This window comes from Emydura macquarii, unplaced genomic scaffold (assembly GCF_026122565.2).
Source record: "Emydura macquarii macquarii isolate MOO-44397 ecotype Brisbane River unplaced genomic scaffold, CSIRO-AGI_Emac_v2 contig_1253, whole genome shotgun sequence".
NCBI classification, from domain to species: domain Eukaryota; kingdom Metazoa; phylum Chordata; order Testudines; family Chelidae; genus Emydura; species Emydura macquarii.
In genome coordinates, this window is record NW_027131390.1 from 4,815,665 (window position 1) to 4,887,011 (window position 71,347).

Below are 71,347 nucleotides of genomic sequence, written 5' to 3' on the forward strand. Positions count from 1 at the left end.
ATTATTCTACAACAATTATAATAATACTGAGACAGCATTCCCATCTCCTCACCAATGCACTGAGAACATGACATACAGAATTAAAATATAATACACACTGATGAATAATTAACTAATTACCAATTTGGTACTGTCATTAAGAAAGCAATCTTCTCCCATTAAACAAATAAATTCTGAGTACAAATTTAGTCATTTGCACAGCATCAGTATAGCTTTTTGAACAGTAAGCCTAAGCACATTCTCCAGAACTTGTAGATATGAATAACTTATACCAGCCTCTTATTTCTAGAAAGCAGATATTTGGGACACAGTAAAAGTATTTTAGAAGTCTCAGCAATGGCCACTTCTGGACAAGGCTGGTCATGTCCTCTGTTGCAACACCAGAGGCAACATAACATTTCGAAGCAACACCAGTGTAGAATTTTATCTTTGGTTTGTTCTTCCTGCCAATAAAATATTATGAAAATGAGCTTTCTATCCAAATGGAAGATGGCTGCCTAGCACCAGAAAAACACTGCAACCAACAGCAGAAGTGTGAATCATCATTCATTTATAATATATTTTGATATTCTTTGATGAACGATCAATGGCTATTACCTGCATCAATGGCCATTAACCAGGTGGTCAGAAATCTGGGTATCCCTAGACCCCTGAGTGCCAGAAGCTGGGGCTAATCATTTGATAATTGCACTTGTCTGTTCATTCCCTTTGAAACATCTGACACAGTCTACTATCAGAAGGCAGCTTATTGGGCAAAATGGACCACTGGTCTGACCCAGTACTGCCAGTCTTATGTTCTTAACACTACACTGAAACACTAACAAATACATTTATAAAGGAAGGTCTGGAATGTGAACTGCTCAATTCCAGTGAAAGTAAATGAACACATAGCTTGAAATATATGAGCAAAATCACCATTAGGCACAAGAGCCACAACTCAGGGACTTCCAAAGGCACAGTACAAAGCAAACAGGGAGCATCTCCTTGTACTGAGTTGTTGGAACAGGCACTTTAATCCAAGTTTCCATTCCCAATGTTCACTGGGTCCCTGAATAAGTCACTAATCTTTTTCTGATACTGCCTAACATGTATACCAATGAACTAATCAGGATGCACTGACATTTTTTGCATAAATGTGACAGCATACACTAATGCATTTCCATATTAAGAGTATAAATGTAGATTGATAAAAGAATAATAAACTGTGTCTTTCTTACCTTAGTGAGCAGAGATGACCTGTGCTATGCTTTGAAATGAACATCAAGCAGGCATGAATGGGAGACATTTGAAGGCCAATCTTGATTTTGATGGGACTACCTGGCACCTTGCAAGCTAAACATGCTGCACAAGTCTATTGCACAACGTTTCTATGGCATGACAGGTTGAGGAGTCGCTCACAGGGCAGCATGCTGCTGCTATCATCAGAAAAACTTTGCAATTCATGCTGCCAAAGTACGCAGTGGACAAGATAAACAGCACCACGGGCACAACAGCATGGCAGCAGCATGGTGACATCTCAAGACCACCAGCACATCACGACTGGCCCCATCACCACAGGCCTGAGGGAGGAGGTGTACGTGACAAGGGGCAGTGCCGGCCAGGGGTTAGGAGATAACCGCAGTGAGCGGGGCCAGAGGTGGCAAGGGGGACGTGGATTGTGCTGAAGGGCCATGGGGCAGTACAGGCTCGGGGTGAGGGAGTATTTAGCCCCCACGCAGAGCAAGGAGGACCAGGGAGCAGGCAGGACAGCCTGTGGCAAGCAGCCCCGTGTGAGACGGGCCTGGCTGCCCTGAGCAGAGACTCAGCGAGGGCCCCCTTTCCTAAGGGGGCACAGAGCAGACACCCAGGACAGCGGTTCTCACACCTTTTACCAAGGCAGCCCCCCACCCTCCGCCCCCACACAGCCCTGCCCCACGCTGGCACGGGGTCCCTGGGACGGGACCGGGAGGGGCCTAGACAGCCCACAGCCGGCTGCTGTGCCGTAGGGCTAGGCCCAGCTCCCTGCTCGAGGCCGCCGCGCTGCTCGAGCTCGGACTGGCCGGCCTCCATCAGGACCGGGCCCCGCCTGGGGGAGCTGGGCCAGGGTCTCCAGTCCCGCCCTCAGAAACGTACGTTGGCCTAGGCCAGGACCGTTAACCCTGCCCGGGAGGGAGGACGCGGAACTGTCAGGTAAAACCCCCCTCCCCCATCTAGAACTTTCCCAGGCCCCGCCCTCAGGAAACACTGCGCTAAAACGCGCCCTAGGCGGGAAAAGAAGCCACGCCCCAGCGGCCTTTATCAGACAGCGCGCGGCCGCGGCCGGCTCCCAGGGCGGGGCCGACCGCTGTCTCTGAGCCTCCCATTGGCCCGCAGCTGCCCATGTGCTGGTCCGGCCCTCTTTCCCGTTGGCTCCGTGGGGCACGTCCATTCTCTCCACGCACGCGCTCTCGGAATGGTTCCTCCCGCCCCTTCCCTTCCGGGATCGGGCAGCCTGGCGGCAGAGAGAGAGAGAGAGGGGTCACTTCCGGTCTTGCGCACTTTGAGGCTCGGGCCAGGCGGCAAATAAACGGGGTACGGGGGGGTAGCGGCTGCCTCCCTGAGGGGAGGCAGGGGCCGGTCGCTCGCGAGGCGGAGCTGGGGCGGCTCCTCAGGGCCACCGAGCCCGAGGCACGTTCCCGGGCCCGCTGAGGCGGCGCGGAGCCGAGCCTGCACGATGAGCGGCGGCGGCGGCGGCGGCTCGGACGGGAACGAGGAGTTCTATCAGCAGCTGCGGCTCCAGCAGCTGTACGAGGCCCGCCGCAGCGGCGCGGGGGAGGCCGACCCCTTCACCTACGTGGACCCAGCGGACGGGACCGCCTACGAGTGGGACCGAGAGAAGAAGGCCTGGTTCCCTAAGGTGAGGCGGGCCTCGGGGGGGGGGGGCGGCCCGCCCTGGCCAGGCCCTTCCCCGGGGCGGGGCGCGCCCATGGCCCCGGTTCCCTCTCGGTTTGGGCGCCTGTCCGATTGGCTCATGCCGCTCAGGGCTGGACGCTGCGCCGACTCCAGGCCCGGGGCAGGCGCTTCCCCCAACCCAGAGAGTCGCGGCGGGGCTGAGCCCTTTGCAGCCCCGCAGAGCGTTGGCCTTCAGCTGCCGTATCTCGTTGCAAACTCATGTCTAATTTACAGCCTCCCCTCGCCCCGAGGCGTCTCAGCATTAGGTGCCTGGCATCAGAATTTCTGCTGCTGCACACATGCAGATACTAGGGCAACGCAATTGTAGGTGGGGGCAGTGCTTTGCAAAGCACTGCCCCCCCCCGCCCCTTCTTTCATAGATCACTGCATGTGGGGTTTTGTCCTTCGCCATGAATAGTTAATGTAAGCATAGCTCTGTGGCTGGAGTCTGGAATGCTTTCTCAGTGTTCTTGTGTGGATCATATCTAATCATTTAAGTTTGTTGGATATGTGAGATGACGAATCTATCGTCCTGTATTCTTTTGCTCATGGTTTGTGCTTCATGTAAATGAGCCTGATCACTAAATGGGCATTGAAATTGTGAAAGTTTGTTCCACCAGGACAGGATTGAGGGAGACCCACTGACCAGGAATGGTGTGGGAGTTTGCCCTTGTCTGTGTTGTGGAGAGGCTTTAGGTCTTTAATGCTTTGATTGGAACCTTTCATAATTATGAAAATTCACTTTTAAAAAGTACAGTTGCTGGTAGTGTGTTCATGGCTGGTGTTATAATAAAGTTGTCTGCTTAATCTTCCAGAAAATCACAGCCCCAGCAACAGTTGCCTTCCCTTTATCTTCCTGGTTTGGAATAATATGTCTCATCCGGCCTTGGGTAGATGGAATACCAAACGTATTAATAGTCTGCTAAGATTTTTTTGCTTAAGATAGCCCCTTTAATACACAAATTGTTTACACTAGAAACCAGCACTGTTTCAAGAAATAAAACAAACTTAGTAATGTATTCAGAAGTAATTTTAAATTCACTTTGTTGGAACATTTTTCTTCCCACTCAAATTTGAAAATAATGCTGCTTCAAGACAACTAGTAAGAGGTATTGATTCACTGATTTATTAGGTTATTTGAGAAACAAAACTTATTAGTTACTGAGAAACTTCCAAACAATTAAACCCTTTACGATTATTTTCATAGGTGCTAAATTTTATGAGCTGTTGAGATTGGCTGGAGCCAAAAATAGCACAGATTACCATAATGCCAGGGTTCTCAAACTGGGGGTTGTGACCCCTCCGGGGGCCACAAGATTATTTGGGAGAGGGGAATTGTGAGCTGTCAGCCCCGGGCATGCCAGTAAGGGTAGCATGGCATGGGGAGGGCGGTGTCGTCACTGCCTGAAATATTTTCAAAAGGGGTCCCAGCCAAAATAAAGTCTGAGAACCCCTGCCATAATGTGGAATTCTTTCCTCCAGAAAGCTTTATATTAAGATTAATTCTGTGTGGGAGAAAGATGCCTATCATTGACAATTCTGCATCTCTTTCATAGCCATGGACTTAAGTCCTTGTTAAGGAAAGCATATCCAAACAAAATTTATGTTGAGACCCAAATAATCTATATACAAGTTCAAGGAGACTAGTGATTTAATCAGTTACCTGTTACCATGAAAGCATGGAGTTATTCAAAATCCATCCATAGCTCACTGTGTAATTTAAAAAGTCTTAGCCCTTTTAAACACAGATGAAACACCTGACATATGGGTTAGTTCAGGAAAACCTAACCTTTTCTTCCAAAGGGGAGTTCTAGTCTTTCAGAAGGTTGTCTGACAATGTGACCATTTTGACAATGGAAAAAATTGGTTTAAAGAACAACTATTTTGTGACACTAAAACATCACCAAACTAAACTTCAGCTAATGTTTTCTTTTCCCGTTACAACCATACTGCAAATCGTTTATAAAAACCTTAGTACAAAAAATTATCTAGCAACAAGTAAGGTACTGTAAGTTTAGCATCTAATCTAATATAGTTAATTGGGAGAGAGGGGAGGCAGAGGGTTCCTGTGAAAGACGGGTTTAGACACTGCTCAATCAGAGTCCACTCTCCGCAGGGAGGATTGGTTGTTGGGGAAAACAGCTAAAAATTCAGGTTTTAGTTTGAGCCAAAGATATATGATCTTTGACTTAATCACATATTATGTTGCCTATAATAAGAGAGATTTACTATCAACACCAATCAAGCTTTGAAAATGTTTCTTCAAAAAGAGACCCACAAGTGTCAATCAGTTTAATAGTCGGTGTTTCAGTTTTTGGCTGCCTTTCAATGTCACTTCTTCTTGCTTGTAGTCCAGAGCAATTGAATTCTGCCATTAGTATTACATTATGGGTTTCTCTCTGTACCAGAAAAATCTAATGCAGAAGCAAAAGTATAAAAAAATTTTACCTTGAAAAAGGGACACTAACGAAGTGTATTTAGTAGTTTGTCTGCAAAATAGAAAGAAGATAGTTCTTGAAAGTATGTGCAGACTTCTCAGTATAGCTGTACTAATATCTGGTATTTGTAAGTTTTCAACTGCAGTGTCCATTTGATCCTTTACATTTTTCACTATAAGTGAAGACATCTAGATTACTGTTTTAGTTGTCTTCAGAAATTCACTACCAGTAAATTTGTAATTGTGCACAGGGCCTTATTCTTAACTCTATTATGGATTAATATTTAACATTCCTTTTTTAGGTGACTGAAGACTTCCTGGCAACATATCATGCTAACTATGGCTTCCCTACAGATAGTTTAGACAGTTCCTCTGTTTCAAAGATCGAAAGTAAACCCGCTGTGGATTCTAGGACAGCAGGAGCACAGCAATCGACAAATAAAAAAGCACCCCAACAAACAGATTCTAAACAAAAAGGAGAAAAAAGAAAACTTGAAGCAGGCAAGGGTCTCCATTTTGCATAAGCTGGAAAATATATAATATTTAAGAAAAAATTAGAACATTTAATTGTGCATTAGTATGATGCACAGCAAAGATGCTCAGGCATCCATTTGGAAAATTCTTGAAACTTTTCTGAAATTGCATAGCATTTATTAGGTTCTAAAAATCTGTATTTCTAATGTGAAATATTGTCAAGTTACTAGCAGTGTTGTGAGCTCCCTAGGGATAAGTGGAAGCTTCTTGGAAATTTAGTGAAACCGACAAATGGGAGCTTAATGTTAAAATCTGTTCAATTTTTAGTGTGTTAGCACAACTAATACACTTATGATTCTATTTTTAGGATGGTTTCACGTTGAAGAAGACAAAAACACAAATGTGTATGTGACCGGTAAGTCATCACTTTTTTTTTTAAAAATAAAGTGGCAAAGGTGTGTTAGACAATTTATATAAATAAGACAGTCTCTGCTCCAGAGCACCTACTTAATAGTGTCAATCACGTATTGAGACATTGTTTCATTGATCTGACTCCCTCATCTCCCATTCATAATTGCATGGGCCAAGTACCCTCACATTCAGGATTGCATAACATCCCTGTGACAACTACAGCAATTGTTTACATGGAAAAGTAGTGAATAAATTTACTTGTCTAAATACAATTTAGCTAGTTGAAAGAGGAAGAGAGAGAGAGAGCTAAGTGTGATCAGCCCATACGCCAAGAACCACCAGCAAGAGTTCCATAGATTGCGGTGGTACATGGAACTTAGCGCATGAATCATTGGTCTGGACTAAGACAAGATACAGTAAATGGAGGCAAAAAACCAGAATAAATAGGGGAAGAGAAGACAAGCTTGCAGCAGGATAATGTGTTTTCACAAGTTATGGATGCGTTGTGTATATTTGTTCTTGTATATCTTTAAAATTTTCTGATTTTTAAAAATGGGATTTTGTTTTGAGTAAAATACTTGTGGAAATATGAGAGTGAAATAACATGGGAGAGGAGTGAGGACGTAAGCAGGAGGCTTGAATGAGGGAACAATGTATTTTAAACCATGATTTCTGTAGTTCACCTATGGTGCTTTGGTTCTGAATTTCTACTTTTGGGTGCTTGTAACATTCATGAAAATATATCTTTTGCACCTTAATTTCTCATGCTTGTTCTTAGCCGAAAGATGACTTTGTTTGAAAAGGTAATAGAACTGGTTGGTTTTTGAGTTACGTGAACACAAGAAAAACATGCACCTGAAACAGCATATCTTAAAAACATGGAACTCTCTCTGGGCTTGGCTAACTCAGGAGTTTTTCATAATTTAAAAATATTTCAAATGCATTTTTTTCTTCTGCTCAAATAATTCAGTTGCTTAAAATGTTCAAACTTTAATATGTAGAAAGTCTTAAATGAAGGCATGTTTTACTAAATTAGAAAAAAATGGTAAGCATGACAACAGTATGGTGACTATGCAGTGTTTAACTTTCTTTCCCAATTAAAGTGTACTTACCTAAATGTGTGCCCCGAGAAAAATTGTGTGTTGGTTAATATAGTTACTTGCGCGTAGGTTAATGCTTTTGCTGTGTGATTGTCTTTGGATATTAGGAAACTAATTCTAAAAACACGTAATGCAACACAGACGTCACATCCAGAGATCAGGAAACTCAGAAGTTAATCCACAGAAGCCATAACTTTTCCACAATACATTTACGTAAAAGCAAAATGATTACCAAACGTATAAATTTAACAGAAATTACAGCATATGCTCAAAACTAAGTTACAGTTAACAAAACCAAATTGATTTTTGTGCATGTAAAATCTCACCCATAACATTGCATAGACTGGTATTTTTCATTTAACATTCATTCTTGTTTCTTTTTTAAAATGGGTTTAGCAGTGTTGAAAAACTGGAGTTGGAATTCACTATATAAATACGTTCTAGATTTATATGGTTGAATTTACTTTGCAGGTTTGCCTCCAGACATTACAAAGGATGAATTTATACAGGTCATGTCAAAGTGTGGTATCATTATGCGAGATCCTCAGACAGAAGAACATAAAATTAAACTTTATAAAGACAAGCAAGGAAATCTTAAAGGAGATGGCCTCTGTTGTTATCTCAAGGTCAGTGGTGCACTCAATGTAATATTCCTTTTTTTTATAGCTCTGCTTCATGAAAAAGCAGTTTTGTCAACTATAAGCCTGCAACTTCTCTCAGACCTTTTGAGCTCTCTGTAGCAACAGAAGTTGATCCAATAAAAGATATTACCTCACTCACTTTGTCTCTAATATCCTGGGACCAGCATGGCTACAACACTGCATGCAACTTTTTCTGACACTTACCAACCACTGTTGATTTTTATTCGCTATTGCTGATATAGAGCTCTGAATGAGCACTTTGATGCCTTAAGATGACCACTGATCATAGGGCTGTTCATAATCTCTATCTTGTGCTCTCACAGTCCATTGTATCCACCTGTTTTCATTCATATATTACTTAAATTGCAAGCTTTTGGGGGTTCTTTGGGTTAGGGACCATCTTTTGTTACGTTTGTACAATGGGACCCCATGCACTACAAATATTAACGTCTACATATCACTCTGAATATACACGGGCAGAATTCAGAAAAACTGCATCACAACATTAGGGCCATAGTGGTGGTGTGATAGTTTTTCTAAATTCTGTTAGCTATTTGTATTTTCAGAATGCAGGCTGCAAAATATTGACAGGTACTTAACTAGGAGGATCTTTCCAATTGACTTTCAAGGAGGCTTAAGCTCCTGAGTCTGTAACTTTTGAAAGTGGGACTAAGTGATTTTGAAAATTTTATCTTTAGCTTTTAAAATTCTCCCTTATTATTAACTTACTTGAACTGTCATAGTTCAGTTTTTAGAGAAGATGTGAATGAAGAGAAATGGTGACTTGGTGAACTGCAGTTTGGGGTGTGAGTCTCTGTTAAGTACACTGATGAAATATGTGATTTTGGGGCCAGAGTTAAGCAATACTAAAAGAAGCTAAAATTAATTTAACATTAGTTTTTGTAAACTGGTTCAAACTTTTGTTTGAGTGTAGAGGAATTATTTTTTTAATCAAAATCTTCACATTGACTATGCTTGTTTCAAAGCTGCTTATAATTTGATTTGTCTTCAAATAGCGAGAATCAGTTGAACTTGCGTTAAGACTTCTGGATGAGGATGAGATTAGAGGCTACAAATTGCATGTTGAAGTAGCAAAGTTTCAACTAAAGGGGGAGTATGATGCAAGCAAAAAGAAGAAGAAATGCAAAGACTACAGGAAGAAGCTGTCTCTACAACAAAAGTTTGTAACTTTTTTCAGTAAAATGTTTTTTCTAAATATCTTGGCTAAAATAGTTTCATCTTCATTTACTCAATGTTACACCAACAATTAAAGATCAAAGACTAGATTTACAGTTACTTCAAATGGGTGGGGTGGGGAGAGGAATGTAAATTAAATGCTGGCATCTTGAAAAGTCCCTTGGATTGTCATGGTTCTCTATGGATTCTAACCAGCCAAAGACTTCCATTATTCTCTTCTGTAAGGAAGGAGTGTTACAGCTTAGAGGCAAGGGGGGGTGGTTAACATGTGATGAAAGTTTCTCTTCCTGAGTTATTGAATCCGTGGAACCCTGTAAAGTCACTTCTATCTCTTGTGATTAAGGTTGGTCCTATAAGCAGACAGCACTTTTTAGCTTCCTGCATGTTATTAAATGTAACTAATTACATTACACTACACTTACAAAAGTTTTAGAGCAGTTAGCATGAAGTCCCAGTTAGTATATGAACAAGTACACTGCTTTCTATTTTTGCTTGTTTACACTGACATCTGCCTTCAGCATGCAAATGATTTTATTTAAAAAAAAGTGTGTAGAGGTAAATTGCTTGTGACTTTAAAGAATCAAGCAGTTCCTATTGTTGGAACCAAGAAAGCGCTATATAAAATTTTATTTTGAAATGCATATATTGGAATATACAGGATTCTAAAATTTCCTGGATTCCTGTTTTTCTTTAAGGAATAAATAGTGATGCTAATAATTTTGCTATAATTAAAAGGAAAAAAACAACTTGAAACTACATAACTCTTTTTAAAAAAGTTGACTAGATTTCAGGTATTATACCTGCCTCTGGATTTCCCTGCCCATTTATTATTTTTACAATGTTTTTCTATCCCTAGGAGAAACTGATCGATTAAGCATGGGAAATAGTCAAACTATGAACGAGGTTCTGTCAAGTGAACAAAATAAAGTATTTTCCTCTCTGATCTTAGGTGTTACTTAACAAAAGTTAAATACTTTCATACACTGACTTTTAAATGGCACATGTTCCTTAAATTGAAAACCTTAATCAACTCGCATAGTGACCGTCAGAAATCCCAGAAGCATCAGAAATAAGTAGTTTCACTAAATCAGACTTCCTTCTAAGATTCTAAAATTGATAAATGTTAATGGAACCAAGGCAAGTTTCAGCTAGACTACTACAATAGGTACAATTTCTACAAGCCCTACCAACCATAGTCAAAATGAGAATTCATAGAACATATAACTTAGCAACTACATTCAGGGTGTGGCCAAGGATGTACATTGTGGCACAATATTTTTATGATAATGTACTATAAAGAACATGAAGTGTTTGAAATGCAAGCAATAAAATTTTACTGAAAGACAGCGTGAGCTTATGAGAGAATACAAATACAATTTTCAAACACCTTTTTGGACATCTTTAGGTGTTTGTTGTACTTTGAAACTGGTATTCTGTTAACTTTTTAAAAAATTAATCCCAGTCTGAACTCTGACAGTAAGTGACTTCAAATATCGTGTCCTAAATTGTTCAAGGTTCTTATTAGCCTCACTGTTTCCCTACCTCCTTTTCTTACCCCATGCTCCTGTTCAGTTGTAACCTACAGAATATTTCTCAAGGTTCAGTAAACTACAGTGACCACTGAAGTTAAATTTGGCTTGTATCTGTATTATGTGCCATCTTATGCATATTTATGGTATTTAAGGCTGCTTTGCAAGGGGAACAGTGATTAACTTACAGATCACTTTCCATTCTATTGTCTAAAAGATTTAAGTAATTCTTCTGAACCAAAGTAGCTGTTGCTACTGAAATGTGTATGTCAAATTAATGATTTTTTTCAACAAATACTTGTAGAAACTGAAGAGAGGCGCAACAATGTCTTCTTACTATTGCTTCATTTCATTAGACAGTTGGATTGGAGGCCTGAGAAGAAGGATGCTACAACTCGATTGCGATATGAGCGTGTTGTTGTCATCAGGAACATGTTCCACCCAAAAGATTTTGAGGTAGGAATAACTAGACAATAGGTGACACTAGTAATGCTGGCACTAATCAACATTTCCCATTATAAGACCCTGTTTTCAGTTGCTTATAATTTTGCCACACGTTAACTGTCCAAGTGGAAATTTTCCATGCCGAATGTGCTTCAGGCTGAATGTTTCTTTGAAAATTTCAGTTAAAATGGTTCAGCCACTTCCAAGAACAAAGCCAGGGGAAAATATTGCCTTGCCCATGTTAAAAAATTTTTTTAGCTACTTCCTTTAGAAGCTCTAGTGCCACCAGGGGCTGGAGCCGGTACTTGACATTTGGCTGGGAGAAGGAGGGCACACTGGTGTCAGATGTCATTTGTCATCCCCTGGAAATTGGCCCAAATATGGCCAAGTTAAAATATGAAAATTTATACTATGCACCTGCTCAGTGGAAACTTGTTTTGGCAGCTGATAACTCTGAAGATAACATCTGTGCTGAGCATGCTCCATCCCAGGGCTGCAGGTGGCTGAGCAGGACTTGCCCTGCAATTGCTCCTCCTGGCTGCTAGGGGTGTTTGACACCAGCTAGGGGGAAATTTAGCAAGCAGCCAAATTGAAATGCAGTGGGATGAGAATTTGGCAGTGGTGTGGGAGGAGTCAGCAGAATAGTAGAATTGCCACAATTGAAATGGTGTCTCAGCTTTATCTGACTTTTCATACGTCAGCTGAGCAATCAAATCTTTAGTTTAGGGTTGTAATCTTTTCAGTAAACATACCTGAAAATACTATTCTGATGGAATTCCATTGTTTTAATGACCACTGGAGAACATGGGTGTAACATTGTTCATTTTTTTAAAGCACTGTAACAGGAGCTGAACTCTTGTAGTTTATCCCTCCCTGAAACCACTAAGGGGTTTTTGATTAGTTCATTTTAATGGAATCATGAAATTTATTGTAAGTGGAATAATATCTAGCTCTTATAGTGCTTTGAGATTTATTTATGAAAAGCACTATAAAAAGGAGGTCTCAGTGTACATTTTCAGAACAAGTTATATTACTAAAAACAGTTTTGTTAACCCCTTTTGCCTGTTGGGTATCATTTTGTTTACTCTGTTTTGTGTAAAACAAGTCTGGTTTAAATTAAACCTACAAAAGGGAGGAAACTCAATGTTACTCACCGTCTACTTCTGCACTTCAGTGGCCCAACTGCTATATTCTACAGTGGTGGCCACAAGAGACCATTTGCTGAGGCTTTATTAAAACTAACAGTGAAGACTTGCAAACTTTAAACTTATGATACATATATTGGACAAAAGATAGAAAAAGTCACCAAGGAATGGGAGTCTGTCATTAAATTACAACCTGTTTTTCACTGTCAGCTAACCTGGCATTATTACACTTCATTGTGAATACCATGACAACCTATCACGTTTGTTATCCCAGGTCTGTAGTTCTCCATTTGTTGGAAGTTTTGTTGAAAAAAATGTAAATTGTATTTTTCTGCAAAAGAAAAAATTATGTCTAATCTTAAAATGTTGGAGTTTAAAGTTTAAAAATCTGAATTTTGTCTCTAACTACTCTGTGCAGTCATGAGTTGTCAAATCTGCATTTTATGGAAAGGTACAGGAAAGAATAATGAATGTCAGGTGCTAGAAGGGAAAACATTGTAGCAAATGGAGCAAAATCAGAACTCTATTTTTGAAGTACACAGCCACATTCCCAACAAAACATGTTTCAGTTAAACTTTTAAACATTGTTATTTTTATAAAACTTTCAACTCAGCTCTCTAAATATAATTTAATCTTTAAATTTATAACTAGCATTCTGTGCAAAAACATGAAAAGTGTGTATGGGCATGCTCAAAGCCATTATTTCAACCTGCTGACATAGCTAAAGTTGATTTTTTTTTTTTTTTGGTGCTAATTGACTATATGGAGTAGCTAAGCTATATGGCAGTCTCTTCTCAAATATTTATTTATATAAATTGCAAAAAGTTTCACTAAAGCTCTCTTACTCTCGTTCTATAAACAAGTCCTGAAGAGCTACAGAGGGGGATAAATATATTTAAAAATAACTTCTGGCCAACTCTTTGTATTAAAAAAAATCTGGACAGCAAGTTATTGCTGGCATTGCTAAAGGCTCAGTCCTTCAGTGTTTGCTGCATTCTGGCCTGATCCACCAAAATATTTAAGCACTCAAATTTAAGCAGGAGCGGTCCATTAGAGTCAATAGCCTTACTCAGATGTTTAAAGTTAAGCATATCATTAAATTCTTAGATGGACTGGGCCAAACTACTCACCATCTTGCTGGATCAAACCCTGAACGACCACAAATAAACTTGACACTTGTTCATTCTCATGAATGTGGGTTGAACTTTTTGTCCACTTTCTTCGCTTTATTTCTTCTCTATTAGTTATGCTATCTGTGAATTTGCATTATACATTTATGCCCTCTGATAAATTCAACATTCAGGCCTGAGCAGGATTAATCTAGTGGTAATACTTGCTGTACTAAAACAAATGCTGTAGTAACATTGGCAGATTGGAGAAAGATGAGAATATTCTAATTCAGAAATTGTCTCCTAAACTTCCAAAGAATTTTATGGCTAATTCCAGTGAACTCTGTGTGCCAGTTACTGAAATATGTCATCCACTACTACAGTACTTTTTATCCCTTTCTTAATGAGGAGCACCATGTCTCCAAAGCAAGAAATAATTCTCAAAAGTGAATTAGCCGAGCAAAACTAAAGCATATGTATTTTAAGACCTGTACTTTAAATATCCCACTGAGCCAGACTATAATTTTAGTTTAGGATTTAAGATTGTTTCGGTTTATGTGCCAATTTCCAAAACTATCCCTGTGTACAAAGAAGAACCCATTCAACAAATACCGTAATGGTATTGCTTGATTGATCTTTTCCCAGGACTATCCTATACATTATAATGGGAATTTAAAAAATCAAACCATTTTCATAATTCATGGTGGAAAATTTGACTTTAGGAAATCCTTTATTTTCAAAGCAACCTCTTGATGTTCTTAATACTTAAATTTTTAGGTTTGACATAGCATTAATTAATTGGTATTTTCAGGTCATATATTCCAGCAATCTTGAATCAAAACTTTCACACACCTTGTCCCTTCTAGTCATTGTATATTTAATTTTAAACATTTTCTTCCAGTAGTTTGAAGTAAAAGTTTCATTAAAATTAAACTGTGGCATTAGAATGAAAGCAGTCAATTTACAGCTGTTGTAATCTTAACAGCATGTAGTTTTTATAGCCATTGGCAGTTGAGTTAGAGACTGAAGGAAAGTGGGTTTTCCCTTTTCCCTGAGTAAAATAAAGAAAATGATACCTGCAAAAAATAAGTTGCCCAAAAGGACACATGCCAATAATGTCAGCTTGGCAGCTAGCATGAATCCCTTAGATTACTAAGTATATTTAGTTCTAAAGCATAATTTCACTTGATTCAGTGGATGAAGGGAAATAGGGAGATTTAATGTTTGCAGTTTAGTATATTCAGGTAAATTATTATACTCTTAAATCAAAATGACTTGGTTTAAAAACCATCATGAGAGTTCAAACCGAGTCTTCATTGCTAAGGTGGTTCTTTTTTTAGCCTCTCAGTAACTAACATTTGTTGTAAACTAAACAAGGTCATTACTATACCCCCACTTCATGTTGATCTCACCTAATTTACCTTGTAGTAAAATTAAAGTGCCTTGTCGTCGCTGTGTTTACACCCTGAGAACTCACAAATGTTGGTTACCTCATGGTAAAAAACCTCCCTTTCTAGTTGTGAAGGCAAAGCCTGAAGGACAGTGATAAACAGCAGTGCATCATGATGGAAAGATCTGAGAATGCCGAAGGGATTGGTGGCAGATGTAACCTAAATAAATATCTTGATTTGGAAGAGGGAGTAAACAATGTAAATGAAACTCCAAAATGATGAAGTAGGAGGAGTGGAAAAAAAACAGTGTAGGAAAGAACAGAAAATTAGAAAGTGAGATTCAGTTTGGGGAAAAAAGCAGATCAAAGTTTGAGAAATAATGTAAAAAGTAATGCTGCACGTGCACAAATTAGATCTGAGTTTGCCATGTGATTTGTTAGGAAGTATAGTTTATAGTAGCTGGTACAGTTCTGTTTGTAGTGGATGTTTTAGCTGAATTGGTCCCAGGATATTGGACAATGTGGGTGAGCTCTTCAGGGCTGTGTAAGCTCGAAAGCTTGTCTGTTTCACCAACAGAAGTTGGTCCAATAAAAGATGTTACCTTACCCATGTTCTCTCTAATAGTTTTGGGCATATACAGGAGACATTGCACCATGAATTAGGAAGGTAATGCATATTCTTTGTACAGCGCTGGTGTGACCACAAATAGGATCTGTACACCATACATTTGGGGATATTTCAGCATGGTCTCCAGGAGTAGGAGGCTGCCTGATAAGAGTGGGTTCTTGAATAATTTCACTATTTTCTAGAAATGTATTTAAGTAGCTTTAGGTGTCCCAATCAGTGGGGCTTTTATTGTGTCCTATTTCAGTCAAGTTTCCCTGATACCAATACTAAATATTGGCCTTTATTCCTACCTTTTATCCTGTTTCACAATACTAAATCTCATTCGTTCTTCAGAGGTTTCTTTCTAATTGCTTGTACATTTATGCTTCCGCCACACATTTAATCTCAGCTGAGCAGTAACTGAGAGTCAGGCCCTGACAATATTGCTTTTTAAAGCACATACTGTAATATAGTGGGAATGGAGAAGAACAGCAGGAAATCTTTGGGTTTGAAATGTCATTGCAGTTTCAATATAACCAGCAGAGATGTGTAGACTGGCTCTTAAAACCAAAAAATAATATATAAAGTCTATACATTTGGTCACTCTAAATCCCTTCAGCTCCTTCCTGGTCACTTTTGTTATTCTCTTAACTTCCTCTGTTTGGTAAAGCTTTCAGGGGAAGTGGTGTCTGGAAAAGAATGCAGTATTTGATTCCTAGCAGTAGACTTCTAATGTTGTAAGTACTTTGAGTGGTCACTTAAATTGTTTACCTGTTTATATAAACGAAATTTTTCCTGTATAATACATTATGCCACTCTTAATCCTTTAAACTGTAGGACCTTAGATTGTGAATTTCAGTCTGCAGTTTACACACCTTTACGGAAACGTTCAGCTTTATTTTTATTTTAAAAACTTATTTAAAACAAATCCATATATTTATGCATTTCTCTGCAGGAAGATCCTTTAGTACTGAATGAGATCAGGGAAGACCTACGGACAGAATGTGAAAAGTTTGGAGAAGTAAAGAAGGTTCTCTTATTTGATGTAGGTATTTTCTATTATGTTGCCTGGGCATAATTACTGTAACCTTTTCAAATCAAATATACAAAATGTTCACGCACCTTAAATTATGAATAGGATTTCTGGTTCTCTAACATTTGTTTTCATGCAACCATAACATTTCATTTTTCAAATTTTCAGTTAAATTTAAAAATTTGTTTCCAGAAATTCTTAATTCAAAATTTCTTCCTATTTTAACAAAGCTAAAAACTCTACATTTGCATAGTCCAGTTCCCCTTGTTTATAGATGCAATATTCAGCTTCTCCAACAGATTTGGAGTCATATGCATTAGAAGTTGAAAAGCATGCACACACAAAATTGCAAATAGCTAAAATCAGCTATTTTTTTAAACACTGGACTGTGTACAGAAAGGTTTGAAGTAGCTTTGTTTAAAATTTAAAGCCGAAAAGCCTAATTGAAGTACTAAAGATGGTGCTTCTTCAAAATAGGAAAAGAATGGAAGGATATGTATTTCAAAAGTGTATGCACACAAACAGAACTATGCATATGTCTGCATACAAAACTGCACCCTGATCTCTTACAAGGAAGATCATTGGAACAAAATTTAATTCCTGTTTAGAATGATGTATGTGATAGGGTTTTGTTTTTTTTACAGCGACACCCAGATGGGGTGGCCTCTGTTTCATTTAAAGAACCAGAGGAAGCTGATCTGTGCATACAAGCTCTCAATGGAAGGTGGTTTGGTGGTCGTCAGCTAAGTGCTGAAACATGGGATGGCGTAACAGATTATCAGGTAATCCTTAATTGTTTTTGTTTTTGTTTTTTTGACCAAATTTGAATTTCTTAAAATTCTTAATTGTGAATTTTTTAATTTAAAAATACAGGAAACAAATGAAACTTAAAATTTAAATAAAATCATGTATTTTAAAAGTTCTTTTCAAAGCAGATAAAACAAATTTGAAGTCTGCTTTACCCACAGCTGCCAGTTATCTGGGGTCCGAGCTGGCCTATTTGTTATTCTATTCAAAGACCCTAATTATCTTAATTGTACCCTAAAGATAAACTGTTGAGTAAATCACGATTAACAATTTGTTTGTACAGCAGCTAGTACAATGGGCCGTGACCAAAGTGAAACCTCATGGTATTAATGCAGTATAAATGTTAATCATAATAAAGTGGCTGTTGCATAGTTTTACCAAACATAAACTACTCCTTTCACTTAGTGTTTAAAAAAAAAAAGTTGGATTTTAGTTATTTTAATTGTTTTATTTATATGTAGGTGGAAGAGACATCAAGGGAGAGAGAAGAAAGGCTCAAGGGATGGGGATCATTTTTAGGAGAGTCACATGCAGAGAAGGAGAAAACTGCAGCTGCTTCAAATTCTGCAGCTACTAGTGTGAAACTACCTGAAGATCAGCCTTCCAAAGATAATGGCACATCTAAAGGTGATGTGAATGACGAAGCGCATGAGAGAGAGGATAATGGTAAAGGCATTAATGAAGATGGCACTCCATCGACAGACAGCAGCCTTGCAGGCAGTGATGATGAAACAGATACATAACTCTAACATTTTATGAAAGCATGCTTTTTAGGGTGATGTTTGGATTTCTCTTATCCTGTGCTTCAGGATGACTACAGACAGTGTTCACGTGATTATATGCATATTTGATGTCATCAGCTTGTGCTTTGAAATTTCATTAAAGCAGTAGTTCATGAAGATCTAAAATAGTTCATATTAATTGGCTGTTGTTCAAGCTAAATATTTCAAGTTGCCAGCAGAACTGACCAGGCTTCTTACGTTATATCTTTGCTTGTCAATGTTTAAATTATATAAATGTGAAGTGTATGGACTCCAAAGTTTGAACAATTACAAAATCTGAAACATTTTAGTAATATAGAAAGATATTAAAATTGATGTTAATGTTTGCTTTAGTTTCCCTAGACCTTTTGGAACTTGGTATCTTCCTGTTAAAAGTGACTGGCTTGAACACTTTTGACAACTTTCCATAACCATTGTTGTGGTAAGGCCCGATACATTCACCCTCTGCATCCGTTGCTACAACAGACATTTTAAATAGCAGATCATGGAGCATGATTTTGTCGCTCAGTCTACAAAAAACAATATTCTTGCCCGAGCCTACACTGAGCCACACATAAGAGAAGATATTTTAAAATTGAAATGCTCAATATAGAGGGGTCTCACCACCTCCTGCTTGAATTTTTAAATTGATATAATCAAGTTATGAGTATTTTGAGATCAGCATCTGTAAGCACGTCATCATCAGAATGCTATCTATGTAAATGAAACTGACCTCTAATCTTCAATATAAATTCTGGTGGTAGAATGAAGTATTTCCATATGCTGAAAGCATGTAAAAATTATACATTGAACATGAAGCTTTTGGGGTTCTTTTGCCTTAACAAATCTAAGGAATGCTTTTCAGTGTTCAGTAGGGTGAGGAGTCAATATGTACCATATTCTTTGAGATGGAACCTTTTGGTTTAGTCCACTTCCTGAGAGGCCCCTTCCACCAAAGACTTCATACAATTTAAAGGATTTTGACTATTTAATCCCAGTGTATGAATATTTGGGAATATGTTTATCAAAAACTAGCTACCCCTTTTATATTTACATGTTCTTGTTTTACTAGCCATTACGTTGATTTAAACAATTTTGTTCAGTGAGGCAAAAACTTTCAAAAACGTTCCTAAAATTAGCCTTCTTAATTAGATATGTAAAGTGGCCTGAAGTTCAACAGTGACTTCAGTGGACCTTCTTGGATGCCCAACACTTTTGAAGAACATTACTTTTTAGGCAAATTTTAGGCAACATTTTTAAAATGTTGCCCCTAGTTCCTCAGCATATCTGTTAATTCAGAGCCGATTCCAGATGGATGTTCATTTGAGGATACTTTTTAAACTTCCAACTTGAATGATTGATTCTTTTGAAAAAACTAGATATTGGATTGCACGAGATTATGGATGTAAGTGCTCATGTTTCCAACATGAAAGCACTCAATTTTAATAGAAGACATTGCTTGTCTTTCAGATTTCTACTGTGGTGTTACCTTCTCTGATTTTTTGGATTTGTCTGAAGAACTACATTGCAGTTAGGTTCTTTTGGTAATCAGTGTGTTTATGTAGGTTATGACAATAAGTTTGTATCAATTAGTACTTGCCATTGTGGTTACATCTTATTTACTTGTAAGCAACCTAGATGAGAATAGAAGTTAAAAAGACTGTCCGACCTGTAACCCCTGCTTGTATGAAATTGATGGATACTTTAATTTATTATAAACTAGTTGACAATTTTCTAATTTTAAATAAAACACCCTCTTGATTTTTTTAAGTTGATTTATGCCATGGAGAGGAAACCACTTAATTCTTACCATCCCAATAGACTGTTTCCCCACCTTTGAGGACATCATTAATTATATACCTTTAGCAAAATAAGTGCTTCTGATTTGTTTAGGAATTCTATATTGGTAAGATATGAAACATTCTGGGCAGTTCAATGTAACAATTAAAAAGGGGAATTGAAATTGGAAATGAATCTTTTACAGTACTAAAATGCCTGATCAGTGAGTCAAATCAAATACAATTTAGTATTGACTATTTAAAAGTATGCTTATAAACCTGTGTAAAACTAAGGAATTGGTGGATGTACAATAGCTTCCCCCTCAGTTGATTTAAAAATTTGATTGCCTTGCCCACCAAGTGAATGTTACTTTATGAGTGGGATAAGTTTTAATTCTTCCTATTTCAAACTGGAAACAATGCAAAAAAAACTAAAAACAAAACCACTTTAGTGGCATTTTTAAATTAAAATTTCTAAGAATATACAAATTTTTATGCTGCCGTCTGAAATTCTGCCACACTACTGTCTAAAATGAGACATTACACTGAAGTTGATACACCACTTCACCTACCTCTTATCCTTTGACAGTAAATTAGGGAATATTTTTTAAAACCAGCAGCTTATTCATGAACTATACAAGAACTGTAGTGGTTTATAGAAAACAAATAGTAAGATGAATGACTTCCTAATTTCCAGTGGGGTTTTTATGTAAATAGTGGTTTTAAGTTAGAGTATTTCCCCTTTTTATTATACAATAATTAAGATTAAGTTTTCATAATTCATTAGTTTATAGGAGAAATTATAGTTTGCCATTTGGTTATAGTGAATCACATGATTACAAAACATGAATTTGAAGCACATGATCACGAATTCTAATATTACAGTAATTCAGTGACTAGCGTAGAATTCTTAGCTGATCTGCAGATTTGCAGAACTTGTGAATGTATTATTTAATTATTTTTTTAGACCTTTAGTAAATGTTTTTATTCCAGGTGATTATGTAGTAATTAACTTCTAAAACGCAGTATCTGCCCCCAAAATAATTTGATACATGGGTATAACAAAAGTAGCAGAAAACTTGAGTCTTGTCACATGGCCTGAGACTGACAAAACCCTCACATGACCAGTCCCAGTGAAGACTGCACTTGAGTACAATTTTATAGGATTGATTCCATGATCCCCTTAATTCAGTAAAGATGGCAAGATCAGGATTCAGGATGGGTTTCTAGTTTTCCTTATGTTTCATTCCAAAGTGCTCAATTCACTGCATGATTTCAGACCCTACATTCAACCTTAACTTTTGAAAGCTGTTTTCCTAATCTGATGTGTACTGCTCCTGCCAAGATACCTTTATGAAGTTGTTACAGTTAGCAGAGAAAAAAAGGTCTTGTCAAAGTAGTGAACATTTCAAGAGAAGTTATTACCCTCTTTTCTTAAATTAGTGTCTTATGAAAAGGCCAACTGTTTCTGGTCTAGTAGTAAATTGAAATGATTTGCCCGTAATCAGTGTGGCTCAAGTTGAAAGAATTGCTTTCTGAAGATCCTGCTATTAAATTTGGATAGTGGCAACACACTGAATATTTAAAAACAAAGGGGAAATATTTAATAGTTTGCACTTTTCTGTACAGTGTGGACAATATTGGCAAGTTCTAAACAATCCATTATTTTGTATTGCATGCTTAAGGGCCAAATCATACCAGTCAGTCATTGAATAACAGTATAGTGATTCATAGATGCTTATGTAACCTCTGCTTGCTCGGAGTGGTACTCTGTCCCTCTGTAGTGGTGGCTAGATCCCCCAGAGAATGGTGAGCCTGCTCCAGCCTTGGCTAAAAGACGGGTCTTAGCTCATGCATTTAGCTCCAGAGGTCCTAGGTTTGATGGCCACTGCCAATGCCCATATGTGGGTCAGAGTTACACTTCGATGCATAAGAGGTGGTAAAACTAAACCAATGAAGTGGATTGGAAAAGGGGGAAAAGTCCCAAAGGAGCGGACTCTAAAGTTTTTCACATTTGCATGTACAGTTAGGAAGAGAGGTGGTAGGGATAGTTTAGTTTCATTTTGCATCAAAATGTTTGTTGCTCTTGCTGACTTTCACTTTTAAAATGCAGTTGGATATACTTAACTCCTATTTTATTTTGTACAGGATTTGCAATTTGCTTCAAATCATTAGTGTATTAAATGCAGTGCATTTTTGAGCTAAAAACTTGCCCCAGATTTCATTCACAAAGCTAAACTGCTTAATTTTTTGAATATTTAGTTCCAGTTCACTAAAGTGTACAGGTAGTGGATGCTTCATAAAACCACAAACTGACCTTTGACTTCTACGGTGAATCATATCCACATCCTAAGTTTTAAAATTACGTATTATAACCTGGCTAAATTCCTTCTAAGATGTCACACGACTTTAGATTTTCTATTGGACTTAAAAAAATTTTTTTTCTGAATTTGAGGAAAATATACTGTAGTATGACAAAATTACATTTTGTATATTAAGCAAGTTGTGTTAAGTTAACGTGTGGTAGTGCTGGATTAGGCAGGGCTTGAAGTTTTTAGTATTAAGGTATTCTGAAAGCACTATATGATACCAAATATTATAGAAATACAAAATGGCTTTCACAGCATGTTAATTTTTTTATACTGAGCCATTATGTAATACTACTATAGTGATATTGTAAGATTAAATTTTTCAGTAAATGAACTGAGTTATTGTAACTTGCTTTCCCTTTGAGCTAAATTGAATTTACCATTTAAAATCCTCATTCTGGAAAGTATTTTTAAAATATTCCTTCATACTTAATTTCTATCCCTGTGACAGAACTGAAGAAGCTCTTAATTTGTCTTGATTTTTTTTGTTTGTTTCTTAAAGGGGTTGTGTTTTATACTACCTTTTTAATAAACAAATTTATGAACACGCCAGTCTTTGCTTCTCTGATCAATGTTTGAAAGAACGTATTTTAGGCCAATTGCTCATTTGATTTGTTTCATAAGTTTTTCTTGATAAGACCTCATGAATGAGTATTTATAGCTTGTGGTTGCACAATAATTTTAATGCATGTGTGTACATATACACTGGTATTTTAGAGCCAGACTTCACTATCTCTGGTAAGGTTACTTTACAAAACTAACATTCTGTTTTTTTTCTCTGTGCTATAAATGGATTCTGAAAATGGATAGGCAGACTAAAACCAAACTTCATTCCACCCTGTCATATAGGAGCTTCTGTTGAGTAGCTCACAGTAAGATGACAGAGTAGGAAGTGTTTAGGACAGAGAAAGTTAAGCAAACATGAAGTTAAGCAAGCAACCTTGGTAGAACGATTATGTTCTGTTGAACAGTGGTTTTTGTTTCCACATACATGATTATAACCATCACTTCAGTGGGATCAGAAAGGAGAGGGGTGAAAGGTGTGGTAGGAGAAAGGGAAAATGGAAAGTAGGGCACGCTGGAGGTGGTGGTGCCTAAGCAACCTTTCCTCTTCAGTGGTGAATATAATCTGTAAATGTCTTCAAGTATGTCTGACCTTTTGTAGGAAAACATTTTTGACTCTGGTCACGTACCCAGTGGTTCAGTGCCATATTTCTTTTTACCAGGAACTTAAATGCAGACATTGTCTCCTTGAGTGTGTACACATTGTCAACAAAATCTTGTTTTAAAAGTCTATTTTCCTCATTCCTGAAACCTCCTAACCTGGTTGACTTGTTGGAGTACATTTCATGCATTCTTAGTAGCAAGGCTGAAGGAAACGCCTAGTTCAGTCACAGCTAAGAGGGGCAGAAAGCAGCTAGCAAGTTCATACACACTCCCTGCAATCACTTCAGAGCAAATACGTCCATGCTGGGAAAGGATCACAGACTCCACTGCATACCACAGCATGATTGTTCAGAGTGTGGATAGTCTCACCAGTGTGGCTCAATTGAATGCAGTAAATTAAGGTAAGAGAATCCTGTTGTGGTATCAGTACCTACGTGAACTTCCCCACATGTATTTGGTAAAGGGTGAGGCTTTTTCACTGATCTGTTTGCATGATGCTGCTTGGAAAAACTGAGAAAAAGAATAATTTTCTTTTTCTGGGCAGTGCTGAATCTCTGGGCAGCCATGAGACTTGGTCTGTTTGAGAACTAGCACACAGCCTTGTCATCTGCAGCAACTCCATGACCATTTTGGTTCCCAGGGTCTTGCTAACCACATATCTTTACTCTCCAAAGAGCAAATTAACTTTATACAATTACCCACACCAAGTCTCACCATAAGTGGGGGAGATTCCCTCTTTGGGGACCCATTTTAAGGCAATCAAGTCTGTCCTAGTGTTTCAGTAATGTTTTTTTTTTTTTAAGTCATCTTAAATCCCTGTTCGTACTATTCCACCCTGAACCCACATATTCTTCCTAAACTCATTTTGACAGCAGTTTGTGGCAGACAAGCAACAAACTAGTTGGTTCCGGGCAAATGGCCACAGGGCTGGAAGCTACTGATGTATGCTACCTCTTTTTAGTTTCTTGTAACTTTGCCAAACTTTCACCATGTGGACTGAAGTTGTCTATGCTAGGTGTCTGCCTTAGGCTGAACTGGTTTTAAAAGTTTCAGCAAAAATGACTCACTCATTTCCAAAAATGAGATTAGGGAAATACATTTTGGCTATGTTTGGGGGAGGGGAAATAGTTTCATTGAGGAGCTCTAGTGCCTCCAGGCTTCAGAGTTGACATTTGGCTGGGAGGTTGCCCTAGTGCCTTTTGCTCTTTATGAAAACCTGTCCAAATTTAGACATGTTTATGAAGTCTTTTAAAAAGTTTGCAAATGCTCAGATTCATTTGACAGCTAAAACTTATAAAAATTGTCCTAAGCATGCTCCATCCCCTAACAGCTCCTACATGCAGGCCTGACTGCACATGACCCATTCACAAAATGACACAAATGAGCATGCTCCCCAGGGGGCCAAGACTGAGCAGGAATTTCCCTTCAATTTCTACTTCCTGGATGCAGGAGCTGAGCAGGGAGACTTGCTTCCGTGCTCTCCAATACCTCCCTGCAGGTGCTCTGGGAGCAGCAAGGAGGAGGAAACAGCTTGACTCAAATGCAACCGGGATACGAGTTGGCTCTGACGAAGGGTCTGAAGAGATTGGATAAGGAGCCTGCTAAGCTGAGGCCAGGACTGAAAAGGCAAGGAAACGGAGTCCGGGAAGATGAGTTGGGGGAAAGGATGACAAATCTGATGCAGAATGTGAGCGGGGACAAGGTGCCAAGGATGGGGAGAAGAAGTGCAATGAGGAGCCCCAGCAGGTGGAGAGTGGGATGAGGGGCCAGTGGAGGAAAGGGGAGTGTGTGATTATGTAACTAAAGACTGCATACTCCCAAGAGGACCCTGTTACGCTTGTCAGAATTAACATTGTCTCTGCATCACAAATAACAAAGGCAATCTTCTTGGAGCAGGTGTGTTTTCAAAAGAGCATTCACGGGAGAGTCCACTGATAGTTTGATTGCCACCCTTCTAAAGTGAGGAGCAGAATAGGACCTTGAGCGGGATCCCTTCCTCAAGCCTGAAACTCACCTGTGAGCTCAGATGGAAAAAAAAAAGATACCCATCTAATGACTCATGCTAGAATTTGCCTGTTACAGCTGGCTGTGGGCCTGGGATTTTCCAGTTCAAAGCAAAGTAAAAGCTGCTGTTTCTGCACCAAGGTAAATCAGCTGTGCTGTCTGGTGCTGGGCATGAAGATTGACTGTGGAAAATGAAATAAGAATAGTATGCTTGTCTGGTTTTATCCGAGTTTAAGCACTTTGAGGCATGAACCTTCCCATTTATTTTTTTTGTGTTCGCACCTATGGGCCCCAATCATGGAGCAGAGCCCCCTTGTACTAGGAAATGTGTACAAACGTAAGATGGTTCCTGCCCACTTCTCCCTCCTTACAACCAGTGGTGTCCTCTATAACACTCTTATTTGTACAGGGCCTAGCCCATTGCTGGTGACAGCAGAAACAAGTTAGCAGATTTTTCAGGATGCTTGAAGGGATCGGGATCCTTATGATCATCTAGTCTGGCCCCCCTGCTTAACACAGGTCACAGAATTCCACACTGTAACTCCTGCATCAAACCTATAATTTCCTCATTGTACCAGAGCATCTCTTTTAGAAAGATTTAATCTTGATTTAAAGACTTCACTGAGGGAGAACCCATCCCTCGGATTGTTCCAGTGGCTAAATTTTGCTCTTTTTTTTGTAATTGCATCTAATTTTTAGTCTGAATATGTCTAGCTTTAATTTCCAGCCACTTGATTTCATGGTCTTTCTGCTAGATTTAAAAAGTCCTCTATAATCATAAATTTAATCCCCACATAGATATGTGAAGATGGATCAAGTATCTCTTCAGCTTTCTCTTGGATAAGATAAATATTGAGCTTTAGTCTCATGTAAGGCAAGTTTTCCATGCCTCATAGTATCTTTTCTAAAGCCTTTTCAGTTTGTCAATATCCTCTTTAAAATGTAGAATTGGACACAGTATTCCACTAAAGGTTGCACCTATGCTGTATAGGGAGGTAATAACACCTCCCTACTGCTGCTTGGTATTCTGATTTTACATCCATAAATCTGAGCTTTCTTAAACCGCATCACACTGGAAGCTCAAGTTGAATTGGTTATCTACCAGACCAAGTATCTTCACTGTCACTTTCCAAAATACACATTAAACTGATAGCAAATTTCATCAATGCTTATACCTATCCAGCAAAAGATTTTTTTTTTTTTTAAATGTGCTAGGAAAATTCTGTTCTCGGTTTGCAATAAATGCACCCCTATCAGTGCTTTGGAAAGTCCCCTATATAGTAATCAAAGAATTTCTCATATGGCAATTTATGTATTGTTAAAATAACCTACCATTAATAGGGAAAATCTTATATAGATAGGGGCATTCATTTTTGTGTGGCAAGATGTGATTTAATCCTGTGTCAGGATTTGAAAGTCTTTGGGAATTCCTTGATTTGGGAATATCTAAACTGGGCCAAGGGTTGTTCTCTCCTCCCTGCCCCCCATGATATTAACAACCAGCTGTCAGATTAAAATATATAGCACTATCTTCCTGTTTGTTTGGTTTAAATCACTTAATTGTTTCTTATATATTCAGCTTAGACTAACTTCCAGAGGTGTTAGTCTGTATACAGCAAAAACAAGAGTCCTGTAGCACGTTAAAGACTAACAAATTTAATTTCTGCAGGCACAAGCTTTCGTGGGCTGTAACGCACTTCGTCAGATGAAAGCTTATGCCTGCAGAAATTAAATTTGTTAGTCTTTAAAGTGCTACAGAACACTCGTAGCTTAGACTAAGTTTCTAAGCTGTACTGCAATAAGTGTTGTAAGAAAATATGATGCAGTTTTTTCCTTTCCATCTCTACTATTTAACACTTTAGGTTGATGGCAGCCACAGCCATTCTTTAAGATCTTTCTTTAAAGGATCTCAGTGCATTTTCCAAACATTAGTGAATCAATTTTTACAACACATCAGAGTACAGCTGATCAAAAAATTCAACAGTTCTATTGCAAAATGCTGTTTGTCAAACTAGAGATGTTTTGTGGGAAGTCACAAGTAGACAATTTGTAAGTAAAAGTCTCATGATTTGGGGGCTAAATGTTGCATGGGCAAGACTGAAGTCAGAGCTAGGGAACAGAACTTTTGAGCTCAGTTACTCCATCTGTTGTATCCATGCCACTTCCACTGACCTCTGTTGGAATTGTATGCATGCATCAGACAGAATAATGGGGACCCCAGTAGTTCTGATTCCCAGGTTCCCATCTAAACACAACAGCAAGCCTCTCCTACAGAGGTTTGCATTTACAAAGCATAGCTTAGCTCCTATAATACAGTCTGCCCAGAACTACTAGGGAACAATAACTGATGCTAAGCAGGCACTCGCCAGCATGGTAGAGATAGAAAATGAGTAATGTGTACCAAGCAAATAAATAATTTGCACCTGTTCAGAGAACGAAGACAGACATCTTCATAAATCTAAGGCTTCTGCAAATACTTCTGACACTAATATGGCCTAGCTATTACCTCGTGCCTATCTATTTGCTTGTGTAAGCAATATTTTTACTACGTAAGCTTGAAAGTGCTATTTTAAACAAACATGGGAGAGTGAGGATCCCTTAAGTGGACTCTGATCCTCAAGATAAAAACGTAATAACATTAAGTAATAACAGTCTAGTAACTTCCATACTGGTTCTTTGGCTTGCATGTGGTCCCATTATTCCCATGAAAACAAACAGGCTGTGGCACCACCAGGTGATAGCACAGCGGACATTGCCTGTAAGTGGTTGCTGGCTAAGACCATCTTAACATTATTTTTGCCAGCTTGGCCAGATGGATACCATTCCCTACTAGAGCTACTGCCCAGGGCCCAGCAGGCTCCCATTTTGCCACTTGGATAATACCCTGCAAGATACAAGGAGTCTAGGCACAGCACCTTCCAAAAGAGCACTGCTTAGTGCGTGAACAGGTGGTGTCACTGGTTCCCTCCCACTCCACCCTGTCTGCCTTATTTAGGAGCTCCAGGCATTGATCCTAGGCATGCACAGAAAAATGTATCCATCCCCAGGCCACCGTTTGCACCTGTGGGTTACAGCATGGACCGACCTGGCCAGTTGGCAGCACTAAGCTCTTTTATTGACATCCCTATACAGCTATCCACGTGCACTAATCTAATTTGAGCTAGCCAACTACGTGCACATGGTTTGCAGACCCTTATGCAAATTGGTGGAGAAAGGGTGAGTGCAGCAAACAGGAGCACAAATAAAGGCTGTGCTCTTGCTTCTACTGAAAGCGGTCCTTCAAATCCTACTAGCTTTAGCCGGAAGGTGATCAAACACAACATTGGCAATACAATTTCGGTTCAGAAGTCCTTCTTGTTTTTGTTCATAGGTACTGCTAGTTACTGAAGATGGAAGCAGAAGGGAAAAACTGTCCACCGCTAAGTAAAAACAAACAGCCCGTGAAAACAGAATGGGGATCTCAGTGTGTTGTATTTACTTACTTCCACGGGGACATTAACAGTGTGATAGATGAACACTTTTCTAGAGCTCTAAGCAATGCCAAGAGCCCACAGGATCTGAGCACAAAGCAAAAAAGTGAGGATGTTATCCTGCAGAATGGTGAGCAGTTTTCCCATGTGTGTGTGTTTCCATGCAGTGCTGTTGTTCAATCACTAGAGAGTTATGCTGGGACACAGACACTGAGGACCAAATTATCACATTTACTTCTATGTAACCCCACCTGAACAGAATTTGGACTCATTGATGAAAGAGCAAAATCATTCACTCAAAGCCCTGATCTTGTACCTAGGATCTCCTGGGTAATCTGTTGCACACACCTGTGGGGATCCCCCAGGGATCTCTGCATGGGCCCAACTGCAGGATTGGGACCCCATCTTATTGAGAAAGTCTCCACCTGTCTCAGATATTACATCATTTTTAGATAATTAAAAAAAAAAAAAACTGAAGAACCTTTGTCTGGCTATGACATGAGAAACTCCAGCCCCCTCCTAAATTTCAGCCCTGGCTAGGGAAGGAACCTTCTCTGACTGGCGGCTACTTCCTCAGAAGGTGGGGAGGTAGGGAAAGCAGCTAATCAGGGCTGCTGCAGGATTTAAGACAGAGATTCAGACATTGAAGAACCCACTGCTACCTACCCTCTCAGAAAAAGTGCCTGAGATGTTTCATATTCTTATAGTTGGAGGTAGTAGTGACTTTGTAGTTTAGTCTATTTTAGTGTAGATTTGTTCTTTTTTAAAAGTAGTGTTGTAGTAAATAAGTCTCAATTACTGTAAGTTTCCTCATGTAAGCTGGACTAAATTTTGGAGCTCTTAGTTAGGTAAAACTCCCAGTAAAGGCAATTGGAATTTGTCTTAGAAAAGTAAATAAGGACTTCAATAAGACTTCAAACACTCTTTTCTTTAACACTAGATAGCCACATGTCTCCCCATCAGTGGAATTTCTCTTCAAATTGGACCAAGTCATACCAACCATCTCCTGCTATAACCATGTCAAATTCTGATCTGAATTGGTCTGCTGCTGCTACAGACCAGCATCAGGCATCAGTTCTGCGGAGTCATCCTATTCAGCCTGCAGATTTGTGGCACTTCCCTTCGATACCTAATCCAAGTCTTACTGGTTCAGGATATCATCGTGCCTTGCCTGATCCACCTATTTCTGATGAGAAATATGGTTCTCTTCTCGATCTTCTGCAACAGGAGAGGTGCCCAGCATCTAGCAAGGAATCTGTCGTGAAGCAAAACTCTAGGTCTACCTGTAGTACCGGATTAGCTAGGTTACAAAATATGAGTCAAAGTTTAACTCCTGAGGGAGGTAAGAAAATATTTACTATTCCTTTCACTCTGATTTGCCCTTGTAAATCAAAAATAAAATCTATGCCTGAAGGTGGTAAAAGCAGGCTCGGTCAGTCCAGCTCATTCCATAGCCTGATCAAACAGTGGAACTATAAGCCTTTCACACTTATGTCTATTAATAATCACACATTTACATTTATTGATTCTTCCTGGTTCTTTCCAAAAAGTAGGCTACCCTGAAGCTTTTCTTTCAAAGTTTCTTTTATTACAGGCCTGAGCTGATTTGCAAGTGAGATGTAAATATTCAATTGTCCCTTTACATAGAAGCCACATAATTCCACTCATCAATATAACTGAATAGTAGAAAGCCTTATTCATAGCAACTACTTTTAAGTCATAAAGTTTGATCTCATACTTACAAGGCTTAAAGACAGACACAGTGAGCAGAGCACCCTTGGCCACGCACCAATTCAGGCATCCGAAGAACCCCCAAACCAGGGAACTAGACGAACTTTTATACCCCATCTTTATGTAATGTACTGGATACACAGCCATATTTGATCAATTTCTATGACCATAACAAGATAAATACCTGCCTCTTATCTGTATGTGGCATTCCAGATCTCCACAATCATGCTTTTAATCATTAACAAACAATTAATTCTTAATTTCTAACAATTAAATCTTAACTTCTAACTAAAACTCAGCCTTCAGCATAACTACTCCCACACAGTCTCATGCTAATAAAATAGGCCTTTAACCTTAGCAAAGCCCAGTAATCCAACTACTTATGTTCTCCTACTTGCCCCCTTATGTTCAGCCCAGCAACAATACACACCAATCAATATCATACCCCAATAATGTCCCTCTTATAGCAAGCTAAAATGATACATGAGACAAGCTCATAGGTCAACAATTCAGAGCCCTGGGATGGAAGTATTTTTGACAGAGCATCAATTATATGTACTGTTGTACTTGGGAACGGTGCGTTGGCTACATAACATAGCACCAGAATTGTTTCCTCTATGGTTTCTTGCACAGCTGTTTCCCCTCTGTGTTATCTTGAGGAGATACCAAATATTTAAGTAAGCTATAATATAGTCAGAATAGATTTATAAGTGGAGTGCCCCTAGCTCTTACGTTGAGCTCTCCTGGAGTAAAGTGCTAAGAGGGTACGAAACAGCTCTGTGTGTGCTGAATGCTCGAAGTATGGCTGTACTGGAATGCTTAGATATTATTTAGAGCAATCTTATTGTTGTGCAGGCATTAATTATCCCCTATATATAGTAACTGAAACCACAGCAAAGCATAAAAAGAAGTTCATGTGCCTAAGGGCTTTTTCCCTCCCCAGTTTCTGCTTGTAGCAAAAATAATTGGGGTAAAGGGCTGGTCCTGGAGCCATGCTGGTCTCCCAGCTAGTCAGTGGGTCCCAGGAAATGGCAATGCTCACTTCAAACATTATTGAATAAGTATTTAACATGATGTTTAGTAGACACTTTAAACAGAATATAATTCACAGTGTGGCCGCAACTTTTCTTTTCCAAAAGAAGTTAAGACAGTCCAGGGGTAAAGGCACTAGGACTTGAAAGACCTGGGTTCAAATCCCTGCTTCGCCACAGCCTTCCTGTATGACCTTGGACATGTCACTTAGCTTCTCTGTGCTGCTGTTTCCTATCTGTAAAATGGGGTTAATAGCAGTGCCATGCTCACAGAGCTGTCATGAGGATAAATACATTAAAGACTGTGAGGCACTCTACTCCTACGGTGATGAGGACTAGAGAAATATGATAGAATAGCTTCAGACAGACTCAGTCAATAGGGAAATCTGGTAGTTGATTATTTGTAACATGGTTGCACCCATAGGCCCCACGATCCCATTGTGATAGGCATCACAGTCACAGAACAAAAGGTACCTGCCCCAACGCCCTTCCTGTCTAAAATGTACACCATTCAGGAATCCATGAGAGATGAGTTTAATCCAGTTCCCCGATGCCCACATCACAGAGTCAGCCACTGACACAACCGTTAGTCTCACCCTCACCTAGGCACTAAACCCCCCTTCTTATATGTCCCTCCAGGCCCCATAGGGCACACTGGTGCTGCTGCATATGCCATACCTGTTCTCTAGGTTAATACAGAACTTCTCTAACTGGGGCTGTTAACCCAACCGCTTCATCCCCTGGCCCACTATTAGTTTTACAAGAAAAAAATTCCTTAGAGAGACAGTGAGGAAAGTGTAGCCCAGCTGGGCCAGAGAGCTGAATGTCCGTACTGGAAGTGATGTAGGTGTACTCAGCTTTGGGTAGGAGGTGTTCTTAAAAATATGCAGCCATGAATATAAGTAGGTGAACACTCTGCCTCCAATCTGCCTGGCCAGGCTTCCGTCATTAGTAGAGCTGAAAAGGTGAGAAGAGTCTCGCCTCACACTACAGAGGGTGTCTTTGTTCTCACACCTCACATGGAAAATGCAGTGTGTGTTTCTGCAACTGAGATTTTCTGCTTTTAGGTCTGTTAATAGATGGATTGCGCTTTGTGTTTACATTGCGCACGTGGATTTCCTAGCTTTCTCCTTGCAGGGTGTAATGTTTGCCATTGTCAATATTTGCAAATACTAAGTGATGTTCTTCCTACTTTAAAGATATGCTCTGGACTGCTAGGGGCATAATTAAGGCCTGGCTGCAATCGGCAGTGTGGGTCTGGTATTAGACCTAGGAAACTTATTTTTACACTAACAGGAAGAATTTCATGACATCTGGGTGAGCGAGCACAGGGCTGTGAAATGGAAGCAATACTACTAATAGAGCTGGTTTGAACTTTAAAAATTCAAAATTTCAGAGAAAAACTTGAATTGCAAAAAAAAAAAAAAAAAAAAAAAAAAAGTTGCCATTTTCCAACTACTGCCTTTCCTTTGAGGACCTCATGAGGCTTTAATGATGTTTGAAAACCTCTGACAGCCCTGCGAAGTATGCCAGTGCACAGGTGGGCAACCTGCAGCAGGGTAAAGTGAAGTAACTTGCTCAAGTTCATGGAGTGAGTCATTACAGCTCTGGGACGTGTGCATCCTGCTCCCTGTGCAGTCTACCATCAGATCTCAGGAATTCTGACTTCTAGTTCTTGGCTCTAACCAAGAGAGGATACTTCTCAATGCACTATGGACTTTTTTCCTAGAACTGCTGCTATTTACATTTAGCAAAGCAAATAATGCGATGCAATGGTTCTGCAAGACCTGTGCCGAAAGCTTTCGTGTAAGAACTCCTGCCTGAGTATTCCACTTTCAGTGCCGTGCCACCACAGCTTAATCACCTTTTTTTTTTTTTTTTTTTAAATTAAGAAAGGAAAACCAGCTCCTACCAAAGCCCGGGAAACGCCAGCAACGGTCTTGCCAGTGCAGGTAGGCAATGGATCGAGCAGTTCTTGACTGAATAGATCTTGACTCAAAAATATAATGGTCTTGTCTTCTCACACAAAGTTAAAGCTTAATTTCCTCTCATGCTTTTGGGCTTTTACTTTGTTTTAGAATTTTTTTTTAAATGAACACAATGCCGTGCCACAGCTATGTTCATGGAGGTGGAGGAGCAGGTGTAGAGAAAACATGCCAATAAATTGAGATGTAAAAAGATCCATCGTTTACAAATCCTCCCCCTCCTGGAGATGGAGCTAGCCTATTGGAGGCCCTAAACAGGAATATCCCTCCCAATACTAAAAAAGAATAGGGGTTCCCCTTGAGCTGCTTAGGGCCCTCAGGAATTGTTTAGTCTGCTTATTCTTATTGCCAGCTCTTCCTCCAACTTAGTTTCTATGGGATCATCCCCTGCTAAGTACCTGTAAACGTGTGTAACTTGTGTTGACCGCATTTCATACCCACAAAAAGGTACAAAAGATGAGAGGCTGGGCCTGATTCCAATTTAACCCTGGAATAAATCAAATGCCACTCTACTGATATCAATGGGGTTACACCCATGTAAATAAAACTGGAGTGAGCTCCTGTAATCTTCAACAAGGTGTAGTTCCAGGTGTTATCTAGTTCTAGGATTGGTTATGTTTCTTTGCAGAGACCATGGTTTGCTACGCTAGTCAGGACACTTCGTATCTGTATTTCTCAACTGTCTACCTTTAGGGTAGATTTACCTTTATCCTACACAACCCTAGTGCTAGCTCCATTTTTTTTTTGTAGAGATGGTAGAAACACCAGCCCCTAAAACGGCAGTAAGACAGTGTTAGTGCTGGTAGAGCAAAAATTCCCAGATCATTTAGGCTTCCACTATTATTGCCTGTCTCTCACCTTAGCTCTGTCCCCCACATTTGGGAGGTGGCACAGGTCACATTGCTTCTTTATACTTTCAATGAAGTGATTTGTCCCACAACTAAAATGTCCCCGTGTACCAAAAAAGCAATTTCCTGGAACAGTCTAAGGACTCGTGTATGCTTTTGCTGTATTAGACACTGACTACTTTCATATTGCTGTATTTTTCAGGTATCCAGTCTCACGATAGAAGACGAGACTTATACTTTTAGCCAATGGACATTTCTGCTTTATTCCTGGAGAGATCTTTCCATGAACTTTTATAATTTGCAACTGTGAATCAGGAGGAAAGAGACCAGAGCCATACTGTGTTTTTTCCACCAGTCAGTTGCAAGATTACACATGCTAATATGTTATTTTGTAAATGAAAGTGATTTACTTCTAAGTAAATAACTTCTAGCCTTTGTGAACCTACTGTAGTAGTTTCTCTTCTATAAATGAAATGTATTTGACTAGAGAAGAACACCCCTTGGGCTCTCTGAGGACCCCTAGCACTTTTAAATCCCCCATTTGTTTACCATCCTTTGGAAAGAATTACCATCCATTACCATTATGTAGAGATGTATTCAGTGCCACAAGCTTTCACATCTGGATACCGGCAAGTTCCCTGACGTGGCAGGGGTTTTGAAATTTTTTTTAAAATAGCTCAAGTGAGGGTTTGCAAGGGGATTGAAAATGAGAAACAACCCAGCATAAGTAAATTTGTTTCTTTCTCTCCCCTCCCCCTCCCATGTCTTTAGAGATTTGAAAAAATTAAGGATCAAATACTTGGATTCATACTTTTAACTCCCATTGGCATCTACGGAATGCATAGGGACCAGTTCTGCCCTCAGATACGTACATGTGCAGCTCCTTTAGACCTCAGTGAAGTAACACTAGGGTATCTTCGAGGACATCCGAGTCTTATTGGGCGAGATGAAAGTGCTCCACAGAAATGGAAGTTAGAGCTGGGGATGGCTTATTAGGTCATTGTCTCAGTCTTCCTGCTGATAGTGACCTGTACCCTCCAGTGCTTTATGTGGTTTAATTTTAAAGCAACTTAAGTGATGTGACTTCTGAGTAATTATTGCTGGTCAGGTGGCGCACATAGTAATCCACTCATCTTGGAGGAATCTTCTTTTCACAATCACATCCTGTTCATGAATTCTCCCCCACACACACACACACTCCCTGGTGCTGCCTACCCAGAAAATATTCTGCCTGTTGATATTACACCCAGCTCTTCATTTTCACTGATTAGCTTTAGCATACATGTCTGCTGCAATTATTTCATGGAAAGGCTCACTTGGTCGGTGTTGAAGTTCATGTATAAGTATTGCAGTATCCCATGGCAGAAATACTCTACAGGAGGAATCTTTTTCCATCCCTAATAGCATTTGAAAGAAGCCATCTCACTAATGGGGTGCTTTCTGCTCTCCTCTAAAAGTACTATTGAGAGAGAGAGAGAAAAGGATGTATTCAGGAAGTAAAGATCCTGAGTATATTTTAATGTGTGTATGCTTTCCTAATTATAATCACACCACTGATTTCTCCCGTTCATAAGGTAATAACTACCTTGAGTTGAATAAGCTCAGAGGACTTCATAAAAATATTCAAAGGTTACGTGGACAAAAAGAAATGACCCACTACAAAGGGTCCCTCACTCCTGTTGGTGTGTGATTCTTCTCAGCACTAATCTGCTTTCACTTCAGTGGAAGTGCATGTGAGCAACTGCTCACTAGCAGGAGTAGGGAGGACCTCTACTCTAGCCCAATATGGGTGGTTAAGCTGCTGAATATTAAATCACTGGGACTTTTATAAGCTAAAAAGCCCCTCGATTTTGGCCATTTCTTTTTCTTTCCCAATTTCTCCATATCTATCCTCTCTATTTAAATACACCAGAGTGATATTTCTTGTGTACATAACCTAGAAGCAAGTTTTACACTTGGAAATCTACGGTTTGCAACCAATAGGCCAGATTCTCAGCCAGTATAACTACACCTAGCTCCATTTACACTAGATGACGATCTGGCCCAAGGTCTTTAAGGCCTGGTCTACACTCAGTCATACCTGTAACTAAAAGGTGTTATTTTATATTGATTTTGTATCAAAGTTGTTTAACTCTCTTATCACTGTTTAATCCTGGTTTATCGCTGATTAGCTTGCACTGATAAATTTACAGGCACGAGTTTAAAACCAGTGATCAGTTCTAATCCATAAAAATCTATACACAAAAGCTGCACCAGTTTAACTGATTTGTTATATCAGTGCCACTTCTGTGCAAAGAAAATTAACGTTTCATTATTTAGTTAGAACTGTTTTTCTTCTTCTGATCCAGCAGTAGGCGTATCTTTCCAATTAACTTTTTCTTTGATATTGCTACTCTGGCCATTCCAGCTCCCACAACGAGTCTTTTCATTCATAGATTTTAAGGCTGTGATGATCACCTACTCTGACTTCCTGTCTAATAGAGGCCAAGAATTCCATCCAGTAATTCCTGCATCAAGCCTAATAGTTGGTGGTTGTAATGCAGACGAAGTTACAACTTTGAAATAGCAAGTGTAATTTCCTTATCCTTTATTGAAAGCAATAGTCAAAATGATTTTCCTTTTAAAAACTGACGATATAAAGGTGATAATATATTTAAATGCTTTTAAAATGTAACATTTTGAAATAGTTTTGGCACTGTGAATGTCAAGATTGGAAATAGTTGTAGGAATGTCAGAGGGTCGTTGCTTTGGTGATGAATAAAAAGCTTGACAGTGGCAAAACATTTGTAAAAGTCTACATCTTTTACTGGGATGACATGAGGCTCTCGTGGTTCATATATCACGTACCCATCGAAATTCCATTCAGTGAGATGGTATTTTAAACACATACGTTAGTGCACGGCTACATTATATGCGTTTAGAAAGGGATGTAACCGAGTATCATAGCTACGTGACAACGCAGGGGGGAATTTAAGCAGAAAGTAAATTCCCAGAACACTGGGATTTAATCATCTTTGCTTTTATGTAAGTGAACCCTGAGCACTTGGATGTGTCAATATGGATAAGGAATTGGTTCCTCTAAGAGGAGGGATTTCTTCCCTTGGCCAATGGGGAGTGATCAGTACTTCTCAGGATTTGCCCCAACGTTAGCTGGAGGTCGCATGCCTAGTTTTACCCTTCCTCTTCTCAACAAGGAGAGAGACCCCAGGTGGCTGAGGAAAATCTCTTTTGTTGGACCATCTTCTGTTGGTGAAAGCAGCTTTTGAGCTACAAAGAGCTCTTCCTCAGGTCTGGGAAAGGTACTCAGTCACCTACAGTACAAGGTTAAAACACTCAGACATAATTAGCACAGTCTCTGGGGACCATTCAAGGTGAAGTGGCCCGTTAACACCCCTGCAGCCATAGGACAAACCAACAGAAGTTGGCCCAATAAAAGATATTACCTTACCCACCTTGCCTTAGTATCCTGAGACAGACATGGCTACCACACAACTGCATCTCAACAGTGTGTGATCAATAGTGGTTGAGGGTAGAGAGTATTTTTTACAGCTCCTTTTGACTTTCCATCCACAATTATATTTCTGATTATGCTGACGTATTGTTCCCTGTGGAGAGGATGTCTTCATTCCATGCACTACATGTCCTCTTGCTAACGAAGACTTGGCAAAATACTATACTGCATTCTGCAGTTACCATATGGTGCTTCCCACATTTCTTTTCAGTTTCAGCTCCAAAAAATAGCAACAATAATCACTATAGTGATGGGAAGAGAACTGAGACATGGTCCACTCCAGGGGTAGTCGATAGGCAGACTATGGGCCAAATCTGACCCACCAGATGATTTTGAATGGACCCCAAAGTCTTGTTTACTTATTTTCTCTCGAGTCTGGACCTTGATAATACCTTGACCAAGAAACGCTAACTACCTACCCCGGTCCACTTCTATCTAATAGTGGATGTCTACCAATGACTTCTGATTTTCTTAAATCAGAGCACAGCTTCTCTGTTTCCTCTACAGAAGCTGTTTGGGGGACAGGGGAAGTGGAGTCAAACGAAAATGCTCTCAGGCATTAAACTCACAGGTGACTTCTTGATCAGCACAATCTCAATAGCAACTTCTCATTTACAAAGGAAGTGAATTTTCCAAGTTAGAATATGCATAAAAACACTGAGCCAGTCAGCAAAGCATTACTGAAAACACTCCATATTGTTATGGAGACATTGTTACCTATCACCCCACACTGGCACCTATGGGGTATCATTAAATAATTATAACTCACACTCAATGGAGATCACATCCTGAAATAAATCTTTCCTGAACTTCCTCTTCTAGCCTTCAAACCCCCTCTCCTCCCAACCTCTCCAAGCTCACCATCAGAAGCAAACTTTCCTCAAACCAGGACCCTCCTATTCAAAGGGGAACTAGACCTCATCATAACAGATGCAAAACCTGCAAACATCTCTCTACTGCTGTGATGATCAAAATACCTCCCAACCCTGCAACTCACCTTTTAAAATCCATGGCTATCACATGTGCAGCAATGCCCCAAAAACTAGGTAGGTGAACAGGTCAATCACCATGCTCTCACACGAACTCAAACAGAAAAGTGATAAAAGACAGAAATACCAGATCACTCATGGGCAAACGCTTTTCAAAAATAAAGTCACTCCAGATCTGACCTCTCTGTCCTTGTCCTCAAAGAAATCTTTACAGTACCTTCAAAAGATGAACTTAGGATCTTAATTCATAACCTTACTAGATATTAAAAATCATGACTTAATGACAGTGGATCAATGGCTCATTACAACAATCTATAGCCCTCCTTTGTCGTATGATCGCAGAAGTGTGCGCTGCCCACTTCACTTTGAATCATAGAAAATTTGGGTTGGAAGGGACCTCAGGAGGTCATCTAGTCCAACTCCTGCTTAAAGCAGGATCAACCCCAACTAAATGAATGGTCTCTTGCAACAGGTGTTATTTATCTCCTTATGGTTAAGTATCTGTTCTACCTTGCATTTAGCTGTGATGTACCTTTCCCAGAGCTGAAGAAAAGCTCTGTGTAGCTGAAAAGCTTGTCTCACTCACCAACAGAAGTTGGTCCAATAAAAGATATTACCTCCCCCACCTTGTCTTGCTAATATCCTGGGACCAACACAACAACAACTACACTGCAATCCACATGGTTAGGCTTTCAGGCTTCTGTACACAACACCAGACAGGAAATCCCTGCCCTCAGTCTTTTGAGGAAAGAAAAGAATTTGTAGTGATCTAAAATACAGAAACTCAGCAAACTGTGGTGTTTATCAATTTACAAACTCTACATGATAAGGATCAGTGAAGATCAGATGAAGGCTCTCCATATAGATAAGTTATTCTTGCAAAGGCTCATGACAAAATATTCCACACACAAGTTCTTAAATACTACGATAGTGGTTTTCAACTGTGCTCTGCAGACCCCTGATGGTCCATAGACTATGTCTACAGGGTCCGTGGAAGGTGACTATGAAAATAAAGTTTCAGATCCCAGAAAAGGCATTCCATTTTTGTGATCAAAAGTATTGACTATCCCCCCTGACAGGTTAAAACCCAGAAGTGTTGTCATTACCATAGAAGCCCATAGTTTAGCACCTTTTCTCATGCTGTATCAAATGCCATGCTGAGTATATGCAACATTTATAGTTGAATTCTGTTCATCCAGTTTTCAGTCTAAGACTTCTAGCGTAGGGTCCATGGACCACAGGTTGAATTTCCAAAGAGGTCTGTATCTCCATCTGAAATATTTTAGGGATCCATAAATGGGGATAAAAAGGTTGAAAACCACTGCTCTGTGGCAACTCTATCTGCTCTGCCAGCCCTGTTAGCAGGCATGGAGTTACCTTGATTACAAGTGAAAAGTTATGTTATGTAATCCTGGAGATTATTGTAAATGAAGCTACAATGCAGTCTTGCCAAATTGATGAAGTTAAAAGAATATTAGCAAAACGCACGACATTTTCTTTTGCTTGGTTATGTTTGTAGACAGGAAGACTTCTGACTCCTTCACTGTGAAAGGACTATGTTCCAAGCCCTGCTGCTATGATGTGATAAGCTGGGTAAGTACTCCACCCCATCTTCTAATCACTTGTTAAAGTACTAAAAATAGTCTCACTCTGTCCTGAGAGAGAGAGAGAGAGAGAGAGAGAGTCTCATTACTAGCAAAACAAGCTGAAAGTTTAAGGGGGGAGAAGGGAGGGAGATAATGCTATTGGGTAAATTGTGCTATTCCAGCAACAGCAACCAGCTTTGCCAGTGGACTGCATTGGCTAATTTATTACCTCTTATTACCACTTTTTTAAAAGTTTTTTAAAAGTTAAAAGCCTTTTAAAAGGTTTAGTGCACCTTTAGCCCAGTGCGAAATATATGAAAGCTACAATTGAAACTTAAGAAGTAGACTAGCATTTGTATTTGTTTTAATTTTGGCTGAAAGCCTCTGATACTGTCCCATGCACTTGACAAAGCAATCAAGCTCTCACAGAACCAGAGCCTCCTAAACAGCTAATTCACTCATACAGTAAGACACTGGGGGGCCTAATTCTGCTCTTCCATTGGCATAAATCAGGATTAGTTGGTTCCACTGAAAGCAATGGAGTAACAGCAGTGTAAGACAGAAGCAAACAGATCAGAAGCAGCAGGAGCAAACAGCTTTCAGGTCAATGTCTACAGCCACCACTAGATGGCACAGAAACCTAGCAAAGAGAGAGACAGCACTTTTGATCACAGTTTTGCTAAAACCAATATCCATCTGCTTTGTTGACTTGCTGCTAACATGCTGAAGCCAACAAAAGTAATGCAATTTAAAGAGGAATATATACCCCTATTGCACCTGGTGCTTGAGTTCAAATATATGTTCTTTACCACAAATTCTAGGTCTGTCCGTCCATCTTAAGTATTTATATTTCCCACCCTACCATAGCGTCCCAGTGCCTCTGAATCTTTAGCAGAACCCCCCCTGTGAAGTAGAGGAGCACTATCATCCCCCTTTTGCAGACGGGGACTGGAATCCCCATATTCCAAGTCAAAGACTAGTGTCCTAACCACTGGACTGAAGAAAGTCTAGAACCAGGCCCCTTGATAAAGAGTGTCCCAAGGGGGACATCCAAAGTCATTTGGCACTTTGAAAACACTAAGGGCTTCCCTATGTGGGGAAATAGCCCAGATTAGCTACCCTGCACTAACTCCCCATGTGGATGCTCATTCTGCACTAAAATGGCCTTCGTCCAGTTTAGCTTAATCCACTTTGGAAGAGCAATGTCCACATGGGGAGTTAGTGCAGGATAGCTGCCACTCCTTAAAAAACTCCCACCCCTACCTTATTTCTCAATAGCTTTCCTGTGAAGACAAGCCCTTAGCCTGAATGTCCAGCAGGTGGTTCCAACTATGTCAAGTTACATACACGTACCAGATAAACCGCTTTGCCAGCATTAGTTCCCAGCCACGCATGTCACTGTGCTGCTCTAACACACCATGCCTGGGATATAGCTTGGAGTAGCGCCGTGTGTTCCCTGCCCCGTGCAGGTCCAGGGACAAGTTAGCTCCTAGTAACAGATAAGCGTTACTGATTCTCTCTCCTGTTGAGACTGAAGAGTTGGCACAGCTATGGGCGAGGGTGCTGGTTTCTACTCCTGCCTGTCCATTACTAATGGCTCCAACTACACAAACTTTATCTTGAGATGTACGCCGTAGGATGCGCCCTATTTATAGGCATGGCTAATGATTAGGTATGAGCAAATCAACTAACAAATCACCTTAGCTCTAGGACCCTAGGCTGAGCTTGTGAGGCTGATGGTTTAGAAATTCATCATTTATACAAGCTGCTCAAGGCTTAGTCTACACATCAAGTTTACATTGCCATAGCTATGGCAATCAGCAGTGTGGTTTTAGCACTCCTGACTGACATGGTTATGCCAACAACCCCAGCGTCAACGCAGCCATGCTGACAGAGTGCTTCTGTTGGCATAACCAACATCATTCAGGAAGTGGTGTTTCTCCACTAGTACAAAAGTTCCTTCTGTCAGTGTAAACTGCATCTATGCTAGAGGATTATGGTGACATACCTATATCAACATGGGCTGTGTCTATGCTACAGAGCCTAAATCTGCTTTAGCATCACAAAGAGACAAGAGAGACTCCTGGTTAGTCGCTTTTCAGGAATATAAAACTGTCAAAGTTATCTGTAGTAAATGAGACACAAGGTGGGGGAGGGAAATGTCTTTCACCAACAGAAGTTGGTCCAATAAAAGACAAGCTTTTGAGCCACACAGAGCTCTTCTTCATGTCATCTTCACCCCAGACCAGCTTTGTGATGAAAGACGCTTCCGAGCACCAACAGAGTTAGTCCAATAAAAGAGGTTACTTCACTCATCTGGTCTCTAATATCCTGGGATCAACATGGCTACCCCACCACCATAATGAATGTCGTAAATGACTGCACAGTGCTTTGAAAATAAGTGGTATGTTAGTGCTGAGTATTACTATTTCTAAGATTCATTTTCCCTCCCCCCAACTGATGCTTGGTTTTTTTTTTTTTTTTTTTTTTTTTTTTTTTAAAAGCAAGTTAGCTAAAAGGAAGCTGGGGATTTTCCATAGCTTTACTTCTTTTAGATTTGCTTTCAATAACCTGTTAGTGAGAATGTGCCTTTTTAACCTTTCCCGTTTTAGTGCTGGCTATCGGATTTAAACGCTGAACATTAGTCCCATTAGTTGGCAGTGTTGAATGTGCAACCTACCAGGAGCAGACAACTGTTAGCTAAAAAAGGAAATATGTCAAACTAGTCAGTTAACTAGTTAACAAAATTAAGTGTTTTAAGAAGGAACAGCCCCATTTTCATAAGTCTGCCATTTTTATACTCCGCCAGTAATCTGAATATCCTTTATTTACCATTGTGGGCAGCATATGCAGCTGGGTGTGGTATGTGGGCTGCAGCCCCACAATACATATGCTACCTGCCGGCCCTGAGGATGTCACATGAGCTGCAGCTGTGTGCTGAGTGGGCTGCAAGCAGCCTGCGTCGCTGGTTGAGAACCATTGCCTTACAGCGTCTACCCTCCAGCTGTGCCAGCATAGCAGTTGTGCCGGAGGTAAGAAAGGAGAGGGAGAATCACGTATCCCCCCATCTGCACCATTTACGGAGACGTCTCATTTTGGTGCCACAAGTGGGTGGCACCAGGGAGAAGACTGAGCGTGGGGGTGGGCAGGGGCAAGAGCCCAACCTGCAACAGCTAATTATTTTAGAGCGGTAGTGAGCGCCCAGGTAGCACGACTCTGTGCGTTGGGTCTGGGAGGATCGCTTCGAGATGCAGGGTAGACATGCCCTGCATTGGCCCAGGGGTCGGTTTGTGCAGAGCAGCGGTTCTCAAACGGAGGGTTGGGACCCAATTTTCATGGGGTTTCCAGGGCTGGCATTAGACTTGCTGGGGCCTGGGGCTGAAGCCCTTAGGCTTAGACTTTGACCCCCTGCCCAGGGTGGCAGGGCTCAGATTCAGGCTTCGATCCCCCCTCCCAGGGTCCTGTAGTAATTTTTGTTGTCCAAAGGGGGTCATGAGGCAGTGCAGTTTGAGAACTGCTGGTGTAGAGCAACTTACAGGATTGAGGTCCTAGACAAAATGCTCCCTCAGTTGTGTCTGTAACATACCACTAGAGCCAACCATACTTCAAAGATCTAGTCTCCGCATAACAAGAGAATGCAACATACTATGGACTGTGCCACAAACTGGAAATCTTAATGCATGTTGTATACTATAAACTACTTACACTAAGCTCAAAATAGCATCAGTAAACCACTCTGCCAAACAGAAAAATAAATGGAATTGTTGGAGGGACGCTGGATGTACTAAATGTCTAAAGTGCATCTCTGGTAATCAAGCACCGTTGAAAAGAATACTGCATGGATCAATTATTACAAGCCTTCTTTTAGTGCTTGGAGTGAATGCCTTAGGCATAGACTAGTTATACAATGTTCAGTGCTCATTACCAAAATGTGGATATTTTATTTTACATCTACATGCTTTGTTAAGTGTGTTGAGATCTAAGCATTATTTTTATCATCAAATTATACATTGTATTCAGTGTAGAGGGTTGTGCCCTGAGATCTTACAGCAGTTGCTGAGTTTATTCCCACAAAATCTCTGGTGGGGAGGGGGGAAGGGGAAATAACTTCCTTTGTCTGTCACACTTTATTGACCCAACCTCTTTCCAGCTCAGGGGCCATTCCTTATCCTCCTGATGCCTGACTGTGATCCTCCTATCAGAGCTGCCACTCAAGGCTGCAGATCACCTTCAAGTAAGTAGTCTTTAAATAAAAACCCTCAACTGGAGGAGCGGATGGCTCAGTTACAATTGACAATGGAATAGGAGACTTCTGAAACTCAGTTCCCTCTCTGATCCATTCCTAGGACATTGCCTCTTACTCAGAGCTAGTCCCATCTCTAGACATGGCAGCAGAGTCTAGTTTGTAGAATAGTGTTGTGGGAGATGGAGACCACATTTTCTTCCTGACTGAATTGACATATGACCCCAGGCAAGAAGCTCCTCCTCAGTCTCCATTTTTCCATGGAATGTGGATAGATCCACCTTTGTGATTAGCTTGCTCTTTGAAATCTGCTATAAGCAATTTCAGTGGGTGCCCTTAACACTTTTGTTCTTTCAAAAAAGAAAGTTCCCGCAGAACTCACCTTTCTCTTTTCACTCAGCCTGGAATAAGCCAATCCTATATTCTAGCTGCGTGTCTATATTATAGGCAGCGCAGATAGTGCTGAGTATACATTAGGTTGCCTGAGACTTTCCTTTATAAGACCTCTTTTCAGTCGCTTATAATTTTGCCAAATTTTAACCATCTGAGTGGAAGTTCTTCCATGGCAGGAATCTGCCTCATGCTGAAGTTTTTTTTTTGAAAGGGTCTCAAAGAAACTACTCAACTGTGGCTTCATTTCCTCACCAGTAGACTGGGGATCTCTCTCTCGTTTGCTGGGAGATCCTCTGAAGGTTTACCACTAGTAGAGTGCACTTCCTTCCACTGTCTTCATTTGAACCAGAGTCTCAGCATGGATGCTGTGGCCTGGAGCACAGTGCAACTTCAAGAGGACTCAGCTCACTAGCCTGGGCAATTGAACAAGGGAGATTGGAAGCATATTTGAATAGCAAAACCCTTCACCAGAGGGTTGAAACAGCCCCTCTAAACGCTTCCCAAATGAGCAGGGTTCACTCCTACAGCTTGATGTCTCTGCTTGCAGGCATCTTCTGTAAGCCCATTTGAAGCTGGTTAACGCAGCTGGCATCCAAACTTTGTTATGTAAAGCATCATGTAAGAGCTGTTCAGCCCCTGCTGTGGGGTGTCAGTTAAACGAAGGAGAGTTCCAGGCAATCCTCAGTTGCATCCCCTAAGCAGAGGGCACAGGTGTGAGAAGCTGCCACTCCTGATCACAGGACTGGTTTATGCCATGCAGTTTAGACCACATGCAGTTTAGAGCAAACTCCCAGGAAGGTGGAGTGTGCTGGGTCTCTCTCGCTGGTCCATGCCACACTGGTAGAGGGGCACCTTGTATGCTGGCCTTTGCGTAGCAGATGTCAGGTTCACTTTTAAAGCTCTGCTTCCCCAATAATCTTGGATTTCACTTACTAAGGCTCACCCCATTGGTACTGCACAATGTCCATTTTGTTTGCATATTCTTCCTATCCAACCCACCTCCCCCCCAGGCCTATTTCTCCCTTTGTTCAGAATAGTTCAGATGCCTCCCTTTCTTTTGTCAGGAGTTTGTATAACAAGAATCCTGCATGTTACCGCTGAGCAGACACAATGCCAACAGAACCATGCTCACATCACTCAGACCCCTATGGAGTCTTTGAGCAGCTAATGAGAGAGACAGACACTCAATCCTTCTATCCATTATCGTTGTCTTCCCCCCCCCCCCCGGAACCGATGCAGGGAGACAGATTATTCATCAAAGGCAGAACAAAGTTATTTTTAGTTTAAGTTTTAACAATTGTTAGTATCCCTGTTTAATTACTAGCATTTTGCAGGGGATGAATAATGGGTGTGGGGGTTCTAACGAGGATTGAAAATGCATAGATCTGGCATTTTATAAAGCAACACTTTGTGCTTCATAGAGCATTGCTTGGTTAAGCACCAACGTGGAATTTGGTTAATCAAAAGGTTACATCCGCGTCAGTAGGAATCCCACAGGTAAACAGAGTCAAACTGCCAAGCTGAGCCATGTTTTCAACCCACTGCCTCTCAGATCAGCGCAACAGGTTTGTTTACACATTGGAGTATTAAGAATAGGGGACAAGACAACTTTTCTCAGGACCTAGCAAGGACAGCATTAGATAGGCTTATTTGCTACACAATCACAAAATACTTGTGTTTATGGGGGAGATTGTCATAGGGTAGCTAAGTACCCAACTCCCACTGAAAGTCAATGAGAGTTGGGCATCTGACTCCTATTTGTAGGGGGAGATTTTTCAAAGGCACATTTCCTCCCTCCCACCCCTCACTGTCTTATGGTTGTGACCTGAATGTGCTCAGCAGTGTTGGGGGTTCAGAAGACCACACATGCCGATGCTTCACCTAAGGCTCACTGCTTTAGTTTACACTGGGAGTGGAGCAGGCCCTTGGCTGAACCACCCTAGAAGGAACACAAAGATAGCTTGGAGTTCCCTTTGCCCTCTCCCCCCCACTTCTGTAACTGAGAAGTGGGCTCTGTTTCATAGAATGAAGTGTGTGTGGGCCAGGGACTGATGAATAATTGCAAGCTGGAAATCAGGCCACGTGTTAGCGGTGTTAGCTGTTCCAGTGGAGTAGTGAGAGCTTCAGTCTAGTCAGAAGTACTTCAAAGGCAAATTGTCTGAGCAGAATAAAATGGTTACCATGTCAAGAGGGTCTGTAGTTCAAGTGTACTAACTAGGTTTCTTTATGACTAATTCATACCTGGGTTAAGTAGCTATAGGAGGGGTTGTTATTTGCAAGCTATTTAAAACCCACTCCTTGCTCATGGCTAGTCTGAAGTGTCTATTCAGGAAACACTTTCTTACAGTCAACAGTATGGCTGCAATGATCAATGGTGTTTGAAAACTCACAGCTAGGAAAGGTGAGTGCAAGAGAGAAAAGTCTTATGAATGGTTATTTCTGAGCTAAGGGGACACTGGGATCAGACTAAGCCAAGCTACTCAAGCCTCTGAGTTGTCACTAAATCGTACCATACCTTTGTCACCAGGTACCTCTATGAGGCCTGCCCCACCCCATCAATATAGTATCTGGCCAGATGAAAGCCAGTTTGGCCAAACATTTGCAGAGGCCTTTGAACTGTGTTGCCCCTTGATATAAATGAGAAGGGGCCTCTACTCCGCTGCAAAGCCCTATGGCCTTCATCCTACAATTAGTGCCATGTGAGTGGATGCCCACGCCTGCCTTGATCTGACTGTGGTATTGGTGTCTTCTGGGCCCTGCATTTGCCAGGTGCTGCATACCTGTTTTATCACACGAGATAGTAAACTAGTAAAGCCACCTTACTATTTGATTGTTATCAAGGTGGAGGGTAGAAAATGGATAATCTAGACCTGCCCAACTCTCTACAATTGCCCAAATGAGGCAAACCTCAGCCCAGGGATGCAATAGTTAAACGGGGTAGGTTTAATCTTGCATGACAGAGGGGTCCTTAACACATTGGTCTCTTCTCACAAGTACAGCCTATCCAAAGTCAAGCCCACTGTGTTGCTACTCTGCCAATCTGTATACATATTCAAATTGCTTCAATGAAGAGTATAATGCTAAGTAAAGACAATTAGAGTTAGTCTTCTCTATGGACCTTTCAATTTTTTTTAAATGCATAGAGATTTTAATTAAGGTCTCTTGGTTTTAGTGTAACTAAAAGAAATACAGTATTTCCAGACAGACAACTACATTATAATAGTTCTATTACCAGGCACTGTTTTATTAATGGATCAGTGCCATGTTTTCAAAAGGCATTAGTATCAAGTCTTTTCCCCTTCAGGTCTCAACAGTTATTGCTGACTGTAATTATGCAGAGGGCCCTATGTCCCAACTTCACTTCTGAACTCTAAAAGTTATTTTAAACAATTCAGTAGAGGATTGCATTTTTTCCATAGGTATTCAGTAATTTGATATCAGCATATAAAGCAATTTGTTTCTAAGTAAATGACATACAGAGCCAGATTTTGCAGTCAGTGGGAGGATCCATTCTAGTCTACACAGGTTCTTATATGCTCTCCTCACTGTAGTACTGGAGCACTTTCAAGTAGCACTCAAAGCAAGGCAACTAACATCTACCACGTTTGTTCTTTCTATTTGGGTTTGCCCAAATAAGGGCTCAATCAGGATCAAAATTACATGCACATTATGAAGAATTTTTTCTGTTTCCTATAATAAAATTAGCCCAAGTTATTAATCTGGACAATAGTTTATGGATTTTAAGGGTACAAAAATGCAACACATGTACCATTTATACAGTATTCCTATGCATGTTGAAAATAAGTTGTTTGTAGGAAAAGCAGACTCAAAGTAGCCAGCCCAGCACCCAAGAATCAGACTCAATTTGAGTTTTAAGCCTTAACAACTATAATCTAAGGTTAAATTTCATGGCTGCGCTTTCCCAAATTAGATCAAAAGAATGCACTTCATTGTTTTATCCTGCATGCAGAGTGTTCTCCCTTTCTAAGGAAGGGCCTTGTTTCTATTGCTTGTGAAGGCAGAGCAGTAACCAGACAAAGTACCACTGATTCCTAAACACAAACTGTAGTGCTAGTCTGAAGCCAAGGTAGTTACACCAGAGATTAATTTGGCCTAGTGAAAGAGCTATTTTCATAAACAAAAATGTGGTTTTTCCATTTGTCACTCAAAGGCTCTTTCAAAATAAATTATTGATTATCTGAATCCCAGTAACATCCATACAGTGCATAGGATAGACACTTTCTAAACACATACAAAAAGAGACAACCTGTAAAGGAGTGAACTCACCACTGATGCACCCCCTCATAGCTGGGCAGACCATAGCAGGCTCTCTTCATCTAGCACACCCTCCTGGCAGTGGCTCCAGGCCTGCAGTTGTTTGCTTCTTCTCTTGACTCAACCCTCCAACTAGGTTACTTTAAAGTCTCACCCTTCTGGGTAACCAAAAGCCCAACAAACGATAGTCCTGTTACCTCACACAGAATCTTTGGCCCAAGTCCCAAGTTACTCCTTTCATCCCTGCTCTCCAGAGTTTTCACATCATGTTTTCCAATAGCTAGTAGGGTCAGGCCCTCTCTCTTCTCTGGGTTCCAGCCCAGCTCCCCTATAATAAATAGGCAAAGTCTTCCTGCATCCTCTTCCTGCCTCAGTCTGTCCACAGGCCTTTCTCACAGCCCCCTGGGCTCACTAAGTAGCAGTGTTCATCTCCATCTCCCTGAGGTCTCAGGTTTCACCCCTCCTTCAGGGCTGTGAGTCATAGGATTCTTCCCTGGAGTTCTCCAACAAATCCCAAACCAACAGTAGAAACACAAACCACTTCCACCCCACTGAGGAAGGAACTCTAATCCTCCCTAGTATGCCACTCCACACCTGAACAACACCGCTACAGGAATCTTGCCCTACTTTGAGATCCACCACAGGAGCTAATTCTGCCTCCAGATTCTCCCCCATCACTTGACTTCTACCAGCCTCAACACACAGAAACTTCCCCTCTTCTGAGTCTCCCCTAACTGACCTTTCTTAGTCCTTTCCAGGAAACCTGACTCCTTTCCAGGTGGACCTGCTAATTGACTTGCTTAGCACCCAGGTGCCAGCAGGTGGGTTGACTGAATACTCAGGCTACTGTTAACTCTCTCACTACCAGTGTGGGCTTTGCTTATAGTCTCAAAGACAGACCAACAGACAGATAACATCTAAGCAAAATATCACAGATACAGTCCACCCCACTTTGATTTCCCCCTGTCCCTAAAGACAGGTTATGGGGCTAAATGGACACTGTCAATGTGAAATCTAGTCAGTTTTAAAAACAGAGTTAAAAGTGGTTTAAACTCCTGCCCCTGCGCCACTCTGCCATGTGAGGGGGTGACGTGTAGTTTGATGTCATGGTTATTAATCAAGCCCTGAACCTGCAGCTGACTGCGTGATGTCCTGCCTTGCAGTGTCGCCACTCTCATGATCTGATCACAAGGGCTTGTGATATCTGATGTGTTTCTGAAAGCCCCAGCCTTCTCAGACACCCGTGGGACAATGGCAATAAAGGGATCTGACAATGACCCTTCCCTCGGGACAAGTGAAACCACACTCATTGTGGGCTGGTGGGAAGTTATGGTTTTCCTTAAAATTTCCAACTGGTGCTCCCACTGATGCAGCACCACTGGGAACGTGCCATGCACTTCTCCCCGATCTGAAGTGAAACAGTGACCTGGCTCAGTGGAGTGGGGGCATGTTTATAAGTTGACAACCTTAGAGCAGATCAGACTTTCCAGTAACTGAATTGGGTATCTGATCATTCTAAGAAACTGAGGTGAGCTTTATCATACAGCCTCATAAAATCAACCTGGCCTCATGTGACCAGCATCAAACCAGTCTGGCTCCTACCCGGCTAGAGAGACACAGGAATAGCTCCAACTGCTGCCTTAGCAACATGAGGCATCTTTTGGAAAGGATGCTCTTTTAGAAAATCAAGACAGGTTTATTTTAGGGCTCTATGGTGTTGTTGTGTGTTTTGTTCTCTTCCAGGGGCTCTTCGTCTTCCTAGATGATCAGGCAGTCAGCGAACTACACCAGTGAAATAGCTAATACAGGCACCATCTGGTATATACAATTAAAACTTGTGGTAGGGGGTAATAATAGCAAGCACTTCTTATTTTTAAAATGCTTTACAGTGAGCTAATTAAACCTTGCAACACCTCTGTGAGGGAGGCAGCAGTGTCCCCATTTTACAAATGAGGGTACTGAGGGAGAGATGGAGATGTAGGATCACCTTACCGGACCCAATCCTGCAATCTTTACACGAGTGGGACTGTTTCATTGACGTGAACGATATCAATGGCAAGAACAGGTCCAATGAGACAATTACACATTGTGAAACACGTGTCACCAAGATACATTCATTTCAGTGTTAGGAGGGACTGCAGGACCAGACTCTAGATCATTAGGGTACGTGTAGGGTTCCCATCATCATCTTTAGGAGCGTTAATACATTCTTAGACCCCAGTCCTGCACAGATGCGGACAGTCACATGCACAGAGCTCAGAGCAGGATCGCTGCCTAAGCTGCTGCTTATTTTATTGCTGCAGATACCTAAAGTGATAACTCCAGTTTAACGTGTATCATGTTCCAAATCACACCTTTCAGAAGATTATTAAACATGAAAACCTTACACACCCCCTTTCACCATTCATACCCTTTGTTATTTTTTTGTTCTCAGTTAGGACAAGGAAAATCGATTAGCCACTTTCACTGTTTTTCCCAAGTCACTTTCTAGTCAACTTAGCTGACTGCATAACCAGATCCTAGATTTTCATACATTACCATCATAGCTCTGTTTTTGGGTTGCTAACACAGAGTTTGAGCTTGCATTCCTTGTTTGCCCAAAAGTACTCCAGTGAATGGGCATTTTGGGTGCAAAACGAATTTAACATCAGATCCATTCTTTGTTCCCGTAGACCAGTCTGTTTGCCTTTCCCTTACCGGCATGCACCTTTCTAAGACCTTGATCCAATTCCTATTAGAAACTCAACAGAAAATTTCCCACTGACCTACTCATCCAAGGGATGATTTATTCAAGTTAGCTGGACCTGGGAGAACATGGACAAGCCTGCCTGAAAAGAAAAATCTGTCATTCCCCTCAAAAATCATCCAGCACTTCCTTCCATGCAATCCTGTATCATGTTGTGTCCTAGTTTATACTATGCTGGGCTCCAGTATAAGAAAAAATGGGCAAGAACTTTTGAAAGTCATATTTTCAAAAAATGGTGTTCCCTTTGTGTCCCCCACCCAGTACTCCCTTCACTTAGTCCCTGGGTGATCTCTAATGCCTCCTTCCTTCCTCCCCAGGCTGACGTGGAGTTTTGCTCTCAGTAAAGCCATTGAAAATACAGCATAACTGCTGACTTCACTGAAGCTCCTCAGTGTAGCAAAGTTTGGCTCTTCATTCTGAATCAATCAAATATAAAAATATTGGCCTTGATTCTGCTCTCACACTGGTTTTACGCTGAGATAACTTCATTGGCTGGGATAGAGGGCATCACTCTTGATTTCACATTTCTGCGGGCATAAGCTTTCCTGAGCTGCAACCCACTTCGTCAGATACATGGGGGTTGCGGCCCATGAAAGCTTATGCCCGCAGAAATGTGTTAGTCTTTAAGGTGCTACAGGACTCTCCTGAGTTTTGCTGTATCCAGACTAACAGGGCTACCCCTCGGGAACTTTTCAGACATATTCAGTTTCCCTTTTCTCTACTCCCTCACTGCTGCAGAATCCCATTCTAATGGCTTCAGATACAATATCCTGCACCTGCAGCATAGACAGAAGTACTTCTCCGGCCAAGCAGCGCTGACCCCAGTGTAAACCCAATATGTGAAGGGCAAAGAGCCCCTTCCCCAGAGTTCACCTTCCTGATCCCAGCACGTTTCACACTGTCCCTGTCACCAGAGATGCGCTAGTTTAGTTCAGGCTCCGATCTGCCCACGTTACCAGTCACACCGTTGAATAACGTTGCACACGCGAGTAGTTGCCCTGGACGCGGTGTGATTAATCCGGTGTGTAAAGTTGCTACATAAACTCTTTCACTCCGGCAGGGAAACTATTCCCGAGGGTCTCAAGCCCCACGGATGCCCTGCCTGCCCGCCCGCCCGCGGGAGGAGATCCAAGAAACCACCTCTCCCGGCGAAAGCCCCCTGAACTCCCCGCGCCCCAGGCGTTTCTCTCCAGGCCGGGGCCGCGCAGACTGGCAGGGAGCCTGGCAGGATTGCGCCAGCGTTTGCGGCTCGGTTCAGCGCTATTCCGCTCTGCAGACGCGGGAGCCCGGGGAAGGGCGGAGGCCGAGGGCCACCGGCGAGCAGGGTCCCGAGGCGGGGGAAATCTCTCCAGATCCTCTGCTGCGCCAGGCCCGCCCGGGCAGGTCAGGTCAGGTCCCCCGCCGGGAGACAGGGGAGTTCTCTGACGGCGGGGTGCCCCCTTCCCGCCCCGAGGAGTTTCTCCACCTCCTTTCCGCCGGGCACCGGCTCAGACAGCGCCGAGGGCTCCGAGTCCGCTGCGGGCTGAGCCTCCTCCCGCCAGCTCAGCCGGGCGCCAGGCAGGAGCGCGCAGGGCGCAGCGCAGCCCGGCCTCTCCTCCTTCCCTGGAGAGAAGCGCCCCGCGCTCTGCGCTCTCCCGCGGGGCGGGCAGCCGAAGGAAGGGCGCAGCGATCTCGGCCCTGCCGGGGAGAGGCGCGCGCGGTGCGCAGGGCCAGTCCCCGCTCCAGGAGCCGCAGGAGACGCGTGCGCGGGGGCACTGTCTGGGGCGCTAGGGGAGAGAAGCGCAGCGCGCCGCGCGCTAAGGGAGAAGGGCGCAGCGGTGCCCGAGGGCGCAGCGTGCCCGATCCCCGCGCTAGGGAGCGCAGGCAGCGCAGCGGGCATGAGGCTGGTCCTGGCGGAGCGGAGCCTCAACCTCACTGAGCCCAGCTGGGCTGGGGGCTCCGGCAGCCCGGCCTCGGCGGCGGGGGGCCTGGGGCGCACCGGGCACAGCGTGGTGGCTGCGTGTCTGGGCATCACCCAGGTGCTGGGCTGCCTGCACGACCTGCTGGTCGAGTCCGTCCGGACCCCCGTCGGCCTGATCCTGCTGAACATCAGCCTCAGCGACCTGCTGCTCTGCGTCTTCGGGACCCCCGCCAGCCTGACCGCCAGCCTGCGCGGCCGCTGGCTCCTGGGCCGAGCCGGCTGCAGGTGGTACGGCTTCGCCAACGCCCTCTTCGGTAGGTGCGGCTGCTAGGCTCAGAGCTCGGGGAGGAAAGAGCCCGGCCGCAGCCCGCTGGGACAGTGCGCGCCGCGGTGTGGGACACGCTTCCTCTTCTAGGGTGCTGCCGGCAGCTGCAACCCTGCCGCTGAGGGGGGACAGAGGCCCGGGTTCCCTGGGGTAAGCACCCCCATGCTGCAGGCAGCCACTTTGTAAATACAGAGCAGGAATGTGCAGAACGGCAGGGAAAGCGGTGTGTGCGCCCCACCCGCGGGAAAACCGGGCCCCCAGGCCAACGACCTGGGTGTTAGGATACCATAAGGAGGTCCCCTTGTTAGCCCTGGCTTATTCTATTGTCTAGGCCAAGGTTTTCAAACAGAAGTGCCTAAATTTGGGCTCCCAAATCCATAATTAGGCCCCTACACAAAAGTTTGGCCTGATTTTTCAGAGATGCGCAGCATGCACCACTCCTGTGAAGTTCAGGACAGGAGGGAGATGCTCAGCACCTCTGTAAATCAAGCCTCTTTTAAATATGGCGGTAGGAGACTAACTTTAGGTACCTAACAGTGAAAATGTTGGCTCTAGTGTTAATGACAGAGAACAAACTTGGTTGCATGTGCTTTGGAGATGGAGAAGGTGAAGTTGAACAGGGGTGTTGCTGAGTGTGCTCTGTTTGTTGGTTTCCAAAGCAGAGTCTGGTGCTATGGATTTTAGTAAGCCATCATTGTCTAAAAAGTTTCTTGTTTAAACCCTTGCATGATGGCCCATAGTTCTGTGCACTTCTCCACAAAGAAAGCACTGTTTAGTGGCAGAGGTCTGAAACTCCATCTCCATCATCCAAACCCTCTCTTTCTTTCAGCTCATTTGTCATTTGCCCAGTAGAGTTCCTTATGAGATGAAATTGCATGTGCCAGGTCTTGCTCAAAGATTAGCTGTTTCTGGAAAGTGTAAGGACCACCCATTCAGCTGTGCCTTTTGAACTTCAAAAAAGCAGGAAGAATGCTCTTCGCTTTAACAAAAAATTCCACCATGTATCCCCCACCTTACCTGATCCCTGCAATGCTTTGCTACACACATCATCTATAAATGTTCTGAGTTTTAGGTGACCGTGGAACGGGCTGCCTTGACTACATTTATACAACTGGAGCCTATTCATCCTGCCAGTCGATGTCAGTTTGGATTATGGACACAACTGAAGGGCCAAATGGGCACTAGATTCTCCTGCCTGTAATTTCCTGTTATCACTGACTCAAAGGCCAATCACACTTACTATTATTGATATTTATTTGTATTGCATAAGTGCCTAGAGAGAAGACCAACGCATGGCTCTCACAATCCTGTGCCCTTCAGCCCCCCTTCCTCCAGGCAATCCATTTCGCCTTACCACTTACCAAGACTCGCTCACCTTTGACCTAATTCACTGGTACTTCACATTCACTCCAGCTGTTGGAAGAGTCTGCTCCCTGTCATTTTACCAAATATCAAAATCCTCTGTGCCAAAGGTATACATGAGCCACGATTCCAGGTTGAAGCTCAAAATGTGACATTTATTAATTGTGTCACTTAACGTACTACTAGAAGGTCCTACGACGATAAGAGCAGTATAAGAACCGGTGCAGAACAAAAGAGAAAAGGCACCTGATTCCAGAGCAAAGTTTGTGCTAGAATATCGAACAGAGTAAGTAGCCTGACTCTCTCCCACCACCAGGCTGCAGAAATTGCCAGGGTGGAGGTATGACCTAGAAAACTGCAGAGCTTCTCAGAAGCAACAGTTGGAATGGGTCCTGTTGAGAATCTGTCCAGAGGATTGGGAGAGAGAGAAGATACATTTGCAATTTATGAAATAAAGTGAGGCAGGCAATGAAGAACAAACAGCAGGAAACATACATTTCTTAGGGTATGTCCTGGCCTGACTCCTGAATGCAAAGAAGCATGTTTGACATGGAGTGATGAGCTGTCTTGTATGTCTAAAGTGAGATGCATCGTAGCTTGTACATGTGGTGTCTGTATAGCTATAGGAAGCACCGGGGCCATAAGAACCATGTAAGTTTGGTAATTGGAGTGGGCAGTAGAATATCCTGAAAGTGTGTGGACAGATGGTAGCTGCAGTTAATGGCGCTTGATGAAGGGAGGTAAGGGAGGATGCAGAACAGTGACTCTTAGGGCTAGAGCGGGGAGAGGTAGGAAGGTTATTTAATTTACCAAGCTGGTCAGACAAGGTGGACAGATGAGTTGTAAAAGCCTGTTTTGTGCAAATGAAATTGCCTCTTGCTGACAGTGTGTGTCAGCACTGGGGGAAGCTGTGCATGTGTAGCCAAAGGCAACCATTTTCAGCATTGCTTAGAAAGGGGCCCTGGATGGGGGAAGGAGACAGTGTTTGTGAGGGTGAACACAGCAAGACAACTTACTGGTTCACAAAGAATAACTCAAAGCCTGGATAAATAGTTAATGCAGCTTTCAGAGGTCAGCATAAGGGGATAACACAATGACCCTTCTTCTCCTTGTTGTACAGTTCTACTGCCTTCCTTCGAAGGGCTGTGACTCTTCCAAGATTCTGTTCTGCAGTCCATATACAGGCAAAACTCCTGCTGATTTCCAGCAGAATTTTACTGTTGTCAGAGCACATGCAACAGGCAAAGAGTGGATGGGAAGAGAAGTGGCAAGAGGGTGGAAATTTAAAAAAACAAATTATATACAAGCACATGTGACAACTGTCTGAGCCTCTACAGCTTGAGCTGAAGGGCCAAGAAACTTAAACAGGCCCACCCCCTGGGTGAATCGGGGATACCCAGTGAATAGAGGGTATATGTGTGTTCTGTGTCCTTTGCTGATCCGTGGCATTTCAGGCCTATTTGTTACTTTCAGGTAAACCTAAGGTTTGATACAGTTTGCTTATTCTTTAGTCACCAAACTGAATCTGAGAAGGAGGAGTGCAGAATAGCTGTGATCAGACCCCTCGCCTCTCACTTCCCACCTTCCTGCCTCTTCCCAGTCTATACAAGCTGGGTTGTGAGAGAGGCTTTACCTTCCATTTCTGTGCTGGCCACCCCCAGGCAGCTTTGCTCCCTTGTTTGTAGCTTTTATCAGGCAGAGGGCCCAATCCTGCTTTCATTGACATACCTGGCAAAGCTCTCATTGAAGTGGGTGGGGACAGGATCACCGAACAAAAGGCCCTGTAGTATAGTCAGCAGACCGTTCAATGACTCAGGCCAGGACTCTGGAAACCCAGTGTGGGGACACTGGGAGGCATTAGCCAGTCTTGGCATTAGAGAGCCAGGGAGAAGCACAGGGTGTGTCTATGCTCAGTAGCCTCATAAAAGAATTGCCTTTACACTCATGACCACAGAGTGCTAGGTCTGCTCTGTCCTACAGGCCAGCGCCCAGGAAATGCTGAGTGTCCTCCAGTCCCATTGGTTTTGGGGGGATGCTCAAACAAACAGCTTCCCCTGGGACCAAGGGTACTACTCCCACTGAAATAAATAGGAGCTGCACCTTTGGAAGGGGAGGCCCAAGCAGGAAACAATATGACCGCTCTACGCAATGTTGCCAACTCCCATGATAAACCTGCACATCTTGCAATATTTAGTGTCTTTCTTAAAGCCACAGCTCATGGAGTCATGTTATTACATGAGAATCTCAGCATTCATTTTTTAAAAAGTAGGTTTCTAGCTCTTATGGTTTCAGAGAATATCTTGAAAACGTGAATCAAAATGGCTCAAAAACCAGAAGACAAATAAAAAGAACCCAAAGTTTCTTATTTTTAACAGGCTCATGATTTTGTGGGAGCCTGATGTGGTTTTTGAAGGTTTGGGATTGGTAATACTGAGCGAGTCCCCCATCTTTGCAAAGTTCTTTGAGATCTACAGACGAAAGCACTGTGTAAAAGCCAAGGGCTGTTACATATGTGCATAGTTAATATTTTGTTAGCGCTGTGTATGCCAACAAGCACGTACGTTAGCAAAGGACTTTAATGTCTTTATGTCTCTAAGTATTTATTCAATACTTGGCCCTGCCGCAGCACAGGGGGGCTGGACTTGATGACCTCCTAATGTCCCTTCCAGCCCTATATTTTTATGAATACACAGTAATGACTCCAAAAGAGAGTACTCAGTTATCTGCTTCTTTAAAAAGTCAATGGGCTAAATTCTGCACTGACTGGAATGCAGTTGCACAGGGTATAAGACAACACAGAACTGGGCCCCTACATCTGGTGTATATTACATAATCTGTAATTAAACAAATCTGTCTAACGTGGCAGCTCCCAAACACTTTGACATAGCAATTTATTTAAACTTCTTTTAAGGAAAGAAATGCACATACACAAATCTATGGTTAAGGCTATAACATAGGCCAACAAATGCCAGAAGAGATAGAGTTCAGGCTGATAAACTATATTTAATTCACATGAGGCCTGATCTGAAACTCACTGAAGTCCACAGGACAAGTTTCTATTGACTTCAGTAGGTTTTGGATCTGGCCCTTGGTGTGGCTAGGTACTGCCGGGTCTGTGTGATAATATATACTATGCATGACATCGTCAGTGCATAGAGACCATTCTGACAGGTGTATTACAACTACCTGGCATATAGTGTAACACCTGTGGCAGTCACGAAGACTGAGGCACTGACAGCCTTATCTTTGGATCTACACCCTCTTGTTGGTTTGAATGATAGGATACTTCCCTGGACCAACGTTTTTTGTGTGCTAAAAAGAGGGGCTGGGCTACAGTCAGGGCTAAATTGAAGAGCTTAATATCAAACACATTGCCAGAGTGCTAAAATAAGAAGAATGCATTTTTAAAAATCAGATATGATTGTCAGTCTCTTATTTCAAATGGTGTCCCTTGCACATGACACACCGCCTCCTGCTGACATTTAGACTAAATCTTGGTATCGGACTCTGTAAGGACATATCCTCAGTGGGGGACAGGTGTCTGCACTGACTTCCAGGTGAGTTGTATCAGGACCTAACATAGGACAAATCAGGTACACAGCAGCTTAGAAATGATGTTAGATAATCAATCTATTCACAAATACATTTATTTTGGTTCCTCTGTTTTAGTCATGACTCAGAGCCATTAGACTGACTTTATGAATGCTTCAGGGATTTGTTATTACTAAATTTATCACGGTGTTAAACTGTTGAATAGGTTTGTGAGAAACACAGGAACTCTTCAGTAATAGTGGAAAATGCATCCCTAAAGGATTATGCAAACTGGACAAAGTGTCTCACTACATATATAGAATCCTGGTCTCTTTCTTGAAGACACTTATCTCTGGTGTCATTTAATGAGTGAATCACAGAGGCATTTTTCGCATCTTGAATTGTGGTATTGCTTTGACTTCTAGTGGTAGACAGTTATGTAAGAAATCATTTCCCCTGGCTTTTAAAATGTGCAGAGAACTAGAGACCTGATATGAATACCAGTAGTTCACACATTTCTAGCAGAACGCTCAAAAAGAGAACACAGAAATCCTCTAGGCTAGCCTGTCTTTTATCTTATGCATGTTTAATTCACTGAAAATGAAGTGTATATACAGTCTGATGTGGAGGAACTCAGATAAGCCCTTGGCAGCAATGGGGTGGGGGACTCCACTGGGAAGTTCTGTCTAAAACTGGATAGTGTATTGTGACACTAAGGAAGGACAGGCTATAAGAATGCTTATTTGTGATATCTCTTTTTATTTATTTTTGAATGTTCTGGGCATAGTGAACTACATTTTTGTTCATCTGCATGATGAGATCACCTATTTAACAGTCCTAAACTGTGCTCTGGTAACGTTTATTAAGTACTCCTATGGGATTGGCTCAGCCAATCACAACTCAGCTTTATATAGTTCTTGTCACATGAGGGCATCAGAGAGGCAGTGTGATCTGTTTGGTTAGAGTGCAAGAGGCGGCCGCAAGAGCTACCAAGACCTACTCCTGCCTGCCTTGCCACCTTGGCCAAATCTTAACCATTCTGTGTTCCCCTGTCTCTAAAGTGGGGATAATAGGGTAGATTTTCCCAGTCACAAATAGCACTTCGGTGCCTGAGTTCCATTGGCTTTCAGTGGGAAGTAGGTGCCTAAGGGTCATTTATGCCTTTGAAGTCCTCACCTTGTAGTACTTTCCTGCCCACGTCATATTGATTTGTGGGGATTAAATGATATGTGTCCACTGCTTTGAAAATGTAAAGTACTATGTAAGGATGAGTTACTAATACTATTGATTCATATATTAGCATACAATAAAATGGCTTACACAGCTGCCTAGTTAGCAGTACATTTCCAAACTGATACCATAATCTAGATGCTCTCTCCCAAAACAAAAACCTTCTACTCAGCCACATCTCAGGAAGAGTTAAAAGAGCTGCATATATAAACACCCTCGCAGCTGCTCTGTCCATCTGCAAGCTGGAATCAGCATGTCTGCATTGTTTAAGCAAGCTGGTACGGTGAAATAAGTGTAGAAAAAGAAGAAAAATGTGGACTGGGAAGTTACACAATGGCAGAGGACAGCTATCCAAGTCAGATCCACCAAGCGAAAGAAATGCTTTAATAATCCTTCAGTGCTAGCTAGTCCCTTTCAAAGCTAGCAGCTTAATAAGCCTACTTTAAGGGGGGAAATGGAATAAGCTTTTGGCTCCAAAACATTTCAGTGTGCTGTCTAATTCACAAAGAGGCTCCGGGGTGCTGGGTGCAGAAAAGCTCGCATTAGGCATTAACGCAGAGACATTTCCAGTTGCCACCAACACTGTTATGTAAATCAGGGCCTTGATGGCAGTACATGAAAGTGTCTTGCCTCTATCAGTCACCTACAGAGTGGAACTAAAAGAAAACACGAAACAAACACAATGGGCAGCTGATATAAATGGGTGGAGCTCCCTTTAAGTCAATAGACTCTGTCCTGCAAACCCATGCTGATGTGACCAGTTCCTCTGAAGTCAAGAGGACTAATTCACTGAGTATGGTTTTTCAGGACAAGATCCTAGAAAGTTATGGAAATACACTTGTAACAAATGACATCCAAATTTGGTCCTTATCCATCCATATATAACCCTATTAGGATTTGCGCCTGTACTGTCTGTACTGCCAAAGCAGTTTCCCTAGCCATTTAGCTAAAGAGATAGTTCAGGTATTGTTACCTCAAAACAGGCTCATCCTATTCCAGTAGAGGTCACTGTTTACATGGATGCTGTGCTAAATTTGGGTGTGCATGTTCTCAGCTTGTTACACACTGCGATAAGGGAAAATGGCACGGAAAAAAGGACTTCTTTTTACAAGAAAAGATGAACAAGTTAGTTGTCATGTTATTCGTATGAGTAGGAATATTAGTGACAGGATAGCTGTGCTACTGCCTACGTCAAGATGGTTACGTGACAAAATCACTGACATGTATCACATAATCCCTCAACTTCTGCAAGCCAGATCCTGAGCTGGTGCAAACCAAAATAGCTCCTGGGGAAATGGCCTTCTATTTCCTAGTTAAGGGGATTAAGGATACGTTTTTAGTTTTCTCATTGCTTGCTGGCAACTACAGTAGGCATAAGAGCTATGGTGTTTTTCAGAGTGAGCTGCAGTTCCTAGAGCAAGATCCCCCATGCGTTGCCTTTATATTTCTTATATTTTTTAAAATATCTTTTCAAAGACATCATTGACTGTACTTCAAAGAGTCTGTGCAGCCTCCCCCACCTTTCAATAAAAAATCTGTTGTACTGCATACAACACAATCTGTGTCTAGACCTGGTAGTGGGCCAATGAAGGCTTCCAGTTATGTGCAAGCAGGGTACATATCTGTGCTTACAAACTTGCCTTTGAGTACAGTCTTGTTTCAAGGCTGTTTTGTATTTCGGGCCAAATGATGGTCCTATTGAAGTCCACGGCAAAAGCTCACATCACTGAAGTCAATGGCACTGTTCACACACTTGAAATTATACCTGCTTAAAAGTCCCATATTGAATTTAGGACAGAAATAACCCACACTCCTGAGTTTTATAAACCAGTGCTTTATTTTAGCAGGTTTCTAGGTTTAATATGACAACGGTTCAAAAGAGGGAACGCCCTATACTTTTTATGGTGGTATCCATGGTTACGTGCTACCTCCTCTGCTGGATGCCATATGGGATAGTATCTTTGATTGCAACATTCGGCAAGCCAGGAATAATCACTCCAACAGGAAGCATTGCCCCATCCATTTTGGCAAAGACTAGCACATTTGTTAACCCAGTTCTCTATGTGCTCTTGAACAAACAGGTAAGAATTTCATTTTGTTTGTCTTTACTCTGGAATTGCTCCTTCAACTTAGATTTGTGATCAGTAAATGCTATTAAAATATATGTCACAACTTTGTGTGGCAACCTGCCTGAAATGAGTTGGGGTGTCTCAGTCCCTTTCTAGTGGATGGTCGCAAAACTCAGCCTCACAGCTGGGCTCCCTTTGAAGGGCGTCTCAGCCAAAATGGCAAAAGTTGAGCAGATATGTAGTGTGTCTTCTCACTCTGGAGGTGATCATTGGGAGATAGGGCAATGGCTCTAAGCCACCATTTTGATTTCTGGATTCTGGGGATGCTCTGCATTGGGCTAGTTCTCAGGCACAAGCAATAGCAGCCTGAAAATGGATTGAACATGCATTGGCTGCCAATGACCATAAAAGGCCATTATGTTATCTGGGGATTTTAAAATTTTTTCCCCCCAGGTTTGTCTTTTATTTATATACAAACATTCTGTAAAACACCAACAGTTTGCTTTTCTGAGAATGGAAGAATGCACTCCTGATACCAAACAAAGCTGACACCTGAACCAGAAGTCAGAAATCAACCATGAAGGAGTTAATTTTAAGACTTCCAGTTGGTTTAAAATGTTTACTTAAATACCCTTGCACTGGAGCATTTTAAAATCAGGGTCACGCTTTGGGCTGCATTTCTCTAACCACTCTGCTTAAAGAACAAAATCAACCATTTCACATTCGTGACCCAGAAATCCCGGCCAGCCCTGTGGAGGGGCAGCCCCACAGTGCATACATCTAACCCTGTTTAATGATTACAAAGGCACATGGGGAGACCCAGCCAGAGAAAGGGAATGTGTAGAACCTGCTACAGTAGTCCTTACTCTGCTCAAAGATAACCCTTTGTTGGGGCAAATCGTTGGTGGCCATCTGAGCCACATTTAGGGCAAGTAGTTGCTGACAGATCAGGACAAACCTGCCTAAACTCACTACACAACATGGCAACATGGCCCCACATCCCTTCAGAATAGACTATGCACAAATAAAAGCAGGAGAAAGGGCAGCTGAGAAAAGCAATGCAAGGTGAATGCTGAGAGATTGGCATTGCTTGCAACATCATTCTCAGGCTCCTTTGCACAGCCAATTCCTTCCCAGCAATGACATAAGCTTGAGTAGTGATGATGCATTGCATATAATCTCCATCATGCTAAAAATCGGTGTTGCAGAGATATATATAGAGAGGTGATTCTCTGTGGAGCTCGATGGAGTGACTCAGATGAGCAGAACAAGGAAAATGTTGCACAAAGAGCAAGCAGAAGAAAATACTTAAAAAACGGAACTTAAAAGTGGTAATACAGCAAGTAACTGAGTGGGGGGAATGATAAAGCAGACTCCACTCTTCTGATCAGCACCACAGCTTTCCTTAAACAGAACATACACAAATGAAAAAGACAAGTTTCACAGATGGTTCTTGGAGACTAAACAGGAGGAAATGTCTAGAAGCTCCTTTTGGTATCATTTCATTTACCGGCAGGTTAGTCTCACATGCTAGCATGCACTCTCAGTAAAACTTCCAGCAGTTTACAGTGGTTTTTGATATTTTTTGTAGTAGTGTCCACAATGTGCTAGGTGCTGTCCAAACTTATAGGTAGGGCCAGCCCATGTCCTGAAGAGTTTGCTATCTAAGGAAAGGCAATTTGCTTTATAATAATTATAATTTGCAATAATAATTGGCATTATTTTCCCTTGAGATCCCAGTGCTCCTACACAGAGATATATCAACACCCTAATTATAGTGAGGGAGGGGTGGAAGAATGCACCGTATTGAGAACTGTCCAGAGTAAATTAGAGGTTAAAACCAACAAGAAGATTCAAATTGAGTTTCATAAAATGAAGTGTCTCAATAATCTGAAGAAAGGAGAGAATGGAAGAATCATAAGGCTAGGGATGGGGATAAAGGAGGAATGTAGTGGGCTGTTGGGGAACAGCCAGGAGAGAGGTAGAAGGGAGCAATTCCATGAGAACATTGAAAGCCATGGGGGTGTTGCTGAATGTTCAGTGACACTGAAAGTGATAAAGGCTGGCGGTGATAGATTTGTAACTTGTGCTTCTCTGCAACAGTGTCATTTCCCAGCCTTAGCTCTTCTTGTCCTTACACCCATGTTCTCTTTCATACAAGGCTTTCTTTAGGCACCTTCTTTGATTATATTAACGTTAAGGGCTAACCAAATTCTGAGTGACATCCTGACTCGTAGCTTAAATTTCAGTGTTAAGGATGAGGTTCTATTTCGTTTGGCTGAATAGCAATGCCCTGCCTACACTGGGAAAACGAGCTGTTCTTAAAAATGTTTTGGAGACCATGGTTTGAATACTAGTGTGGACGGGGCTTGACAGCTTTTGAAGTGTGTTAGCTGGTCCTGGGCTGCTCTGAGGGTCTAATATTAGTCTAGACAGAGCCTACAGATTCTCCTGCCACACTCTGCTTGTGCAGAAGACATCGGGATTTTACTCCTCACTTGTGACCTGCCCATCTATTGCTGTGGTGGTGAAGAGAAGCGTAAATATAATTTCAGTGTAAGTACTGTGGGAGAGGGAGAGCTCTGTTTGAACTGAAATGTTTCAACAGCAAGGGGTTTGAGAACAGAGAGTTTCACAATCTAAAAAGCATCAGTGGGTCACAGTTCCTGCATTATTATTAAGGACTGCAGTTTAACATTTGGACCTGTACAATAAACGTCTACCCATTAGGTGAACTCACAGGCTGCTATTGCCAGAAATAAAATGTATGCCAACATTTTTATAATTAAAATGGTTTCTAAGAGCAGCATTTTTGTTTCCAGCAGAAACAAGCTCTCAGAAGAATGAACTTGCTTGGGACTAGATGAAGAAGAGCATGTAACTGGCTGCCTTTGTGGGTCACGATAGTTTTAAATGGGTGAGCACTGTTGTGAATGTATTTTCAGTTCTGGTGATGATTTCACCCTGCTATGTTTACACACGCACGCACGCACACATGCACACACGCATGCACGAAGAGTCCAGGCCCAAAGACACTGAAGACCCCTCAAACCTCTCCCTCCTCCATTCTGTCAGCTCCCATTTCCTGGCTGATGAAGGAGAAGGTCCCCGGTGGTTTAGGAATCCCACAAAGTCCTTCCACACACAGCCATGGCTGTCATCTAGGAATCATTTCATTCCATACAACCACACTGGAAACCCTCCACATTTTGTTTTAGTTAGTAAAGGGAGATTTGAGCATTACAGAAAATCAGTTTAAGTCCCCTAGGCTACTGGCAGATCCTTACGTCAAAACACAGACTCAATGCAATACATAGTTGTCTGCTTCAGTGAACAGGTTTGCACTCCATGGGTATCTACTGACTGTGAGCTCAGTACATTTGGGGAATGATGTAAAATCTGGATCATTCCAAAGTTCTGGTCAGGAAGTCAGAGCAGACATTTTTCTGAAAGCTGCATTTCTAAACATATTACTTGTTAGCAAATGGGGTGTGATTCTTCAGAGCTACTGAAGACTGATGGAGGTCATTCACAATGATTAAATATTGTAAGTTATGGCACCTGACTTTGCTAATGTAAGAGCTAATGCATTGCCAAGGAGTCGTGTGCCCTGGACTTTCTTCCTTCCCAAATGACTGATGCTGCAGGTTATGCTGTCCAGCATGCTTCCTTTAAAATGTCTCCTCAGGTGGAAGTCCAATGCATTGGCTTGTGCTCTTTAGCCCCAGGTTGGTTTTCCCTGCTATTTGGATTACAGCTAGATGGGTGCTAAATACTTTAGTGTGTGAAGCACTTGGTACACTTTGCTATATTTATAATAAATAATAATCATCATCATCATCTACCTGAGTATTTGGTGCCTGCAGGTCTGTCATCCTAAACCATAATATCTGGAAACAATTAATACTATTAAAACAATGCACTGAGTATAGTATAATACTAGCACTTTGAAAAGGAACTCCAACTACCTTACAAACACTGATGAATTAAGCCCCCCAGTATCCCTGTGAGGAATGCAAGCAGCATTATCCCCATGTTACAGATGAGGAAATTGAGGTCAAGTGACTTATCCAAGGTGATGCGAGAAAACTGTGGCATAGACAGTAAGAGACCCCCAAATGTCCTGACTCCCAATCCTGTCTGTTAATGATTCAGACCTTGTTGCCTCTCTAGGCACTGCAGGGATTCAGCTAAAACACTGAACTCTGCCTCTAAATGAGTGGGTATCTGCAGATTCAAAGGTACTCATATGGGAGTATCAGACATAAACAAGGCTAACCAGGATTCTTTTACCCCAATCTCTCGTTGTACCAATGTAATGTGCTTTGTTTGAACTTATAAGGCTAGACTGTGACCGTGCAGTGGAGTGGGAGAGCAATTACACCCCTTGTATCCCTACACTGGTTGCCAGACACTGGGTCCCAATGCACAGAAGGAAGTGGGGCTGCATACCTGCTAGCTCCCTTCCCAGAGTCCATGGGAGAGGTAGACATAGGCATAACCTTGTCTCTACCCTCTCTAATCAGCTGAGCGAGTCCACAGGGGCAGGAATTCCTGCTGGTACAAGTCAAGAGTCAGCTACTACCTCCTGGGAGCAAGGAAGAACTGAGATTCTGCAGCCAACCAGGCTATGGGTGGATAGACATACTGGTTGAAATGAGAGTTCAGCCTACCAGCTAGAGTAGTCAGGGTCCAGGAACAAGCAGAGAGCCAGTACCAGAAGGACAGAAGCTAAATGCCAGACCCAGAGGGTAAACCTGAGTTGTACACCAGAGGCAGAGCCAAGGATCAAAGTCCACCAGAGGGGAGCAGAGCAAGACCAAGAGCGGGTAAGATGAGGGCTGGAACGCAGTAGTAGCAAAGAGAGGAAGCAGGGCAAGCACAACTGCAAGCCTGATATGCATAGAGCACGCACTGATGTGCTACAAGAGCCAGGCTTATCTCAGGGCTGCTAAACCAGCAGCCAGTCAGGTACTGTCACTTCTCTGTCAATTCCAAGGTAGTGCAGCTGGGCTCGTTGGTTGCCTCGCAGCAAAGTTAGTCAGGGAGCAGGCCATTCTGCCCTCCCGACTCTGATCACAATTCCTGGCAGTGCTATTCCTAGGGTGGTGCCTCAAGTGACAATCTAGCCTATAGTCAACAGGGAAGGGAAGGGCCTTGACATGCCCTGGAAGTTCCCATCGCTCTTTTTGTTTGAGTAGTACATACATGGGAGCAATTTCAGGATGCATTTGGGGCGTTACATTGCCATCTATTGATAGCACAAAGGATTTTTAAGCATCATTCTCAGGATGCTTGCAAGTTAAACTGGACAGAGAATTGGGTGAGGCTTAAAGGTGGCTTGGAGATACCTTTCCTTCCTCCTTCCTAGACCAGGATTGAACCCAGGAACTATTGATGAAGGTTTGGATATTGAACACCCCAATGTTCAGAGCTGACCCTGAGGGTTGGTTTGGACCCACTGCTATTCTTCTGTTTGAATTCTCCAAGGCACTAGCAGGGATGTTTCCTTTTGGTCTGAGTGCTTTAAAATATTTTAAAAACGTTTAAAGGGAAAATTGGAAAAATCCCATCTGTTCCCAATACCAGCTATTGCCCCAGGAAGCCCATCTGTGTGCAGAGTGTTTGCCAGTCCGGCTAAGTGTAGCTTTATTCTCAACACATTCTTACACTTCATACTAAGGATCACAAATTAGACTATGCTGCTTTTTACTTGCCACCTGCCAAAACCCAGTGCCCTTCATTCTTCTCAGTGCTAATAACTAAGGGATGTTCAGAACAGCATGGACAGAGGCTCATGTGGTGATGACAGGTGCTGTGTGTCTGCATGGCAGGCTTGCTTGCCCTACTGCTTTAGACTTCTGTACCTGACATCTGGCTATCAGCTGCCACCCGCTACATCAGATTAGCCAGAAATAAACTGAGCACTTGTCACAGTTCAATTCATCACCTATTGCAACATGGCAGTGAGATGGAAGTTGGGAGTTACAGGGCAAAATTGAACATGCTTTAGGCTGATTCTCCTCTTGCGTACACTATTTGGCTCCATTTACTACAATACAATCACTCCAGACTAATACTGTCATAGTGTTGAGGACAATCAGCTCCTTTGTGGAGGGTTTGTGCCGGTCAGCACAACGATCATATCCAGTTTGAGCAGAGTACATGGCCCCTCTTCTCCCAACGTCACTTTCACCCCACTTGTTAAATACTAATGTATACTGACCTCTTTGGTTTTAGTTCAGTTTGGATGGGTTTGTCTGTGGTGGGTTTTTTTCTTCAGCAAATGGCCAGTTCTTGTTGCTGTCATCTCTGTATGTGTCAAATATGTAATAGTTCGACCAAAGCCTGCAGCGTTTCCTAGACTATGAGGCTTGAGTGAAAAGAGGGATGAGGTTCTTTTGAAAGGAGATCTTCAGCCCTTGCATCAGAGTCAGAAGCCCAGTGAATGGAATGCATTAGGATCTGTTCAATCCTATGTTTACGAAGAGTTCCTCTTGATCCTAAAAACAAGCAACTCATATTTTCTCCTTGTGCTTCATGCGGAGCTGAGCTGTAACTTGATAGTGAAGTTCGAACAGAAGATCAATCAAAATAAAGGGAAATCCATCCTTAAAGCTGTATATCTATGAGCAAAGTTGAAAAATCCTAGCAGGGAGGTAGGGATTGTCTTGGGGCCTGCATCTGGTTTTCCATCATGTTGAGTGGAGTACTTACTCCTGCACAGCGACTCTTCCCTTTCCTTTTATAGCCAGCTGCATTACTCCATTGCTTCCTGTGCCCTGGGGGGTGCTGCTTGTGAAACAGTCACGTTTTGTCGGCTGATTTGAGCAGCAAAGCTGTAATTAAAAAGTGGATGGCCCTCATGTTGGCTGATACTGGGGATTAAACTGGGGACTTCTGGAGCTAAAATCATGGGACTTTACAGCTTGAGTTAAAAAGCCAGGCTATGTAAATGGGAACTGTAACACAGTTGTGTTCTCTGTGGCTGGCCCATGGAGTGGGACCTGTAATAGACACTGACAAGTAGGTTGCATTAACAGGCTTCTCAGCCAGTTCCTCAGATTTATTATGCACAGGGTGAAGTGCAGAGAGCTATTATTAAAATGAAGTTTATTCCTCCTCTCTCAGGTTTGTCTGAGTTGGCCTTCAAGGGGCTGCTTGAGACTGTTTTTGGCATATGCTCTCCTGAATTACAGTTTTTCTGTTTTTCTACTTTAGTTCTACAGGTGTTTCGTCACTTTAATAAAGTGTGGACCCTTCCCTCAGCATACTGAAACTATTCTCAATTCAAAAGAGAACCAAAACTTTGAGAGAGCTGGCAGGGTGATCGAGATTCCTCTGTCTCAAATGCCAGCTGATGAAAAGCAGAACAAAAATGACACTGAATGCTCTTCAAAAAACCAAAAGACTCTTGTGGTTCATTACACAATCTAGATCAATAAGCTGCTTTTAAAACCCTCCATCCAACCTCCATGTTGGCCCATCAAAGAATGTCCAACTCCCAACAGAAATGAACATTAGGGCTCATATGGAATACGGACTCTGACTGCTCAACCATGTTAAGTTTATGTCTGCCAAGAAAAATAAGATGCAACAAAGATCTCTCTTGCAGATTATCAGCTAGAAGCCTTTCACACTTCTGCATGCACGTCCTAAACCCTGCTCATTTAAGAATACCACAGGTATGCAAGCTCCTGGAATAGACTTCAGCTTTGCCAATAAGACAAACTTCTACCTAGAAACAGCAGCAAAAAGTTTGTAATCCTCTTAATTCAGAAGCAATGGTTGGTCTATAATGTTTTTTTCTATATCATTTCTGGAATGGTAGCTGGCCTGTTATTGGTATCAGAAGCGCTGATTCACTAGCACTGAAATCATCTTTCCTGGAAATGCCTTTTCTAGGCCAGTGACACTGCTGCATGGAGAACCGAGAGCAATCCAAGTATTATCTATGGTACCTAGTCACAGATCGAGAAACAGGCTCCTAAAATCCCTTTCTATCTTTATTTCTAGTATTTTGTCTCTATTCTATTGCTCTATTCTATAGCAGCTTTTTGTTTATGAACAGGTGCAAAACTGCTAGCTGCCAAGGCTTGAAATACTCACATGGGGAGCTGTACAGGTACTGGCAGATCAGCCCCTTAAATTCTTAGTGTCAATGCGGAAATGCAAATTGTTTTTTAAGTAAAATGACTGTGACTCACACTATACCAGTTGCTTATTTGAACCATTCAGCTGTGTGTGTTAGAGGTTCAAAAGCGGTCAGATGCTGTTTTGTTGGTTTAATGTTTTAATCCTCCTTTGCCAATCAAGAAACATGCTGATCTGAAGTCTGCCTGATAAGGCCTGTGTTATGATCAGCTACTCTGACCTCCTGCATAATGGTCCCTTCTGGCCTTAAAATCTAGGAAACAGTAAAGAATGGTTTGTCTGGCATTATTCACGGAGCTTAACAAGGGTGTGCTTATAGGACAGTACCTGCCCTAAGGAACTAACCATCTCTGGCTCTCTATGCTAGGTCTTTTTGCTAACATTTCCCTCCATTGCTCCCAGCTGCACATTTCCACAGGTGTAGCAATGGTGAGAGTGCTAGAGAAGACAATGCAGCTGGTGGCATTTAAAGCATTGTGTCATGTAGCTCTGTGGCCATCTGGAGTCTGCATTAGGGTTGCAATAGCTGGAGCTGAACCGGCAGTAGAAGTGATGGGGAAATTTGAGCAAAGGCTTCTTGGTGTAGACACTCGCTAAAAGCCAAAGCTACACCGCCCTCCTGTCAAACCTGGTTATGTCTATTTTTGGAGGTGGG

At 41.9% G+C, this 71,347-nt stretch overlaps 3 protein-coding genes across 4 annotated transcripts; all 3 read left to right on the forward strand.

Moving 5' to 3' along the window:
* The first annotated feature begins 2,505 nt into the window (after positions 1–2,505).
* On the forward strand, positions 2,506–19,770 carry HTATSF1 (HIV-1 Tat specific factor 1). Its single transcript, XM_067548064.1, has 9 exons — positions 2,506–2,875; positions 5,650–5,848; positions 6,189–6,236; positions 7,804–7,958; positions 8,990–9,153; positions 11,056–11,155; positions 16,350–16,439; positions 17,072–17,209; positions 17,696–19,770. The coding sequence occupies exons 1-9, from the start codon at positions 2,693–2,695 to the stop codon at positions 17,975–17,977; spliced, it is 1,359 nt and encodes a 452-aa protein (XP_067404165.1). The 5' UTR covers positions 2,506–2,692; the 3' UTR covers positions 17,978–19,770.
* A 3,854-nt stretch (positions 19,771–23,624) lies between these two features.
* VGLL1 (vestigial like family member 1) lies at positions 23,625–37,149 on the forward strand. Of its 2 annotated transcripts, XM_067549695.1 has the most exons (5): positions 23,625–23,710; positions 28,684–28,913; positions 29,724–30,125; positions 33,438–33,497; positions 34,581–37,149. In XM_067549695.1, the coding sequence occupies exons 2-5, from the start codon at positions 28,703–28,705 to the stop codon at positions 34,619–34,621; spliced, it is 714 nt and encodes a 237-aa protein (XP_067405796.1). In that variant the 5' UTR covers positions 23,625–23,710; positions 28,684–28,702; the 3' UTR covers positions 34,622–37,149. The 2 variants fall into 2 exon arrangements, with proteins under 2 accessions (XP_067405796.1, XP_067405797.1); XM_067549696.1 differs by lacking the exon at positions 23,625–23,710 and having other exon boundaries at positions 28,472–28,913.
* A 16,849-nt stretch (positions 37,150–53,998) lies between these two features.
* Positions 53,999–69,996, forward strand: LOC137153856 (pinopsin-like). The gene is made up of 4 exons (XM_067549672.1): positions 53,999–54,335; positions 60,027–60,091; positions 62,317–62,550; positions 69,760–69,996. Exons 1-4 carry the CDS (start codon positions 53,999–54,001, stop codon positions 69,973–69,975), a joined length of 852 nt encoding a protein of 283 aa, XP_067405773.1. The 3' UTR covers positions 69,976–69,996.
* Positions 69,997–71,347: the final 1,351 nt, after the last annotated feature.

What these genes read in the sequence shown, in the direction of transcription:
- VGLL1 (XM_067549695.1), top strand. Translation starts at nt 28,703, where the DNA reads ATGGAAGCAGAAGGGAAAAACTGTCCACCGCTAAGTAAAAACAAACAG. An exon ending in GGATGTTATCCTGCAGAATG is followed by an intron (nt 28,914 to 29,723) that starts GTGAGCAGTTTT and finishes CTTTAACACTAG; the next exon opens with ATAGCCACATGTCTCCCCAT. An exon ending in CAACGGTCTTGCCAGTGCAG is followed by an intron (nt 33,498 to 34,580) that starts GTAGGCAATGGA and finishes TGTATTTTTCAG; the next exon opens with GTATCCAGTCTCACGATAGA.
- LOC137153856 (XM_067549672.1), top strand. Translation starts at nt 53,999, where the DNA reads ATGAGGCTGGTCCTGGCGGAGCGGAGCCTCAACCTCACTGAGCCCAGC. An exon ending in CAGTCCTAAACTGTGCTCTG is followed by an intron (nt 60,092 to 62,316) that starts GTAACGTTTATT and finishes TTATTTTAGCAG; the next exon opens with GTTTCTAGGTTTAATATGAC. An exon ending in ATGTGCTCTTGAACAAACAG is followed by an intron (nt 62,551 to 69,759) that starts GTAAGAATTTCA and finishes TTTCTACTTTAG; the next exon opens with TTCTACAGGTGTTTCGTCAC.
- HTATSF1 (XM_067548064.1), top strand. Translation starts at nt 2,693, where the DNA reads ATGAGCGGCGGCGGCGGCGGCGGCTCGGACGGGAACGAGGAGTTCTAT. An exon ending in AGAAGGCCTGGTTCCCTAAG is followed by an intron (nt 2,876 to 5,649) that starts GTGAGGCGGGCC and finishes TTCCTTTTTTAG; the next exon opens with GTGACTGAAGACTTCCTGGC. An exon ending in AGAAGGTTCTCTTATTTGAT is followed by an intron (nt 16,440 to 17,071) that starts GTAGGTATTTTC and finishes TTTTTTTTACAG; the next exon opens with CGACACCCAGATGGGGTGGC.